Source organism: Leucoraja erinacea, unplaced genomic scaffold (assembly GCF_028641065.1).
Source record: "Leucoraja erinacea ecotype New England unplaced genomic scaffold, Leri_hhj_1 Leri_606S, whole genome shotgun sequence".
NCBI lineage: Eukaryota > Metazoa > Chordata > Chondrichthyes > Rajiformes > Rajidae > Leucoraja > Leucoraja erinaceus.
Genome location: NW_026576516.1, coordinates 1,093 through 73,181, shown reverse-complemented (window position 1 = coordinate 73,181; position 72,089 = coordinate 1,093). Strand labels below are relative to the sequence as shown.

At 44.2% G+C, this 72,089-nt stretch overlaps 1 pseudogene; it reads right to left on the bottom strand.

Annotated features, from left to right (window-relative positions):
• Window positions 1-42,287: 42,287 nt before the first annotated feature.
• LOC129694291 (protein FAM187B-like) lies at window positions 42,288-46,192 on the bottom strand (annotated as a pseudogene).
• Window positions 46,193-72,089: the final 25,897 nt, after the last annotated feature.

The window sequence follows — 72,089 nt, the reverse complement described above, 5'->3', positions numbered from 1 at the left end:
CCACGTCCTCCAGAGATGCTGCCTGACCCGTCGAGTTACACCAGCACTTTGTAATTGTTTTCTTAAACCAACACCTGCAGTTCCTTGTGTCGGCCGGTGAGGGTGTCCCCTGAGCCTGCTGTCCTTGAGGAAGAGTTTACAGTTTGGGGGTTGTGTCAGAGTAACAGGGGTTCATTTAGTGGCAGCAATGGATGCACTGCACACATAATGTGCTGGTGTCGATACTTGTGGGGGGGGGGAGTGGAAGTTTAATATGATGAATAGTGTGTGGTTATTCTGACATAGATGGTTAAGCAGTGACTATTTCCATTTAAGGATGAATAATTGCACCTTTTTGATATTCAATTTCATCACTATGCATGAATGCATTCAATTCTGAGATGATCGCTGTGCTTATTCCTGGAACTGTGTCTGTGATTAATACTGAACAGTGAAGGTTTGTCTGTAAATTAAATTCCATCCGTCAGCAGCAAGCAATTGAATTGTTATGCTTTATTTTTCACTTCTGTGGAAATGCATTCAGTTTTGCAACATAAATGCAACTCGAAAGGTTCAGGAAATGTGATCCAGTGCTTCTGGTCATTATTCATGTGTTTGTCAGATGTCTAGTGTGATAGGACAGGCATGAGGTGATGTCTGTAGTTGGGTAGTGCCGATGTGGAATATTGGTAGGTGCAGCAGTAGAGTTGCTGCCTCACAGCGCCAGAGACCCAGGTTCGACCTTGACTATGGGTGCTGTCTGTGGAGTTTGTACCTTCACCCTGTGACCGCATGGGTTTTATCTGGGTGCTCCAGTTTCCTCCCACACTCCAAAGACGTGCAGATTTGTCAGTTAATTGGCCCTCTGTAAATTGCACCTAGGGCGTAGGGAGTGGATGAGAATGGGGGATAACGTAGAACTCGTGTGATTGGGTGATCGACGGTCGGTGTGGCCTTGGTGGGCAAAGAGGCCTGATTCCATGCCGTTATCTCTAAACTTCAAACCCTATCATATGCTGATACACACCTGCTCTGCCTCTTCTGAAATCCTCAGTTCAGAGCAGGGAATGATCACTTCCTGCAGTGCAGCAGCTTGGTGGAGAGCTGCCTTTCATGGGCGGAGCTCAGACATCACCCAGCACACGTTGGTCAGGTCTGTCTGTCTGTCTGTCTGTCTGTCTGTCTGTCTGTCTGTCTGTCTGTCTGTCTGTCTGTCTGTCTGTCTGTCTGTCCATCTATCTATCCATCTATCTACACACATACATATATAAACATATACAAACACACATAAAATATGTAGATACATATATTGTTTATAATACACACACATAGACACCATATTATATGTATGTGTGCATTATACATATACATATTAAATGCTATATAATATACTGCATTTAAATACTTTACACACATACACATATACATATGTAATATATATTGTATACACACACACACACATTGATCTATATTACTAAAAGTCTCATCTTGGCCACTTCCTGTTGCAGTGTATATTGATTTTAGAAAAAACGCAGTCACTTACGGCTGTGATTTTTGGCCATCTTACTCAGAGTCCCCCTCCGCTGGTCACGACAAGAGGATTTTTCCCATCGATGAAAAATAAAAGACTTATTAATGTTTTAAAAATGTTGAGATTCTCTCTACTGGAGGCCATGCCCCTTCTGGAGGGACTATAAAATCCGGAAGTGTGAAGGTGCCTCAGTTGTCTGCAAGATGGGGGAGCGAGAGGTCGCAATTCTCAGCTGAGCTGCGAATAACATTGAACACATGTCTACTAAACTGTGAGTGGTTTTACTGACTTGTCAGTGCCCTTAATGTAGTTTGAAAATGTAAAAGTGTTTTTTGGAAAAGTGTTTTTTGGTTTGAGAATGAAAAAGTTGTCCTGCCTCATTGAAAAGTTGGTTTGAGAATGCAAAAGTTGCCTTGCCTCATGGAAAGGTTGGATTGAGAATGCAAAAGTTGCCCTGCCTCATTGAAAAGTTGGTTTGAGAATGCTAACGTTACCTTTCAAAATTGAAAAGTTGATTTGAGAATGCTAAAGTAGCCTTGCCTCATGGAAAAGTTGGTATGAGAATGCAAAAGTAGCCTTGCCTAATTGAAAAGTTGATTTGAGAATGCCTTGCCTAATTGAAAAGGGTTTGAGAATGCAAAAGTTGCCTTGCCTAATTGAAAAGTTGGTTTAAAAATGCAAAAGTAGCCTTGCCGTCTCTACAATTCAAAGTCTAATCTTGACCACTTCCTGTTTGCGCTCTATATTGATTTTAGGAAAAACGCTACCATGTACGGCTGTGATTTGTGGGCAACTTACTCAGTCCCTCTCCGCTCATCAGGTGCCGAGGATTTTTCCCATCGATGAAAAATAAAAGAGTTATTAGTGTTTAAAAAATGTTGAGATCCTCTCTCCTGTCAATCACGCCATGAAGGCCACACCCCTTCTTGTGGGAGGGACTATAAAACCTGGAAGTGTGGGCGCGGCTCAGTCTCTGCAAGAAGGGGGAGGGAGAGGTCATATATATATATTGGTCTGGCTGTATGATAATTCGCATATCACTGTACCTTAATTGGTCCACGTGACAAAAGATCTTTGAAACCTACGAATCTTTGGAATGTGGGGGTAAAACGGAGAACCCGGGGAAAACCCGTGTGGTCACAGGGAGAATGTACCATCTGAGGAAGGACATTATTGCCATAGAGGGAGTGCAGAGACGGTTCACCAGACTGATTCCTGGGATGTCAGGACTGTCTTATGAAGAAAGACTGGATAGACTTGGTTTATACTCTCTAGAATTTAGGAGATTGAGAGGGGATCTTATAGAAACTTACAAAATTCTTAAGGGGTTGGACAGGCTAGATGCAGGAAGATTGTTCCCGATGTTAGGGAAGTCCAGGACAAGGGGTCACAGCTTAAGGATAAAGGGGGGAAATCTTTTTAAAACCGAGATGAGAAGAACTTTTTTCACACAGAGAGTGGTGAATCTCTGGAACTCTCTGCCACAGAGGGTAGTTGAGGCCAGTTCATTGGCTATATTTAAGAGGGAGTTAGATGTGGCCCTTGTGGCTAAGGGGATCAGGGGGTATGGAGAGAAGGCAGGTACGGGATACTGAGTTGGATGATCAGCCATGATCATATTGAATGGCGGTGCAGGCTCGAAGGGCCGAATGGCCTACTCCTCCTGCACCTAATTTCTATGTTTCTATGTTTCTATCTCCACACATATAGTTGGTCTTCTTCACTGGGATAGAAGGCTGACAATGGTTTGTTTATCCTCTAATGGCATAAAGATAGTTTTTGAGGAGACAGAGTTGAGGTGCCTGTTGTAGGTGTAGGAAGGAACTGCAAATGCTTGTTGAAACCAAAGATAGACACAAAAAGCTGGAGTAACTCAGCAGGTCAGACAGCATCTCTGGTGAAAGGGAATAGGTGATGTTTCGGATCGAGATCCTTCTTCAGGCAAAATGGGGTCAGGGGAGTTGGAAAGAAGGGTGTCGGCCCGAAACGTCACCTATTCCGTTTCTCCAGCTTTTTGTGCCTATTGTCGGTGGGCCACGTTTCCATAGATCACACCAAAGCATGGTCAACCAGAAGCTTAGTACTGCACCTTGTTGTTTCCAACTCTGGATTTCTCTACTCCCCTTGCCCCACTCAATCTGAAGCAGGGTCTTGACCAGAAACATTGCTAATCCATTCCCTCCACAGCTGCTGCCTGACCATAAAACATTGGAGCAGAATTAGGCCATTTGGCCCATTGAGTCTGCTCCAGCATTCAAACAAAGAATCTCACCGTGACTTGTCACATGTGATAATGAAGTAAAAAGTACCATTCATTCAATCTTGGCTAATCTCATTTCCCTCTCAACCCCATTCTCCTGCCTTCTCCCCATAACCTTTGACATCCATATTAATCCTGACCCTATCAATCTCGGTCCACTGAGTTACTCCAGCACTTTGTGTTTTAACATCCTAGGCCTCCAGGATTTCACAAACACAGTGATAAAGGAGTAGGCACAAAATGCTGGAGTGACTCAGTTGCTCAGGCAGCTTCTCTGGAGAGAAGGAGAAGGTAACGTTTTGGCCCAGAACCCTTCTTCAGATTGAAGAAAGGTCCCAAGTCGAAAATTCACTTGCTCCTTTTCTCCAGGAATGCTGCCTGACCTGTCAAGTTACTCCTGCATTTCATGTACATGTTCATAAATTATAGGAGCAGGATTAGGCCATTCGCCCTCATCAAGTCTACTCTGCTATTCAATCATGGCTAATCTATGTTTCCCTCTCACCCCATTCTCCTGCCTTCTCCCAATGATCCCTGGCACCCATCCTAATCAAGAGTCTATCTATCTCCACCATAAAAATATCCATTGATGTCTTCCACAGCCTTCTGTGGCAAGGAATTCTACATATTTACTGCTCTCTGACGAAAGGAATTCCTCCTCATCTACTTTTATTCAGAGACTATGGCCTCTGGTCCTAGAGTCTCCCATGTGGAAAACATCCTCTCCTCATCAACACTTTCCTGAACTTTCACTATTCGGAGAGTTTCAACGAGATGTCCCCTCCCCCCCCCTCTCTCTCTCCAGTGAGTACAGGCCCAGTGCCGTCACTCGCTGATCATATGTTAACCCAATCACTCCTGGGATTGTTCTTGTAAACCTCCTCTGGCCCCTCTCCAACGCCAGCACATTCTTCCTCAGATACGAGGCCCATAATTCCCAGATATAGACAGTTTGGGCCTATTCTCAATGTAAACCAGCATCGGCAGTTCCTTCATGCAGTTATAACACAATACACACAATACAATTTATTTGTAACAAGAAGGTTCCAGCGTTAAGCCTGGGATCAGACGTCATTAGGCATCGCTCCAGAATCTGGGAATCTGTGTCAATGTAATAGGAGAGAGAACAATGATTTCATTGGACAAATATTTACAAGGACCTTTGTGACATGTTTCAGCTGAAAAGAATGCGTAAAAGATCATCAATAAAAATGATTCTCCTCTAAGAATATGTGAAAAGGTTGTGAGGTCACAAATAAATTCTAATCCCACTCTACGGGTTTCCAAGATTACCCGACAGTTTTTCTAATGAGGACCATGTTTTATTTTATTAAATTACTTCAGCATCTACAAAGAACCAAATAACTCATTTAAAAATAAACCCTCTGGTCTGCTTTTAATTACATCTGCAACGGCAATGAAAATCCAGGGATGAATCGCACTCTGGCAGGTTGACAGGTTGCCGACACAGCTGTTCCAGAGTCGCTGCCATTGAACGTGGTCTTGTTGTATATTGTGCTTTTACTTTGACAAGGTTGTGCACCTTCAGAGTTCAGTTGTGACCATCAACGGGCAGTGTTCATCGGCTTTCTTTACCTCTAATTCCAGCATCAGGGCAGCACGGTGGCGCAGAGTAGGAAAATAGTAAGATTAAACGAGAACTTACCAGTTTGAAGTTTGATCTGTATTTTATGAGGAGGAACGTTGAGGGAATACGTGAAGAACCCGCTTCCAACGCATACGTGTCATTCTTCAAAGCAGCGGTGTGAGGTCACAGAAACCTATAATGACCTAACACAGTAAGATTATCAAAGAGATACCAGTTTTTGATATGATCATAGGAGGGTGGGAGCGGAGGGCACGTATTCCCTCAACGTTCCTCCTCATAAAATACAGATCAAACTTCAAACTGGTAAGTTCTCGTTTAATCTTACTATTTTACTTCGGAGTCACGTGAGTGACTACGTGAAGATTTCAAAGCTCTGTGACCTCATGCCGTGGAACGAGTCCATGCTTCACAACTGCCTTGGGTATTGGGAGAGAGCATCATTAGTAGTTTTTATACAAAGAGTTGTGTGGTATAACGAAAAAATAAATTTATTAATTGACAATCATAGCCCTGTAACCTTTCGGGCAAATTATATTGTTGAACGTAAAATGGTTTCCGAACACGATGATGGCTCCAAAACTGGTTTATTATAAAACCTTTGAAAAGTCCTTTCGGATGACCATCCTACCAGTCTGAGGATTTGGTCTGTGGGTACCTCTAGAATTTTTGCTGCGGATGTTGCTGCAGCCGTGGTGGAATGAGATTTAAAAACATTAGTGTCTATTCCTGCCATCTTTAGGACATATTTGAGCCACCTTGATATAGTTTGGGTCGTGACCCTTTTGTGCGGTTTCTTGTAAGAGATTAACAACGCCATTTCCTGACCTCGAATGCTCTTAGTATATTCTATGTATAATTGGATGTGTCTTGCTATACACAGTCGTTCGTCATATGGATATGCCATAAATTCAATCACTTGACCCGATGAACCTGGTCTGTTTTGTTTTATTAAATCCTGTATGACAAACACCAGTTTCTCGGGTGAGATGATCAGGGAGTCCAGGCTCAGTTTGCTTAATGACTGGACTCGTTGTGCGGTAACTAACGCCATGAGCATAACCATCTTCATGGTCCGTTTCTGAAGTGACAATGCTGTTATGGGCGACCAGCTCCTCAGCATGTTTAGAACGACACCCACCTCCCAGATTTCGGAGTACCTGGTTTTAGGGGGATTTGCATTGAATATGCCCCTCATAAGTTTTGTTACCAGGGGGTGCGTTCCCACCGTGTGCCGCTCTGTTCCTTGTGATAGGTAATTGGAGAGTGCACTTCTGGCACTATTGATGGCACTGTAGCTCCATCGATTATCATAATGGAGGCTTGTTAAAATTCCAATACGGCCGGAATGTTCTTGGCCTTTTGGTCGAGGTTGTTGTCCAAGCAGTATATGCCCCATTTCTTGATGTGTCCAAGGTACTGCTTCCGTGTTGACAGTCTTTGTGCAGATGAGATGAGATTCATCGTCCTGTCTGACAGCCCCATGCCGTGTAGTGGGTCTTTCAGACTCTACAAATCAACAAATCCCTAGTCTTATGGCATGGATGACTGCCCCCAGTCACTGGATGAATTAATAAATTTGGCTATGTCCATAAGGGAACAAGGTTCTAACACCATCCCCTGTATGACCGAATATCATGGTTGAGTAGGCCAGTCGGGTACTATGAGAATCCCAGATGCCGAGTCTTGTTGAATTTTCCTTAGTACCCGATTGATGAGGCAGAACGGGGGAAATGCATTACCCTATGGCTTTGTTTACGTAACAATGCCAAGCTGGTTTTAGAATTTTAGTAAATCTTCTGGGGCTGATGTTTGCCCGTTTGGTAAAGCTCTATATTGCCAAAGGTCCCCCATCCAGTTAAATTTCAAATACCATCTGTGATCCCCTCTGATGGGTACTGTATAGTATGCATCTATTGAGTCAATGCCTGTCATATAGAAAACCCAGCTGACACTAATTCTTAGCAGTAATCCATCTTAAAATGAACATATTGAACGAATGTGTTTAGGGTTGAAGGTCAATGATAATCCTGCAACCCCCATCTTTTTTATTTTTAATAAATATGTTTGATACAGATACTAATTTTTCATGAATAGTATGCTCAATTACACCTTTTGTGTACAATCTTTGTAGCTCCATGTGGGCTTTAGATTGTTTGGTTTTTGTAAGGACAAAATGCCTTTCTGGTGTATGTTGTACTGGGGGGTTATTGGGATAAGTAAATTCTATCAGATAACCCTGAATACTGCTTAGAATATATGAGTCTGTAGTGATTTTACACCATTCATAACTGTAGAATTGCAACCCCCCCCCCCCCCCCACCGTCGTGGGTCCCTTTTTTACAGAAGAACCACACCCACCTACCTCCATGGTTACTGGTGGTTGTGTTATTTCCTTGGTTTTTTGAAAAGGGGGGTTCTGGTTTGATATCTCTTGTTCGGGGTTGTGTGGGAGGTTGAGGCTTCCGCATCTTCCAGGGTGGCCATCCCTGGCCATACCCTAAAAAAGGCTGCTGCGGGTAATATTGATTTCTGGCACTGCCACTGGTATGAGCCACATTTTATGGTCTTGCATGTGGCTGGTATCGTGCTCCAAAATAGGCCTTTGTGAGCCCCAGTGTCTTGGCTTCGTCATCCAGTTTTTTGACTTGTGCGGTCAAGTCTTGTCCAAACACGGTTCTTTGTTTGCAAATGGTAGCATATTAGGGGTCCAGTGCTGGCTGAATGGCAGCCTTCCGCATGTAGTTCAGCTCATATTGCACATTGCAAAACAGAGCTAGTGCGTCTTGATGGTCTTTGGTTAACTCTGTTTTGTCCAGGGTGCGGGTGTATGCTGTGATCCCTGCCGTCAGTCCCTTTAAGGTTTTCTGGATCTTGAGGTCCTGGTTCCTGATGTTCCTCCCCATATGCTGCCAAATGCATTGGTTTACACTGGGCACCTGTAATGCCTCACCGTTGCCAGGTGGCAGATGTCTGGCCAGTCTCTGTAAATATTTCTTGTTGGAGTTTGTGGCCAGACATATAGTTAATACTATTGCCATCCTGGGATCCAAGTCTACCCCTGTTTGACTTGGTTTAAAGTAATCAGCCACCATGTCCAGCAGAGTCCCTGCTGTGTTAGGATCATGGGACGCTGTATTACCAGGCTCTGGCCCATCAGGGTCCTGCCTACTCTTTTTTATAGTTAGAGGTCTCTAGGGGTCCCGCACGGGGTACCCATGTGGGGCTTACCTCCTGCCCACTGTGGCTAGTCTCCACATCCATGTGACTGCTACTGTGAAGGAGCTCCTTTCCCCCCCCCTGTTTCCGTCCCCCGTACACACGGGCACTGGTTTGCGGGTTTTCCTCGCCCGACCGCTGACCGCACCGGTCTTGTATGTGGGTCCACCTCTCCACACGGTCCCGGTACTCACAGGCACCTGTGCTGGCTGCTGTCATGCTGCAGCCACTCGTACCGGCTTCCTCCAGCGTGGGCTAGCGGGTCCACGCCGTCTCCGTACTTCCAGCGCCATGGACCCATCTAATACTTTAACCAAAGGATTAACAAACAGATTTTTATGAAAAAAACCCTATTTTTAGGTCTACACCATTTTCCCACATACCTATAATAAGGGTCATAGTAACATAGAAAAAACATAGAAATTAGGTGGAGGAGCAGGCCATTCAGCCCCTCGAGCCTGCACCGCCACTCAATTCAATGGGGTCCGTGGGGTTGTACCCGATTCGTCGGGATTTTGCTGTGTAGCCGGTCAAAACCGGCTCCAACGCTCTCAGCGCTCCTGGCTGCTCGTTTATCTCAGACCGCTGGGACCGACCCCGGTACTCACGGTACTGGTCCCTCGCGGTCGTTGCAGCCGGTCAACCCCACTCCAATGTCCTCAGTTCTGGGCGCTCCCGCTCTCTGTAAACTTAAACCGCTGGGACCGACCCCGGTACTCACGGTACTGGTCCCTCGCGGTCGTTTGCAGCCGGTCAACCCCACTCCAATGTCCTCAGTTCTGTGAGCCTCGGCGCTGGCCGCTAGCGCTGCTTCAAACCAGACTCGCTTCCAAAGCGAGACTGGCATACTTGTACTTGTGTCTTTGCTTTGCTGCCCGCCCGGCCGAGAAGTGAATTTTTCCCCCGGTGCGGGAGCGAAGTCGGGCACAGGTGTTTTCCCCTCCGGAAATCGGTGTGCCGTTGCTGCTCCTGCCGGCTGCCCGCACTCCGCGGTTTTCCCCCGCCAGCTTGCTGCAGCCTTCATGGACCCGGTCCATGTCTCCACCTAAAAGGTAAGTGGAAGGAACGCAGAGTCTCTTACCTGCTGTTCCCGGCTTTCAAATTTCCCGCTGGTGAACGTCGTTCCCTGCGTGTCAGATTCGAGCCGCTCGGACCGACCCCGGTGTTCACGGGACTGGTCCCTCGCGGCAGTTCCGCAGTCGGACAAACCGGCTGTTCCCTCAGCCCTGGCCGGTCCCGGCTGCTCGTAGGGACCCCTCAGACCAACCCCGGTGCTTACCGTCTGAAGAAGGGTTTCGGCCCGAAACGTCCCCACTTCCTTTGCTCCATTAGTGCCGCTGCACCCGCTGAGCTTCTCCTGTGTACCCCCGGTACTTACAGCACTGGTCCCTCGTTGCTCTCTGTCCTGCAGCCTCGGCGCTGGCCGCTAGCGACTGCTCCAAGCCAGACTCGCTCGAGACTGGCATACGGGACGTCTTTGCTTCGCTTCCCGCCCGGCCGAGAAGTGAATTTTGCCGGTGCGGGAGCGAAGTCGGGCACAGGTCTTTCTGAAATTGGTGCCGTTGCTGCTGTTGCCGGCTGCCCGCACTCCGCGGTTCTCCCCCGCCAGCTTTCCGCAGCCTTCATGGATCCGGTCCATGTCTCCACCTAAAAGGTAAGTGGAAGGAACGCAGAGTCTCTTACCTGCTGTACCCGACTTTCAAATTCTCCCGCTGGGGAACGTCGTTCCCCCTGTGTGACTCGTTGCAATGCGTGTAGCGATATGACACGCATGCGTTGGAAGCGGGTTCTTCACGTAGTCACTCACGTGACTCCGAAGTAAAATCAAGAACCGATGCCAGGTTCTTCTGAGGTAAGAGGGGAAAGCTACAGGCCTGCCTTCTCACAAGGAATACAGTCTTAAGCCTGCCCAAACTCAACCTATAGCTCAGGCCGTTAAGTCCCTGCAACATCCTTGCAGATCTCATAGAAACATAGAAAATAGGTGTGCAGAGTAGGCCATTCGGCCCTTCGAGCCTGCACCGCCATTCAATATGATCATGGCTGATCATCCAACTCAGTATCCCATCCCTGCCTTCTCTCCATACCCCCTGATCCCCTTTAGCCACAAGGGCCACATCTAACTCCCTCTTAAATATAGCCAATGAACTGGCCTCAACTATCCTCTGTGGCAGATATTTCCACAGATTCACCACTCTCTGTGTAAAAAAGTTCTCCTCATCTCGGTCCTAAAAGACTTCCCCCTTATCCTTAAACTGTGACCCCTAGTTCTGGACTTCCCCAACATCGGGAATAATCTTCCTGCATCTAGCCTATCCAACCCCTTAAGAATTTTGTACGTTTCTGTAAGATCCCCATCTCTGCACTAAAGGACCAGCATTACAAGTTCACAAGTTAGAGGAGTAGAATTAGTTCATTTGGCCCATCGAGTCTACTCCACCATTTAATCATGGTTGATCTCTGCCTTCTAATCCCATTTTCCTGCCTTCTCCCCATTACTCTTGACACCCGTTCTAATCAAGAATCTGTCTATCTCTGCCATAATAATGTCCACTGACTTGGCCTCCACAGCCCTCTGTGGCAATGAGTTTCACAGATTCACCACACTCTGACTAAAGAAGTTCCTCCTCACCTCCTTTCGAACAAAACCTCCTAAAAACCTGCTCCACCATTCCGGGAGACCAGGGCTAAGCCGACAGTAGCCTCACTCTGCACTCCCATGTATCTCTGATCCCCTTCTGCATTCTTGTATCCAAGTAACCATTTACTCCCGTCTTAAAAATACTCCAACGTTCAGCTTCCCCTACACTGTCCCGAAAAGAGTTGCAGAGATGGAGTTGCAGAGATCATGAGAGGAATAGATGGGGTAGACGCACAGAGTCTCTTGCCCAGAGCAGGGGAATCAAGGACCAGAGGACATAGGTTTAATGTGAAGGGGAAAGGATTTAATAGGAATCTGAGGGGTCTTTTTCACACAAGGGTGGTGGGTGTATGGAACAAGCTGCCGGAGCACGTAGTTGAGGCAGGAGCTATCGCAACGTTTAAGAAACAATTAGACATGTACACTGTACATGGATAGGACAGGTTTAGAGGGATATGGGTCAAACGCAGGTAGATGGGACTAGTGTAGCTGGGACATGTTGGCTGGTGTGGGTAAGTTGGGCCGAAGGGCCTGTTTCTGTGCTGTATCTCTAAAATAAACTAAATGGTCCACAAAGACCCCTGGTGTGGTGTGAGGGACAGGAGAATAGGGCTCAATGGGGTAGGGAGTATGGAGTTGAATGGAATGTGACAGGGAAATAAATTGGGGAATGGTTGAAATCCAAACTGCTGGAGGAACTCAGTGGGTCAGGCAGCATGTGTGGCAGGAACTGGACAAACATTTTGGGTTGGGACTCTTCTTCAGTCCGACCGAGGAAGGGGAATGAGTTAGGGGAGAGAGGTGATGGAAAGGGTGGGCAAGATGCACAGACACAGACGTGAAGGCTTGAATGGCCTCCTTCTACACAATAAGAAAATGGATACATTTATCAATAAAAAGTGAAAATAGCTTGACCGGGCATAAGAAAATGATACATGTTTATCAATAAACAGTGAAACTTCACGTGAAGGCACATGAATGGTATAACTTCCTACACATCTACATGTATAATGTAATACCACATGGATACATGTATAACATTTAACATGTATAAAATGTATAACATACACATGTAAAATAAACATGTATAACATACACATGTATAACATGCATAACATACACATGTATAACATACACATGTATAACATGTATAACATACACATGTATAACATACACATGCATAACATGTATAACATACACATGCATAACATGTATAACATACACATGTATAACATGTATAACATACACATGTATAACATACACATGTATAACATACACATGTATAACATGTATAACATACAACATACACATGTATAACATACATGTATAACATGTATAGCATACACATGTATAACATACACATGTATAACATACACATGCACGCACGGAGGAGCCTTAGATGTGTACAGATTCACACACAAGCGCGCAGTCTCTCACTCACATACACACAGCCACACATATACAAATATATGCAAACACGTACATGCGCATATAAAAATGGGCAGCGCAGTGGTAAAGTTGCTGCCTTACAGCGCCTGAGACCTAGGTTCGATCCTGATTATGGGTGCTGAGTGTACGGAGTTTGCACGTTCTCTCTGTGAACACATGGGTTTCCTCTGAGTGCTCCGGTTTCACCCACAGCCCAAAGACGTACAAGTTTGTAGGTTAATTGGCTTCGGTGTAGGATAAAATGAGTGATTGTTGGTCGGCGTGGGCTGAGGGGCCTATTTCCACGCTGTATCCCTAAACTATACTCAACTCAACTCAGTCAAGTCAAGAGAGTTTATTGTCATGTGTCCCAGATAGGACAATGACATTCTTGCTTGCTGCAGCACAACAGAATATTGTAAGCATAAATACAGAACAGTTCAGTGTGTCTATATAGCATAGACCATATATATATATATATATATATATATATACATAAATAAACAGATAAAGTGCAATAGGCTGTTATTGTTCAGTGTTTGTTTGATGGCGAGTTTAATAACCTGATGGCTGTGGGGAAGAAGCTGTTCCTGAACCTGGATGTACCAGATTTCAGGCTCCTGTACCTTCTACCTGATGGCAGTAGAGAGATGAGTGTGTGGCCAGGATGGTGTGGGTCCTTGATGAAGCTGGCAGCCTTTTTGAGGCAGCGACTGTGATAGATCCCTTCGATGGTGGGGAGGTCAGAGCTGATGATGGACTGGGCAGTGGTCAAAACTTTCTGTATTATTTTCCGCTCCTGGGCGCTCAAGTTGCTGAACCAAGCCACGATGCAACCGGTCAGCATGCTCTCTACTGTGCGCCTGTAGAAGTTCGAGAGAGTCCTCCTTGACATACCGACTCTCCGTAATCTTCTCAGGAAGTAGAGGCGCACACGTGCTTTCTTTATAATTGCATCAGTGTTCTGGGACCAGGAAAGATCTTCAGAAATATGCATGGCCAGGAATTTGAAGTTCTAGACCCTTTCCACCATCGTCCCGTTGATATAAACGGGATTGTGGGTCCGAACATGCACACATAAATGTGTATACAAATATACACACAAAACATGCATAGAGGAACCCACACTCACAGATTTACACACTCTCTCTCCTACATAAAAACACACCAACAAACACACACAAAGAAACACAACACACGCAAGCCCCCCCCCCACACACACACAGGAACCCACATATACAAGGACTTCACAGTCTCTCTCTCTCTCTCTCTCTCTCTCTCTCTCTCTCTCTCTCTCTCTCTCTCTCTCTCTCTCTCTCTCTCTCTCTCTCTCTCTCTCTCTCTCTCTCTCTCTCTCTCTCTCTCTCTCTCTCTCTCTCTCTCTCTCTCTCTCTCTCTCTCTCTCTCTCTCTCTCTCTCTCTCTCTCTCTCTCTCTCTCTCTCTCTCTCTCTCTCACATACTCACACACAAATCTACGCACAGGTCCAAACAACACACGTCTATGCACCGACACAAGTACAGATCATTTGTGAAGGTGAGCCTTCCATTACACGCTGGGTAAACCCCTCTCTGCACATCTCCTGCCGCTGAGCTTAGTAGACTTGGCTTCACTTCTCAATGCGTGTGTAGCTGGCAGTGGTGTAAGTTACGGAGCTGATTGACTGCATTGGCATGAATCTATTAACACATGCACCCTGTCAGATAGAAATCAGGAGGTCAGAATAAAATAAATGCCACCATCCTTAGAATTGGGATAAACTGCTCCATTCACAGCTGCGCTGAGCACGGAAGGTCAAGGTTACGAGGGCTGAGCTGAAGCTGGAACATCTGCCTCCGTGAGGAAACATGCCGCAAGAATCTATCTTCATCCTTCCCCCCCCCCCCCCTCCATCCCTCACCTCGTATAATTTGAGGCTCCCTGTAAAAAAAACAGCCCACGCATTCTCTCTGCTCACACAACGTTGAGCTGCTCTGCATGCACACACCCTCTGGAGTCTTGCCTCCACATCTTGGGTCATGGACAGCAGTGTCTGTGTTCTGCCTCTTGGCATTGATACTGCTCAAACTGGCTTCTTTATTCCAGTAACGTTATCCTCAATCCTTAGAGCCTACCGCTGGAAGTGAAGTGAAACTTCCTCCCCTGTCACTTCCCATGCTCAGTGGCTGCAGGAGGCAGTGTCTTGCCATAGGAGGCATTATAGTAAAGGGCCTGTCCCACTTGGGCGTCACGCAGATGGCGCGCAAATATTTTGAACATCCCAAAATCCTGGGGCGCCGCGCACGCGACCACGCGTCACTGCCTACGTCACCACGCAACATGCGCGCGTAATGTGCACCATGCGTGCATCACCACGCGCGTGTCGTGCATCGTCACGCTTAAATCATGTCGCAAATCACGCCCAAGTGGGACAGGCCCTTAACGGTCAAAGATTTCCTTGATAACACTTCTCAAACCGGTGACCTTTGGAGTCCTTCAAACTAGTTTTAATCGGGCTGCACAGAACATTATCTTGCACAAGGCATCTTTCACTTTACCCTGTAACTGTACACTGTGGACGGCTTGATTGTAATCATATATAGTCTTTTCGCGGACTGGATAACACACAACAACCTTGGTACATGTGAAAATAATAACAATGTAAACTAAACTGAACTAAAATTCTGCTCACTAGATAGAGGAGTTCAGCAGGCTTAAGAAAGCATCATATAGAACATAGAACAGTACAGCACAGGGAGGGCCCCTTGTGCCAAACATGATGCCAAGTTAAACTGATCTCATCTTCTTGTACATGATCCATACCCCTCCATTCCCTGCATTTGCATGACCCTATCCAAAAGCCTCTAAAACATCACTATCATCAAGGACAAGGATTTCTCCGACATCTTCAGTTTCCTCCCACACTCCAATGACGTACAGGTTTGTAGGTTAATTGGCTTGGTGTGAATGTAAAATTGTCCTGAGTGTGTGTGGGACAGTGTTAATGTGTGGGGATTGCAGGTCAGCATGGACTCAGTGGGCCGAAGGGCCTGTTTCCATGCTGTGACTGTAAACTAAGCTAAATTAAACAATGAAAATTCATAGAAAATTTTAGAAACTATTTAATTTTAATTTCAAAGATGTACGTCAGAGATCTGGTTAAAATTAAACTATACTACCTATGTAAAAGAAGGAGAGTTGAGAGCTAACTCAGAAAGTTTCTCAGTGTAGTGATGCTTGTTTGCATCCTACCGCACCCGATACAAGGCACGTTAAACCAACTCCTCTCATCTCAATGTCTTTGACACAATCGCCTGACTCACATACAAATACTCACATTAGCCAGAGCTGCAAGTTTCGGTTTGAGTTTGGACTGAGACTTTGGACTCCAATTTCTCCCTCTGTACATTGCAGACTCTCAGAGAAACCTTTTGCACAACAGTACGATGCTTCTGCCCCACAACAGAAAGATACTTCAAGACCCCTGTGTTCACAGAAGTGAATAGTTTTAATAATCAACAGGGCTTAACTCAAGAAGATAGACACATACAGCTGGAGTAACTCGACGGGACAGGTAGCATGTCAGGAGAACATTGAGTAGGCGAAGTTTTGGGTCAAGACTCTTCTTCAGACCTTCTTTTGGACTTATGTAGAGTTATACTTTTACTAAACTGCAGAAAATAATTTCCCTGTAGCTAGGTATATGTGACAATAACGAGCCAGTGAACCGTTGAACCATTGAATATAGTAAAGGGCCTGTTGCACTTGCGCGTCATTTGCGCATCATTTACACATCTAAAACGTCAATAGATAATAATAAAGTTTCAGAATTTCTGGAAAATTGTAACCTCCCACAATTAGAACTAAGGGAACAAGAGGAACTGGGAGCACAAATTACTTCTAAGGAGATAGAAGACACAATAAAAACACTAAAGAATGGAAAAACACCAGGACCAGACGGATTCAGTAATGAATTTTATAAAGCCTTTTACGATATAGTTACCGCACGATTACAGAAAATGTACACATATGCTTTTAAAGAGCAAAGCTTACCCGAAACATTAGCAGAATCAACGATCACATTAATACTTAAAAAAGATAAAAATATAGAAGAACCAGGTTCATATAGAGCTATTGCTTTGTTAAATACGGATCAAAAAATAATAGCGAAAACACTAGCCAGTAGACTAAGCAGGTACGTTAGTAGACTAATAAATGGAGATCAAACAGGATTTATACCTAAGAGACATTCATTCAATAATTTGAGACGTTTGTTTAACATAATGCACTCACATAAATCTCACGACCAAGAGTTATCTATCATCTCACTGGACGCAGAAAAAGCGTTTGATCAAGTAGAATGGGATTATATGATTAAAGTATTGCAAAAATTCCAATTGGGAGAGAACTTCATCGCATGGATAAAACTATTATGTAACAAACCTACGGCTAGAATATTAACTAATAACATATTATCCTCGAAATTTGAACTATCAAGGGGCAATAGACAAGGATGTTCATTATCACCGCTGTTATTTGCTTTGGTAATTGAACCCCTTGCTGAAAAAATAAGAACACACCCGGATATTTATGGTTATAATACAAAATATTCAAATAATAAAATATCCCTATATGCCGATGATGTACTACTGTACATCACAAAACCACAAATTAGTATACCAAACATATTAAATTTAAATGAGGACTTTGGATCCTTCTCAGGATATAGAATAAATTGGAACAAAAGTGAAATTATGTCGATAAGACCAAAAGACTCAACACATCTCCGGAAATTTCCCTTTAAAATAGCTACAGAAAAATTCAAATATTTGGGAATTGAAATTACTAGAAATTACCAGGATATGTTTAAAGCCAATTATAATCCCTTACTCAAGAAATTGAATAATCTGATTAAATTCTGGAAAACACTTCCGATGTCCTTAATAGGCAGAATAAATGCTATTAAAATGATTTTCTTACCACAAATCCTATACCTATTTCAATCAATACCTATATATCTCCCAAAAAAGTTTTTCAAAAAATTGGACTCAGACATTACAAATTTTATATGGGATTATAAATCCCATAGAATACAAATAGCACACCTTAATAAACGAAAAGAGTTGGGGGGTCTAGCGCTCCCTAATTTTATGTATTATAATTGGGCAGTAAATATTATGATTCACCTGCTGGACAATTCTGCCCAGCAGGCGGATTGGATGGTAATGGAAAAAGGGGACTGCTCCCCGAGTAATATAGGAGCGACTCTCCTCTCACCAATAAATTTGAATAATAAAAATTATAATAAAAATCCAATTATACATAACACAATTAGAACATGGAAACAAATAAAACAGAATTTAAAATTAAGAAACCTATCTCTTTTAATACCAATAGTCAATAATCCATCGTTTAAACCATCAATCATAGACAAATCATTTATACAATGGGAAAGAATGGGAATCAAAACGCTCGAAGATCTGTATGAATTAGGGAATTTACTATCATTTCAACAACTACAACTGAAATATAATTTGAAAAATAACCAATATTTTAAATATCTTCAAATTCGTGATTATCTGAAAAAACACACAAAAGACTATCATAATATGCCTTCCGACATTGGATGAAGCAATGAAGACAAAGGCGGAATCAGCTAATCTAATATCGTACCTATATAATATCATTTTAAATATAGAAATACCCACAACAGATGGAATTAGAAGAGATTGGGAACAAGAATTAGCTATAAAAATTTCAAAAGAGAGCTGGGATAATCATTTACTACAGGTGCATAAATGTTCGATCAACGTACGACATACGCTCATCCAATTCAAAACATTACATAGATTATATTATTCAAAAACTAAATTAAATAAAATCTTCCCTAATGTTTCACCAATCTGTGATAAATGTCTGTGCCAAGAAGCTACCATAGCGCACTCTTTTGTTTTTTGTACAAAAATACAAAAATTCTGGTATGAAATATTTGATATTTTTTCAAAATTAATCAAAATAAAACTGGTACCAAAACCAGAATGGATTATCTTTGGAATATCGGAAGGTAACCCTGAACTAAACGTGTTTCAGAAGAATTTATTTAATTACGGGCTAATAATGGGAAAAAAGCTTATACTTAAATTCTGGAAAAATGCGCCCACACCAACAATAAAAATGTGGATATCAAATATGTTTGAAACATTACATCTGGAAGAGATGAGATTCCTCTTAGCAGGTAAAGCAGACCAATTCCAAAAGATGTGGTCTATGTTTCTGGACCTATTACAAGTATGAGGTGCAATAGTAATTTAAAAAAAACAAATATATAAATAAGTGGTATCAGGACCTGGTAACGGGAGGTAAAACAACAAAAACAGACTTGGTTGGTAGTCCCCTTTCTGCGGAGTTTAATGTTATAATAGAGCGATTGTTCCTATTTTCTTTTTCTTTCTTTTCTAGGGTCTACTTTCCCACTTTACTTCCTTCTCTAACTTCTTTTCTAAGGGCTTTCTTTTCCCAACACTCTTGCACTTCACGACTCTTGCGCACTTTCTTTACTTTCTTTACTTCTATCTTTTTCTTAAAGCTCAAAAAAAAATGAAGCGGTACAAAAAATGTATTAAGATATATGTGTTGTGTAGTATTGTAATTTACCGTACTTCTAATAAAAATAAAATAAAAAAAAAAAAATAAAAAAAACCATCCACCGCTCTCTCCGTAAAAGAAAACACTTGCTCTACAGATCTCCTTTAAACCTTTGCCCTCTCGCCTTAAAGCTATGCCCTCTAACTGGTCTGTAGCTGGGTTGAATGCTTGGGCAAAGTCCATGCATGTCAGTAAAGGGCCTGTCCCACTTGGCGATTTTTTCCAGCAACTGCCGGCATCATTGACTGACGTATCAGATCAGCGAACAATTTGCGGCGTGATGCGGCGGCGATGCGGCACGATGACGTATGACGCGCGATGTTTTTTTCAAGTTTTCAACATTTTATTTGTCGCCACTGGATTTTGAAATGTTCAAAATCTTTTGGCGACACTGATATGACGCCAGCAGTCGCCGAAAAAAATCGCCTAGTGGGACAGGCCCTTAAAGCTTCCCACATCATCAAACCATCAAAAGTATTGGTATTCTATTATTGTTTAATCACGCGGTGAGAGCTGCAGCAATTTTGTTAAATCTGCCATTAATTGCAATTAATATATTACTTGTTTGACAACCTGTAATTTATGTAAGTGACAACTTATTGGCAAGTTAACTGGTTCCTCGTCCAGGATATGTTCAATTATTTATTTCAGCACAAAATGGATTGAGAGGTACATTTTCCTGATGGTTCAGTCCTGAGTTGTGTAATGGGGAAATGATGATTGTAGTTTAGCATGGCAGAGACAGACTGGTACCTATTGTTCAGGTATCATGGCCTATATTTCAAAAATGTAGTTTAGTTTAGACATTCAGCATAGAAGTAGGCCTTTTGGCCCACAAAGTCAACGTTGACTTTCAATCATTCGTTCCCACTAGATCTATGTTATCTCAGTCCTGACACATTAGGCAGCAATCTTATAGAGGCCAATTAACCTACAAACCCGCACGTCTTTGGGATATGGGATTTGCGGGGTTTGCGGGGTTCGGTGACTGTTTGTACCATCGCCCGGTGGGGAATCGCCTCAGCGCAGAGGGAGAAGAGGAGGGAAGAGACTGTAGCCCTAACATTTTTGCCTCCACCACAGTGAGGAGGTGCTTGGAGGACTCACTGTGGTGGATGTTAATTTGTGTTTATTGTTGTGTATTATTGTATTATTGTATGTATGACTGCAGGCAGGAAATTTTGTTCAGACCGTAAGGGCTGAAAGACAATAAAGGTAATTCTAATTCTAATTCTAATTCTATGGTAGGAAACCAGAGCACCTGGACGAAATCCATGCAGTCATTGGGAGAATGTGCAAACTCCACACAGACAGCACCCGAGGTCAGGATCGAAACCCGGTCTCTGGCACTGTGAGGCACCATCTCTCCCGAGTATTCTACAAATTAAATCCAAAAAATGAATAGCAATTTCATTTTGACAATGGATGAATAAAAAGCGAGTTCGGTATTACATAGAAACATAGAAAATAGGTGCAGGAGTAGGCCATTCGGCCCTTCGAGCCTGCACCGCCATTCAATATGATCATGGCTGATCATCCAACTCAGTATCCCGTACCTGCCTTCTCTCCATACCCCCTGATCCCCTTAGCCAGAAGGGCCACATCTAACTCCCTCTTCAATATAGCCAATGAACTGGCCTCAACTACCCTCTGTGGCAGAGAGTTCCAGAGATTCACCACTCTCTGTGTGAAAAAAGTTCTTCTCATCTCGGTTTTAAAGGATTTCCCCCTTATCCTTAAGCTGTGACCCCTTGTCCTGGACTTCCCCAACATCGGGAACAATCTTCCTGCATCTAGCCTGTCCAACCCCTTAAGAATTTTGTAAGTTTCTATAAGATCCCCTCTCAATCTCCTAAATTCTAGCAAGAACAAACCAAATCTATCCAGTCTTTCTTCATAAGACAGTCCTGACATCCCAGGAATCAGTCTGATGAACCTTCTCTGCACTCCCTCTATGGCAAGAATATCTTTCCTCAGATTAGGAGACCAAAACTGTACGCAATACTCCAGGTGTGGTCTCACCAAGACCCTGTACAACTGCAGTAGAACCTCCCTGCTCCTATACTCAACTGCGCATGCCCAGGTCATGGGTCATTCGGGAAAAAAACGTATGTGCCAGCTGAGCACCTGTGTATGTACGGACCTGCATATTCATTTCAATGAGATTTATAACTAAATGTATCCGTCAAATATGTCAGCAGTAGGCCACAGAATACTGCAGGCTGCACAAATCCACAATTGGATCTATTTAAATTATTGACTCAATACAGCACCAGCCTTGAAAATGCAAGAATGCCTGGAACAAAACCTGCCAATTATCAAATCCCTGGCATTAGCCTGAGTCACAGCCATTCAAATTCAATATTGATTTACACAAATTATATATTGTGTGGTCAACCAATTTAAGACTGTCCTTCCATTCCTATCTAAACAATCTTCCTGGATTGAGGGAAACAAGGAGAATGTGCTGTGTGGGGGTAGGTTGGAAATAACCTGTGGGGTTTGTTCCAGTCTGTCGGGGCTCACAGTTGGGAGCCGGGTCCGGGTGACCGGGCGGTGATAATTATGAGAATTTGCAGCCATTTGAACCACAGCCAAACTAGAGGCGTCACTGAGGAGTGGGCTGCAGCTCCTCAGCTGAAGGGGCCTGTTCTCGCTCTCTTTGAAGGAGGCACCGTCCACCCCAGCGAGTGGGCAAATGCGGAACCAACCCATAATATAAGTGGGAGCATTTTCTCAGTCAGACTTTGTGGACAGTTGGGGAGAGGGATCTGGGAGAGAGACACAGACGCAACAGTTTAATAACGACCCATTAAAACCGCCTTTCGGCCACTCGGCAACCTGGGTTGATCTGATCTGACAGCCCTCTCACTAGCTCGCTGTGTGCCCGATACTAACGCAGAACCTCCACAAAACCTTTGGGCTTCGGGTCGCACCTGCACAAAGAGCCTCTGCTAACAAGGGCTGGTAAACTGTGCTGGTCAACGTGCACTGGGCGAGATGGCTGGGGGAAACACACTGCAACCACCGCAAACTTGGAACAGCACAGACCCTCCACTCAATCTATCCAATACTAAAGGGCAGGCATTTCGCAGTTAAATGTGATATATCGGATTGGCGACTCCTTCACAGGGCCAACCCTGTACTCAGTTTTCCTCGGAGATGAATCTTTGCCTTAACGGTACATTCACACCGCCTGTAGGTAAAGCATCAGCCCACATCACACTGATACAGACGCTGCCTGCCTCAGATTAAACATATGTTTACACATAAATTATGAATATAGATAAGATGTTTCAAACACAAGTAATATTTTCTTATTCCAATCGCAAACACATTAAGGATTAAATGAAAATAATAAATTCTTTCAATTTTTGAATATCTCCTAATTGAAGATTAATGAACTGAACTCGAACTAGGACTGTGTAAGTTGTGTGCGAACAGCAGAACAAGACAGGAAGCTATTGAGCTGACAGAGTTCTAGATTAAATCCTTGGTAGAATAGTTAACAATTTATTCCGTTTATACAATGCTGCCTTCGCTTTAAAAAAATCCTGAATGACCTTTGACAAATCCCATGATTCCTTGCATTTATCGAGATACCGAACTCGCTTATTGTAAAAACATGGCTGTTATTCAATTTCATTGTTGTTGATGGGCAAATTCTGTTCTGAAATCCAGTTTCTGTAGCACAATGTACAAATGCATTGAAGATATGATTCACCAGAACAGCAAGATTGCACAGCAGGTTGTTGTGGCATCAAACAAAGTCTGCTGGGCAAAGAGGTTTACCTTTCACAGCGTTGGGTTACAAGGGCTCAGTACAAAATGCTTAGAAATGTATTGAATGGCACAGGATTCATGTGCAAGCATTGGCCTTGAGATGGTTTGGCCAATCCTGTAGAAGTAGTCTTTTATGGCCTGGTTCAAAGATGCTTAAAGACAACTTGCCATAACACATTCTCGTCCATGCAATCCAGCAGTCAGAACAGGCTACAGATTAGTGCCCATTAAATTAAGACCTTGAAGCAGATCTACTTTAGAATCTTCTGACTACCCAAACCACATCTCCATCAGGACCCTGAACACACATCTCCCCCTGCTCAAGAGTTTGGACGTCATGCTACAATTGTGTAGAACGTTGGTTAGGGTGCACTTGGAGTTTTGTACGTAGTATTGGTCACAACACTACAGGAAAGATGTGATTGCACAAGAGTGGGTACAGAAGAGAATCACAAGGATGCTGCCTGGATTAATGAGTTATGAAGAGAGATTGGGTAGACTTGCTCCAGTGAAGGCTAAATTGTAGTGTGCTAAAAGTATGTCAAATTATGAGAGGCATAGATAGGGTAATCAACAAGAGGCTTTTTAGTTTAGTTTATTGTCCCGTGTACTGAGGTACAGTGAAAAGCTTTTTGCTGCATGCCAACCCAGTCAGCAGAAAGTCAATACATGATTACAGTCAATCCATTTACAATGTACAAATACATGATAAGGGAATAATGTTTAATGCAAGGTAAAGCCAGCAAGGTAAAGTCCAGTCAAGGATTTTCCCAGGTTAGGGATGTCTAAAATTAGGTTGAAGGTGAGAAGGAGGGGGTTTAAGAGGATTTGAGGGCTAACTTTTATCACACGTTGCAAAGTTAGTATTTACAATGAGCTGCCAGGAGATTCTGGAAGCAGGAACTGTAAGCATTTAAGGTGCATTTGGGCAGGTTTTAAATGAACAAAGCATAGCAGGATTTGGAATTAATGTAAAGAATTGGGAATATTACAGATAGCCATGGTGGTTGGTCAAAGGGCCTGTTTCTATGCTGTGTGAACTCTGCAACTGAAACCTCGGCCACGAGCAGATAATTATGATACCGATCCGCTGATGTGAATTACTCCTTGACTCCGACCCTGATTTCCATTAACAGAAACCTCCTATTGCACAAAATACTGGAGTAAGTCAGTGGGACAGGCAGCATCTCTGGAGAGAAACATCAAGACCCGAAACATCACCCATTCCTTCTCTCCAGAGAGGCTGCCTGTCCCACTCAGTTACTCCAGTATTTTGTGCAATGGGAGGTTTCTGTTAATGAAAATCAGGGTCGGAGTCAAGGAGCAATTCACGTCAGTGGATCGGTATCATTATTATTTGCTCGTGGCCGAGGTTTCAGTTGCAGTTTATTTCAGCATTTTGTGTCTACCTTCGACTTTATCTACAGTTCTTTCCTACACCTCCCATTGCACCTTCCAACCCCACTTCCAATCCCCCCTCCCCCCAGCCTTCATTCACAATGACCCTGCCCCAACAACATGATAACATATGAATCTAGGTGCAGGAATAGCCATGTAGCTTGTGAAGCCTACCTACCCACCATTCAGTATGATCATGACTGATCTGCCCCAGGTCTCATCTCCTCTTCTGTGCCAATCTCCCATTGCTCTCAATGTCCTGATCTTTCTCATCTGTATTTACTCCCTCTTTAAATTTTACCAGTGATCTGGTCTCCACAACTGTCTGAGGTAATCAATTCCAGAGTTTTATCACTGATTGTGAGAAATTCTTACATGCCCCAGTATTAAATGCCTACTTCCTAATCTTTAGATAGAGCCTCAAGTGCAGCTGCAATTAACAAGATTCAAATATTGCCGTAAAAATATTGTGTCTTTCTGCACCCCCTTGTTTAATTTACCTTTCAAGGCACTGGAGAATGTATAAACCAGAGACATGGAGTGGCACAATAGCAGAGTTGCTGCCTTACAACGCCAGAGACCCAGGTTTGATCCTGACTATGGGTACTGTCTGTATAGAGACAAGTCCGTTCGCTCCGAGACCGTGTGGGTTTTCTCCGGGTGCTCTGGTTTCCTCCCACCCACCAAAGTCCTACAGGTTAATTGGGTTCGGTAAAAATTGGAAACTATATCTAGTGTGCAGGATAGTGCTCGTGTTCAGATATCGCTGGTCGGCGCGGATTCGGTGGGCCAAAGGTCCTCTTTGCGCGCAGTATCTCCAAACTAAAACTAAACTAAACATGATGCCTTTTATGATTTCAAGATGTCCCCCAAGTGCTTTACCTCCAATGGGAAATTAAAAAAGTCTAATCACTGTTTTAATTTTACAAAAGCAAAGCCTCAAAATTTATACAGCTTGGAAGGCAAAGATTTATGGTGAAAACCTTTCTCCATCAAGATTATTGATGAAAAAATTGGGGACAAGCTTTGAATAGTTATCTGATCATTAATTAAAAAATGGACAGGAAAGTATTATTTGCAACTGAAGCTCAAATTTCCAATCTATATATATTGATTTATATATATATATATATATTAACAGTCAAACTGTTAAGCATTATTGCAACGCAAGATTAATTATTAGCCCAATCTTTTCTCTAATAGCCTGTAAGATGTTGCCCAAAGACTAGATGAAAGAGGCTCCACATGTAAATACATCGCTTACTGCACAGGACTCCATGTGCTAACAGTTGCTTCATAAATTTAAGTCACATTGAGACGTATTTCATGAATACTTCTGTGAACATTAATACATTATGTAAAGCCTGAACAAGTGCAACAGAATGTTATTAATTATTGATGGGTTTCCAACTATAATTCATTGTCTTCTAAATTAAATTAGATTCAATTAAATTCCACTTGCATTCATCTCAGGTCCCACTTATTCTCAACATTATGTTTAAGTAATGAAGATCGTTGCTTGTTAAACTACTTATTATTAGCAAAGATAGACACAAAATACTGGAGTAACTCAGGAGGGCAGTGAGGCAGCATCTCTGGATAGAAGGAATGAGAGACCCTTCGAACGGTCTTGACCCAAAACATCACCCATTCCTCCTCTCCAGAGATGCTGCCTGTCCCGTTCAGTTACTCCAGCATTTTGTGTCTATCTTCGGTGTAAACCAGCATCTGCAGTTCCTTCCTACTTAATATCAGCTCTGTTTCCAAGAGATGAGAATTGTCTGGCATACTGCATGATATAAACACCTGAAGAAACCTAATCACCTACAAACGTTTTTGATTGCTTTTAAAATGAACATGATTACCAATGTGTGAATATTACTCAATATTTCTCATCTGTCTCAAAAACACAAATTTCCTAATGTCTTCTTTATTTTTCCCACCCGGAAACAATTAATACGCACATTTTAAGTTAAAAAAAACAAGTTAATTTATATGAGGTGATTATGTAATGAAAGTGTGATTTCACAGATGACTTGGAAAAAAAATTGTGAGACTTTGTTTAGAAAAATACAGGAAGTTATTTAACTATGAAAATAAATATCTTAGTGACTGACAGCAATTCCATTTCCAGTGTTGAAATAAAACTTGTAATATTTGACCTCTCCTCGGGTTACTGAAACCTCCACCCCTCTCCTTCCACTTCCATTCCTTCCTTAGCTTCACTATTCACACTTTCCTCACCTCACACCTTGTTGTCTTTTCATCTCTGGCTTTTTCCAATCACTCCCCTCACCAGTAGCCACCTTTCACTTACAAGGCTTTGTCCCACCTCCTCCTCGCTTCTAGCTTCTTCCCCCCCCCTGCTACAATCACTGATGAAGGTCCCTGACCCGAAGCATCACCTTTCCATTTTCTCCAGAGATGTCGTCGGATCCACTGAGTTACTCCAGTACTTTGTGTCTTTTTTTTTGTAAACCAGCAACTGCAGTTTCTTATTTCTCCTTTCTAATTAACCTCAACAGTTTCTCATCTCATCTCTGGTTTTGCAGGTTAAAATCTTTGCTTCAGTCTTTATATTTTTCCAGTTGCTGTTCTTCATTGCACCAAGGCCAATAGGACTGTCTGACTTTCTCAGTATTTCTTTGTTATCTATGATCTTTTCATTCCACTGCTCAATTCTCTGCACTCTTTTGACCTTGTCTTGTGCTGTTGTTCAGTGCTGCCCTTATTTAATGTCGCCAGAATTTCACTGCATCCCCACAGTATTCTCACCTCTCTTTTCACTCAAACCTTTCACTTGATAAGCTTTTCAACCTCATTAAAATTCTCTTATTCTAGTTCCTGTTTGCAATTTTCTCACTGCGTTTTCCAGCATCCGTAAGGTTTCACTCCTTGTTCTTTCCACACAAACCAACCTCCCTTCCATTGACTCAATTCATACCCCACGCTGCCTTGGCAAGGCCAGCAGCATAATCAAGGACGAGTCGCACCCTGGCCACTCCCTCTTCTCCCCTCTCGCATCAGGCAAAAGGTATAAAACGCACAACTTCAGATTCAGGGACAGTGTCTTCCCAGCTGTTCTCAGGTGACTGAATCATCCTACCCCATCCAGTGAGCAGTGCTGAACAACTATCTACCTCATTGATGACTCTCTGACTAACATTGATCGGACGTTGTTGGCTTTACGTTGCAGGAAACATTATTCCCTTATCATGTATTTATACACCGTAAATGGCTCGATTGTAATCATGTATTGTCTTTCCGCTGACTTGTTAGCATGCATAAAGCTTTTCACTGTACCTCGGTACACATGACAATAAACTAAACTGTTCAAATATTTTAGCTGTTTTGATTTGTGTTTTCCAGTATTTCCTTTAATGAATCATAGAATCAGGCTATTTGCCTGATCCGGTGGGAAAGTTGGTTTCATTTCATTCCTTTTTAGGGCGGGCACCTGCGGATGTCGAACTGGATGGCATCACCCTGCTGCGGACTTCTGCTGCCTCAAAGGCAAGAAGAAGAAGAAGAAGAAGAAGGCATTATCCTAAACACTGGGGAGGAATAACAATCTTTTCCGAAGCTAATTAACCTACAAACCAATACGTCTTTGGAATGTGGGAGGAAACCGGAGCACCAAGAGAGAGTTAGGTTCAACTCTTAGGGCTAAAGGAATTAAGGGATATGGGGAAAAAGCAGGAACGGGGTGCTTATTTTAGATGATCAGCCATGATCATATTGAATGGCGGTGTTGGTTCAAAGGGCCGAATGGCCTAATCCTTCACCCAGAGAAAAACACATGCAGTCATGGGGAGGAAGTAGAAACTCCGTACAGACAGCACACATGGTCATGGTCGTACCCGGGTCTCTGGTGCTGGAAGGCAGCAACTCTACCACTGCGCCACCGTGCCGCATCACGTTGTTCTATGTTATCCCATTTTCACATCCACTAACTACATGTTAACGACATCTTACAGAAAGGCCAATTACCTACCAACCTGCCCATCTATTACATATGGGAGGAAACGGGAGCACCCGGAGGAAACCCACGTGGTCACAGGGAGAATGTGCAAACTCCACACAGACAGCAGCCAAGGTCAGGATCAAACCCATGTCTCTTGGTGCTGAGAGGCAGCAGCTCTACCAGTGGTACCAGTGTACCACCTTTTGGGTGTAATTTTAATTTGAGCCACATAGTGAAAATTTGAAAGATGGTCTTCTGACAGAGACCTTCTTGAAAGGTGCACGCTGATGAGGCCAGGGAACAGCTATTTGCGACATTTATTTCCTGGAGCATACAACATCAAGCAGGTAGGGACTATTTATTTATATCAGATATCTTCTATCAATGGTTTGAATGGCACCTCACATTTTATGTCAGCAGATAAGGACATGAGGTTTCCATCAGCCAATGTCGAGAGGAAGAGAAAAGATAAAAGATCAAGGTAGAAATTTAAGCTGCATTTGTAGTTCTTAAAGGCCAGGAACACTTTGAGTGCAATGAGGCAGCATGGTGGTGCAACAATAGAGATACTGCACTTACAGTGCTTACAGAACCAGAGACCAGGGTTCGATCCCGGCTACGGGTGCTGTCTGTACAGAGTTTCTCCATTCTCCCCGTGGGTTTTTATGAGACCTTCGAATTCCTCCCACACTCCAAAGACATACAGGTTTGTGGGTTAATTAGCTTGGTATAAGTGTAAATTGTCCCTAGTGTGTGTAGGATAATGTTAATGTGCAGGGATCGCTGGTCGGTGCAGACTCGATGGGCCAAAGAACCTGTTTCCGCAGTGTCCCTCTAAACTAAACTCAACAATGGACTCACGTGTTGCACCTAGGGTGTTGCGGGCACTTAGACCTGTGGTTGACATGTTCTCAGCAAGTGTCATCTGGTACACCCCCTCCCCCCCATTCCCCATCACCTTCATGCCTGCACAGATTGCTTTCACTGTAGTGTCAGAGGCTGAGGGGAGATTTGATTAAAGCTTATAAAATGATGGGAGGCACAGGTAGAATCTTTTTTCCCTGTGAAGAAATTGAGGAAAGGTCAAAGACTAAATATCATAACTTGTAGGTGAGAGGAGCAAAGTTTAAATGAGATGTGCAGAACAAGTTTTTTGACAAGACTGTGCTGCCAGGGGTGGCGATGGAGGCAGGTACAATTGTGGTTTTTAAGAGATGTTTAGATAAACACATGGTTATTAAGGGAATGGAGCGATATGGATCACATGTAGACAGAGATGGTTAGTTTAACTTGGCATCATGTTCAACTCAAACATTGTGGATCAAAGGGCCTGTTAATAGACACAAAATGCTGGAGTAACCAAGCGGGTCAGGCAGCATCTCTGGAGAGAAGGAATGGGCAACGTTTCGGGGCGAGACCCTTCTTCGGGCTGATGTCCTGCCCCTGTTCTATGTTCCATGTACCACATTCCTCTTTAGCTTGTCACAAAATGCTGGGGTAACTCAGCGGGTCAGGCAGCATCTCTGGAGAAAAGGAATAAGTGACGTTTGTTCCCTGCCGAGCCAATTTTGGATCCGAGACGGGAAATTATATAATCATATGAGAAATTTATTAACACTTATTATTGAATTGAAAATCATTGTGTCACACAAAACATAAACATTGACGTACACAAAATTGGTCAGTTCAGATGATACTTCATTGAAATCAGCTCCATTGAAATACTCAAAAGGAATCAAGCCTTTTATAATGTGTTCTCACTGCACTTGGTGAACCTGATTATTATCAATAATAATATTTAAATAAGCCCTATTCATTAGTATTCCTGTAAATGATTTGGACTCCTTGAAACTTTTGAGGTAAGGATGGGTTTCAGTGACAACCACTATGTTGGAATACTGTACTAATAGTTCAACAAGTTCCATCCTATATTAGCTGAAATCTAAGATATACATGTTAAATATTCTGTAGAATCATCTCCTCTGACAGCAGAATGGGGAAGCCTTAACTCTCCACTCCCTGGTGAGCTTGTGACGAGCTGCTGAGGAAATATTAATGTACATAACTCGTCCTGCCTGAACTACAGAGCAGCAAATACAGAGATGCTTATGGAAATTCAAAGCTTCTATAACTGACCGAAAGATTGCTTGAACAATTTTATTGTTGTTTTTTTTGCGGCACACATACGGCGGAGGGAGGGGGGCTCTGAGCGAGGTGGCCAAAAATGACGGCCGAAGGTGGCGGCCTTCTCTCGGAAATCGCAGCACAGAAGGCCAAAAGCAGTCAAGAACAGAGATTTAGTAATATAGATAGATTATTCTGTGTACTGAGGTACAGTGAGAGGTTTTGGTCTGTGGGCTATCCACACAGATATGCCAAACTTAAATATAATTAAGTGTAACTCAAGTAGAATAGAGCAGAGGGGAAGATACAGAGTGCAGAGGTTAGGGTTAGGGTTATGATTAGGGGTAGCAAGACCAAAGCTGTACAGGAACAGTTTAGTTTATTGTCACGTGTACTGAGGTACATTGAAAAGCTTCTGTTGCATGCTATCCAGTCAGCAGAAAGACAATACATGATTATAATTGAGCCATTTACAGTTTATAGATACCTGATAAGGGAATAACATTTAATGCAAGGTGAAGGCAGTAAAGTCTGATCAAAGATAGTCCGAGGGTTACCAATGAGGTAGATAGTAGTTCAGGACTGCTCTGTAGGTATGGTAGGATGATACAGTTGCTTTATACGAGATGGCATCTGATAAAACCACTGCAGATATATAAATAACTAAACTAAGTGGGACTCGTTGGGTCCCAGTCACACGGGAGGCCTGGTCTCCCAACGCAACCCATTCCCCAACACAATATTCCACCTCTCACCCATAGTCCCTAACTGTGCAGGCGCGGCTCATTTCCCCTCATCCCCGAGCACTCCCTCCCCCTCCTCTTCATGTGTGGGAGGGGAGGATGGGAGGGGGGGGAGGGAAGTGGGGTGTGTGACGGGGGGTGTGGGGTGGGAGGGGAGAAGGGGTGTGTGTGGATGAGGAGGTGTAGGAGGGAGGGGAAGAGGGTGGTGTGGGGGAGGGGAGGGGGGTGTCTGGCTGGAATTGGCGGTGCAATGGGAACTCACAGCCAGTGCTGGTCATTCCCCTCCGCCGGGATCAGAGTCTCCGCTTTCCGTTTGGCGACATCGGAGACATCTCCGACGCTGGGCTGGGTCTCCCACGCTGGGCTGCTGCTTGGGGCTGGGCTGCTGCTTGGGACTGGGCTGCTGCTTGGGGCTGGGCTACTGTTTGGGGCTGGGGCTGGGCCTGGGCTGCTGCTTGGGGCTGGGCCGGGCTACTTGGGGCGGGGTTGCCTGGCCTGCTTGGGGCTGGGCCGGGCTGCTGCTTGGGGCTGGGCCGGGCTGCTTGGGGTTGGGCCGCGCTGCTTGGGGCTGGGCTGCTGCTTGGGGCTGGGCTGCTGCTTGGGGCTGGGGCGGGCTGCTTGGGGCTGGGCGGGGCTTGCTTGGGGCGGGGGCTTGGGGCTGGGGCTGCTTGGGGCTGGGCGGGCTGCTTGGGGCTGGGGCTGCTGCTTGGGGCTGGGCTGCTGCTTGGGGCTGGGCTGGGCTGGGCTGCTTGGGCTGGGGCTGGGGCTGGGCGCTGCTAGGGGCTGGGCCGCTGCTTGGGGCTGGGCCGCTGCTTGGGGCTGGGCCGCTGCTTGGGGCTGGGCCGTTGCTTGGGGCTGGGCCGCTGCTTGGGGCTGGGCCGCTGCTTGGGGCTGGGCCGCTGCTGGGGGCTGGGCTGCTGCTTGGGGCTGGGCTGCTGCTTGGGGCTGGGCTGCTGCTTGGGGCCGGGCTGCTTGGGGCTGGGCCGGGGCTGGGGCTGGGCCGGGCTGCTTGGGGCTGGCTGCTTGGGGCTGGGGCTGCTTGGGGCTGGGCCGGGCTGCTTCGGCTCCTTTCGAAAGTCCGGTTGGAAACCTCCGCTGGCCATCCACAGCTCCAGTAAAGACGCGATGGCACAGGAAGGAGTGGACCGTCCTGGGGAGTGGCAGGGGAAGAGACTAATCTGCGCGGCACTGACTGGCAGGAGAAGATAATGATCTGCGCAGATTAAAAAACAGTTCAATGATATGGGCCAAACGAGGGATTTGGCAAAATAAAATAAATGTGACAATCGTAGATGGGGCACTTTGGTTGGCATGGATGAGTTGGATGGAAGGACCATCCATGCTGTATGACTCTATGACTCTTTAAGTTTACAAATTGTGGTTGCTGTTCGCAAAGGAAGCACTTTTGCCACTTGCACATCCCCACTCCAAAAATAAGATAGAGACCAGCACTCTCTATATATTTCTTTTAAAAAACACTTCCTGGATGCATTGAACAAATTCCACCTCATCCAGGTGGACATAAAGGCAGGCCCAGTCAATATTGGGAAAGTTAAAATCACTCACTTCTGCTTTTACATCCAGCTGCTCTTTGCCTGGATATTTTTTCTTTCAATTTCTGCTGATTATTTGGAGGTCTATCGTACAATCCCAGCATGGTTATTGTTTACTTTTTTACTTCCAAGTTGTACAATTACAAAGCAAAAACCATCCCAAAGATGAAAGGTACAAGTGATATAATGGCTGAAGATCTATGGGAGGTGCACACTAAACATGTAACTGTTGGAGATGTAGTAGCAACTAAAGCAGAGATTGGGCACATCTTCACCTCATTAATAAACAAAATATACTGAGAATGTTGAAATTCTGAAATAAAAACCAGGCAATGCTGAAATTATTCCAGATGAGAGTGCTTCTGCAAAGAGAAAAAAACTGTGGGGTAATGGCAGGGCTGTTGCCTAACAGCGCCAGACACCCGGTTTTGATCCTGACCACTGGTGCTGTCTGTATGTAGTTGTACATTCTTTCTGTGACCGCGTGCGTGGGTTTTCTCCGGGTGCTCCTATTTCCCCTCACACTTCAAAGACGTCCAGGTTTGAAGGTTAATTGGCTTCAGTAGAAATTGTAAATTGTCCCTTGTGTGTAGGATAGTGATAATGTACAGGCTGATTGCTACACAAGGCCGAGTGTTTCCACACGGTATCTCTAATGTCTAATAGTCTGAAGTGGGTTGCAATATACAATATTAACATAATACATGGCTACATGAAGAAAGGAGCATTAAAAGGAAGATAGAGGGAGTGAAGGTCTAAGGGTCTGTGCTGTCCTGTTCTATAAAAGTCTATGATAGAGTGGAAAGCTGGTGGTGTTAAATGGTAAGTAGTGATGGTGCACCTCGACAGATTGACAATCAGGCAAAGAAAGAAACAAAAGCTGAGTCTGGAGAATGTGAAAATGGGAAATGGAACCGACTATTATCTGTAATTGTTAAACTTAATATTGAATCTTGTTCCAATTTGCTTAATCAAAAGATAAGGTTAATTAGTGTAATTCATGGGGTCAAGTGCAGAGAGGTCAGGAGTGAGAGCGTGGCAGAGAATTTAAATGGCAGCTTGTAGGAAGGAACTGCAGATGCTGGTTTAAACTGAAGATAGACACAACATGCTGGAGTAACTTAGTGGGACAGGCAGCATCCCCGGGGTGAAGGAATGGGTGACATTTTGGGTCAAGGCTGTTCTTCAAACTAAGACCATTCAGACTAAATGGCAGCTGTCAGAATGTGGGGACCTTACTAGTGCACTGAAAAGAGATAAGCACAATCTTGGTTGGGTCTTCCCAATGTAAAGGAAAACCATTACACTGAGTAAAGAGTGTGAATTAAATACGTGCATTAAACTGTAGGTGGGTTGGTATATGCATGCACTTGCCACCATCTCATGTTCTTTCAAGAAACAATTCCATTCTCCCAATGTCTCTGTCTCTGTTGCATCTGTTATAATGATACGGTCTGCTATCGCAATACTTTTAATATGACTTCATTTTCCCTCTGCCAAGTTATCATCATCTATCACAGTTAGGACCCAGGTGGTTCTTCTCTCATTCCCCACACTTCCCCTTCCCCTTCTCCTTAACCTCTATCATCAATTGGTCTCCACTGCCTTCTGTGGCAGACAGTTCCACAGATTCACAACTCTCTGAGTGAAAAATAAAAATTCAACTCAGTCTTAAATGGCCAACCCCTTATTCTAAAACTGTGACCCCCCAGTTCTGGACTCCCCCAACAACGGGAATTTTTTTCCTGCATCTAGCCTGTCCAATCCCTTAAGGATTTTATATGTTTCTATAAGATCTCCTCGCATCCTTCGAAATTCCGGTGAATACAAGCCCAGTCGACCCATTATTTCATCGTACGTCAGTCCTGCCATCCGGGATCTAACCTGGTGAACCTACGCTGCACTCCCTCAATAGCAACCAGTCAGGAGACCTTCTTCAGTGCATCTGTTGAGTATTCGATAACATGCTGAATAACTTTCAAGAATGTAGATGCACTGTTACACTTTCTTTGTGAATACATTTATGTGCTGGAGAGGTCATCTGAGGAATTAGTGCCCAGAATATTGAAACTGTTCATTCTCTGTACCATCAACCTACCAATGAAAAATGGTATGAAGTCTCCAGACCTACCCTTTCTGAAGTCAACAATTAGTTCCTTGGATAGACACAAAATGCAAAAAATAACAGAAAGAAAAAGAGAAAAAGTGGTTGGCACAATGATGCAGTGGTTGAGTTGCTGCCTTACAGAGCCACAGACCCAGGTTTGATCCTGACTTCAGGAGTTGACTGTATGGGATTTGTACGTTCTCCCTATGGCCATGTGGGTTTTCTCCGGGTGCTCCAGTTTCCTCCCTCATTCCAAGGATGGACATGTTTGTAGGTTAATTGGCTTGGGTTTCAGGTCTGTTTCTGCGCTGTATCTCTAAAGTCTGACGTCTAAATACACTCTCAATGACTTGGCATACAGTAGCTCAGCCCCACCATTTTATTAGTGCCCGTTAATCACTTCTGGAAGAGATTAGTCACAGAAAACTGAAGTGCAATCTAAAGACATAAAAAATCATCTATTTTGAGATCAATATAATAAAGTCACACATTATTTACGTAAGTTTAGCTCTATTGCATTTGACCTTCCCACCTCACACAACGCTCTCAACTTCTATATTCTAGTTCATAGAGTGTGCAACGTGATTTTTTTGTGAAGATAGACACAAAATGCTGGAGTAACTCAGCGGGACAAGCAGCATCTCTGGAGAGAAGGAATGTGTGATGTGTCGGGTTGAGACCCTTTTTTCTGTTTAAACCAGCATCTGCAGTTTCTTGTTAAACATTGTGATTGTTTTTTTGTCGCAGTATGGAGGTGTTAATAGTTTAATTTTTAGTTTTAGTTTATTTATTTTTACGTGTACCGAGGTAGAGAGAAAAGCGTTTGTTGCGTGCTAACCATTCGGCAGAAGGCGTTAATAATTATAGGAGCAGAATTTGTGTTTGATTCTCGGTACATTATGTGCATGGCAGCATCGGCGGCTGACTCTGCTCACCTTTGGACTTTCACTTCCATTGATGCCTTCATGAACCAAATAAGCAACAGGCCAAATTGGAGGAACAGCACCTCATATTTAGCTTGGGCAGCTTACACCCCAGCGGTTTGAACATTGACTTCTCTAACTTCAAGGGGCTCCTTGTACATCAGTCTATGAAAGTAACCATGCAGGTACAGCAGGCAGTGAAGAAAGCAAATGCATGTTGGCCTTTATAACAAGAGGAATCGAATATTGGAGCAAAGAGGTCCTTCTGCCGTTGTACAGAGCCCTCGTGAGACCACACCTGGAGTATTGTGTGCAGTTTTGGTCCCTTAATTTGAGGAAGGACATTCTTGCTATTAAGGGAGTGCAGCGTAGGTTTACAAGGTTAATTCCCGGGATGGCGGGACTGTTATATGCTGAGACAATGGAGCAGCTGGGCTTGTACACTGGAGATTCGAAGGATGAAAGGATATCTCATTGAGATATATAAGATTGTTAACGGCTTGGACACGCTAGAGGCAGGAAACATGTTCTCGATGTTGGGGGAGTCCAAAACCAGGGGTCACAGTTTAAGAATAAGGAGTAAGCCATTTAGAACGGAGACGAGGAAACAGTTTTTCTCCCAGAGAGTGGAGAGTCTGTGGAATTCTCTGCCTCAGAGGGAGGTTAGAAACATAGAAATTAGGTGCAGGAGTAGGCCATTCGGCACTTTGAGCCTGCACCGCCATTCAACATGATCATGGCTGATCATCCAACTCAGTATCCCGTACTTGCATTCTCTCCATACCCTCTGATCCCCTTAGCCACAAGGGCCACATCTAACTCCCTCTTAAATATAGCCAATGAACTGGCCTCAACTACCCTCTGTGGCAGAGAGTTCCAGAGATTCACCACTCTCTGTGTGAAAAAAGTTTTTCTCATCTCGGTTTTAAAGGATTTGCCCCTTATCCTTAAGCTGTGACCCCTTGTCCTGGACTTCCCCAACATCTGGAACAATCTTCCTGCATCTAGCCTGTCCAACCCCTTAAGAATTTTGTAAGTTTCTATAAGATCCCCTCTCAATCTCCTAAATTCTAGATAGTATAAACCAAGTCAATCCAGTCTTTCTTCATAAGACAGTCCTGACATCCTAGGAATCAGTCTGGTGAACATAACCTCACATGTATACTTACTTTCAATGACTGGTGTACCATGACACGCAGGTCTCGCTGCATCTCCCCTTTTATTAATCGGCCACCATTTAGAAAATAGTCTGCTTTCCTGTTTTTGCCACCAAAATGGATAACCTCACATTTATCCACATTATACTGCATCTGCCAAACATTTGCCCACTCATTTAAATACGCAAGAGCTGGGGGGGACTTTCAAGGACATTTTCCATTGCATCAGACTCCAGGTACCTAGTAGGCATTTAACAAGCTGAAGTGGACATGTATTAAGGCCAAAAAAATCAGTCACCTCCACAAATGATGATTACTCAGGATGCTTTCCTCTGCTTCTGTTTACCCGCAGAATTGTTCTAATGGCAGGCTCATGGTGAAATCAATTACAGAAATTGGCTGGCATAAATTACCGAATCAGGTGGTATGAGATACATTAGCTGTTGCAAAGGAAATAAGTAGTCTATAAAATCTCCCCGAGTTAATGGTGAGATGCACTGATATTAAACCAGTTCAGTTCACACAAGGTCTGAACAGGTTTGTGGATGCCCTTGGCTACATCCACAACTCTTTGCAATTTCTTGCCATCTTGGATGGAGCTGTTCCCATAACCATGCTGTGATGCATCCTGATTGAATGCTTTCTACGGCGCATCGTAGAGGTTGGTGAGGGTTGTTGGAGACATGTCCATGTGGAGTTTGCACATGACTGCTGAAGATATACACAAATTCCTGGAACAGCACATATTTCGCTTGGGCAGCTTACAAACCCAGCGGTATGAATGTTGATTTTTGTAACTTCAGGTATTCCTGCATTCCATCCTCTCCCCTCTCTCGCCACTTCCCCACATTAGTCATCCTACCAGTTCCGCCGTTGACATCCTTGTATCCCTCTTGTTGTTACATCGCTCTCAACAATGGACCATTATGGGCTCTTGAGGTCATTAGTTTCCAGCCCTGATTTGTTTTGGACTTTTCTCACCTCTAGTTTATTCCCCACCGTCCCTCCATCTCGAGTTTCAGTCTCAATGAAAGATTATGACCTGCAAGGTCACCTATTCCTTTTTCTCTAGAGATGCTGCCTGACCCGCTGAGTTACTCTAGCATTTAGTGTCTTATCTTCGGTATAAACCAGCATCTGCAGTTCCTTCCTGCACATTCTATGACCACATTGGGTTTCCCATGTGCTCCAGTTTGTTTCCACATCCCCAACGTTTAGTTCAGTTTTGTTTATTGTCACAGTTACAGTGAAAACCTACAGTGGAAATATGCTGGTAAGTCAATTGGCTACTTCCTGTACATTTCCCCCAGTGCTTGTGGGTGGCAGGAGAATCAACGTAGCATGGATGAACATGTGAGAGAGAATGGGTTTCATGAAATGAGAAAGAATGGCACATTGATGTGTCTTGAATGTGTAGACTCATTTGACCGAATAACCATCTTCTGTGTAGTAAGCAAATGTAATAAGTATGAGATTCAACCCAATGTTTTTCTGGAGTTCATTCAGTATTGACTGGATTTAATTTAGTTTAGTTTAGAGACACAGTGCGGACGCAGGTCCTGCGGCCCACCAAGTCCTCGCCGACCAGCGGTCCCATACACTAGCACTATCCTACACACTGGGGACAATTTATCAAACCCAGGTCTCTGGCACAATAAGGTAGCAACACAACTGCTGCACCACCATGCCACACAACTAGAAATGTATTACAATTCATTGATAGCGTTATGGATTATTGTATATTTATTTGTGCTTTTACATGAATGAGGCTGTGAAGGTGTAGCAAGTAACTAGCGTTCCCCATACAATATTTCTATCTTACAGATCAGGGGGCAATTTACAGAAGCCAATTAACCCTACAAACCTGTACATCTTTGGAATGTGGGAGGAAACCGGAGTACCCGGAGAAATCCCACGTGGTCCCAGGGAGAACGCACAAACTCCGTGCAGACAGCACCTGTAGTCAGGATTGATCCTGAGTCTCTGGTGCTGTGAGGCAGCATCTCTACTGCTGCACCACTGTGCCACCCTGAAAAAAACAAATAATAATACTCCTCGGTAATCCACACCCTAGTTTAGTTTGGCCACCACTGGCCTCCCTATGATTTGTTAGGCATTTACTTTCGCTGGTTGCCCTCTTGTGTCATTCAGCCTAAGCATGGTCCACTCATGGATCCATTGGACTGCAGCCCGGACAGTTCCAAACCTCCTGCACCCAGAATCCACCAAATGATTCGAACGTGGCCAAACCCAGCCCGAAACCTCCATATGTATCAGGAAGGAATTGCAAATGCTGGTTTACACCAAAGATAGTCACAAAATGCTAGGCTAACTCAGCGGGCCAGTCAGCATCTTTGGAGAAAGAGAATGGGTGAAATTTCAGTCCACAATTATGCACTCCCCATCCATCGAACAAATTAAAACCCTCGGTGCTTCAGAAATAAAAGAAAAAAAAGACTATCTAGGCAAGAAGAATGAGCACATTTCATGTAAGGGTAGACACAAAAAGCTTGAGTAACTCAGCAGGATAGTCAGCATCTCTGGAGAGAAGGAATGGGTGCCGTTTTGGGTCAGACTAGTCAGGGGAAAAGGAAACAAGAGATATAGACATATAAGGGTGATGGTGGAATTATATTTACTACCTCTCAATGCTCATTACCAACCCGAGAAAAATGAACTAATTCTACAGTACATGAATATAAATTCGGGAGAGTTGCATGAAGGAAATAATTAACCTTAAGATTCGTCGAAGATACATTATTCGCAACGACCAAATAAATAATCATAGGTTAAAGAAATATTGCAAGGAAACAAACTTTTCGAAGTAAAATTGAATATATTTAGAACAATAATAGGTAAATATGTAAATAGGTAAATATATAATAATTGTAAATAACAATGGGTAAATATGGGTAAAATATATATAGGGGCTGTGCTGGAGTGCTGGAGTGCTGGAGTGCTGGACTGCTGGAGTGCTGGAGTGCTGGAGTGCTGGAGTGCTGGACTGCTGGACTGCTGGAGTGCTGGACTGCTGGACTGCTGGACTGCTGGAGTGCTGGACTGCTGGACTGCTGGAGTGCTGGAGTGCTGGACTGCTGGAGTGCTGGACTGCTGGACTGCTGGACTGCTGGAGTGCTGGACTGCTGGAGTGCTGGAGTGCTGGAGTGCTGGTGCTGGAGTGCTGGAGTGCTGGACTGCTGGAGTGCTGGACTGCTGGACTGCTGGAGTGCTGGACTGCTGGACTGCTGGACTGCTGGACTGCTGGAGTGCTGGACTGCTGGAGTGCTGGAGTGCTGGACTGCTGGAGTGCTGGACTGCTGGACTGCTGGACTGCTGGACTGCTGGACTGCTGGACTGCTGGAGTGCTGGAGTGCTGGACTGCTGGACTGCTGGACTGCTGGACTGCTGGACTGCTGGACTGCTGGACTGCTGCTGGAGTGCTGGAGTGCTGGACTGCTGGACTGCTGGAGTGCTGGGAGTGCTGGACTGCTGGACTGCTGGACTGCTGGACTGCTGGAGTGCTGGAGTGCTGGAGTGCTGGACTGCTGGACTGCTGCTGGACTGCTGGACTGCTGCTCATGTAGTTTCTTGGGAGTCATGGAGTGCTGCTGGTGTGGTTTCTCGTGTACCCTGGACTGCTGCTCGTGGTTGCTGCCTTCCTCGGTGGCAGAGCTGCCCCAAACCATTGGGCTCCACCTTGCACCACCTCGCCGTCTGGCTCTTCAAGGGCTTGGTCTTGTCGGCAGCCAGTCTCTCCACAGCTTTCTGCTGACTCCGCCTGTCCCATCCTTCGTACGGGCCTGTAGCTGATAAACGCTGGTTTGAGACTGAAGAGGATTTTAATTGGAAATGGTGAAGCCAGAGGAAGGAATGTTAATGTTAATGCAGGCAGGAGGGGAGAAATGGGAGTGGCCAGTAGACACAAAATGCTAGAGAAACTCAGCGGGCGAGGCAGCATCTATGGAGAGAAGGAATTGGTGACATTTCAGGTCGATACCCTTCTTTAGTCAGGGGAGGGGGTAGGACAAAGAAAGAATGTAGGCGGAGACAGTGGGATCAGTGAGAGAGATGTGAAGGGGGGAATGAAGCGAGAGAGCAAGGGCTACCAGAAGTTAGAGAAGTCAATGTTCATACCGCTGGGGTGTGTGTGTGTGCGTGCGCACGCGTGTGTGTGTGTGTGTGTGTGTGTGTACGTGCGTGTGTGTATGTGTGCGTGTGTGCGCGTGCGCGTGTGTGTGTGCGTGCGTGTGCGTGTGTGTGTGTGCGCGTGTGTATGTGTGTGTGTGCGCATGCGTGTGTGTGTGCGTGTGTGTTTTTGTGTGTGAGAGTGTCTGTGTATGTGTGTGCGTGTGTGTGTGTGTGCGCGTGCGTATGTTTGTGTGTGCGCATGTGTGTGTGTGTGTGTTTTTGTGTGTGAGAGTGTGTCTGTGTGTTTTTGCGTGTGAGAGTGTGTCTGTGTGTGTGTGTGTGTGTGGTCGAAGTGACAGCTGCCAGCCCAAGAATCCATTTGGCCCACAATGTCCCTACTAGCCCTCTGGAAACCAGTCCCTTCGGCCCGCAGCACCATACTCCTGCTCCAGAAAGCTCCCCCCCCCCCCACTGGCCAGCAATATTGGAATTGGTGGAGAGGTGCAATATTGCATTGGGGGACCAGCTTTGCCGTGTGAAGCTGAGATCCAATAGGTCCCACTTAGTAACTTTATAGACAAATCAATTGAAAAACAAAATTATCAGCAAGGTTAGCAATACCTATATTCCTTGGAAACCTTGTTATTGGTTTGATGTAATTGGGAGGCAGCCATGATCCCAGGGTCCTCGCTGCCTAGCGACCATAAAACAAAGCGCAGGATTGGTCAATTTGCGTCCAAACTCAAAGTCAAATGTGCATTGATTGGACAATTACTACTCAGAAAAAATTATGGATTTTCTATATTTTTAAAAAATCTGCATGTTTTGGTCTTGACGAGTTTCAGGTATGATTTATATATTTATACACAATATGTTAAAAATTCAGGTAGATCCGTGAGTTGGGTCACGAACTTGAACGAAAAAGCTCCTCCGCCCACAGCCTAACATCCTCCAACATTTTTGCCACCTCCAAAGGGATCCCACTGCTGGCCGTATCTTCCCATCTCCACCCCTTTCTGCTTTCCACTTAGGAAACCTGAACGGAAATCTCTGGAGACTTTGCGCCCCACCCAAGGTTTCCGTGCGGTTCCCGGAGGTTTTTGTCAGTCTCCCTAATGGTCGAAAGTGCTTTTCTGGTTCTTCTATGTTCCGCCGATTATTTCAAAAAATTCAAAACCGGCCGCGATTAAAGATAGGTTGCCGTTTAAAAAATCAGTAACAGATTGCAGGTAGTGGAAGGCTACCTGCAACCTCCGGGAACCACCTTCAACTAGCATCCCAACCGGCTTCGACTAAAAAATTACCGATTTTTAAAACGGCAACCTATTTTTAGTTGCGGCTGATTTTGAATTTTTTGAAATAATTGCCAGAACTTAGGGTTCTAAGAGTAAACCTAGCAATTATAGACCTGTTAGTTTGACTTCAGTGGTGGGAAAATTAATGGAAAAGATACTTAGAGATAATATATAAGCATCTAGACAAACAGGGTCTGATTAGGAACAGTCAACATGGAATGGAATGGAAATGGAGGGTTATGGTCTGAGAGCAGGTATTTGTGCCTGGAAGGTCATGTTTGACTAATCTTCTTGAATTTTTTGAAGAGGTTACTAGGGAAATTGACGAGGGTAAAGCAGTGGATGTTGTCTATATGGACTTTAGTAAGGCGTTTGACAACGTTCCTCATGGAAGGTTGGTTAAGAAGGTTCAACTGTTGGTATAAATGCAGGAACAGCAAGATGGATTCAACAGTGGCTGAATGGGAGAAGCCAGAGGGTAATGGTGGATGGCTGTTTATCGGGTTGGAGGCAGGTGACTAGTGGGGTGCCTCAGGGATCTGTGTTGGGTCCTTTGTTGTTTGTCATGTACATCAATGATCTGGATGAAGGTGTGGTAAATTGGATTAGTAAGTATGCAGATGATACCAAGATAGGGGGTGTTGTGGATAACGAAGAGGATTTCCAAAGTCTACAGAGTGATTTAGTCAATTTGGAAAAATGGGCTGAAAGATGGCAGATGGAGTTTACTGCTGATAAATGTGAGGTGCTACACCTTGGCAGGACAAATCAAAATAGGACGTACATGGTAAATGGTAGGGAATTGAAGAATACAGTTGAACAGAGGGATCTGGGTATAACCGTGCATAGTTCCTTGAAGGTGGAATCTCATATAGATAGGGTGGTAAAGAAAGCTTTTGGTATGCTAGCCTTTATAAATCAGAGCATTGAGTATAGAAGCTGGGATGTAATGTTAAAATTGTACAAGGCATTGGTGAGACCAAATCTGGAGTATGGTGTACAATTTTGGTCGCCCAATTATAGGAAGGATGTCAACAAAATAGAGAGAGTACAGAGGAGATTTACTAGAATGTTGCCCTGGGTTTCAACAACTAAGTTACAGAGATAGGTTGAATAAGTTAGGTCTTTATTCTCTGGAGCGCAGAAGGTTAAGGGGGGACTTGATAGAGGTTTTTAAAATGATGAGAGAGATAGACAGTTGATGTGGACAAGTTTTTCCCTTTGAGAATAGGGAAGATTCAAACATGAGGACATGACTTCAGAATTAAGGGACAGAAGTTTAGGGGTAATATGAGGGGGAACTTCTTTACTCAGAGAGTGGTAGCGGTGTGGAATGAGCTTCCAGTGGAAGTGGTAGAGGCAGGTTCATTGGTATCATTTAAAAATAAATTGGATAGGCATATGGATGAGAAGGGAATGGAGGGTTATGGTATGAGTGAAGGCAGGTGGGACTAAGGGGGAAAAAAAGTTGTTCGGCACGGACTTGTAGGGCCGAGATGGCCTGTTTCCGTGCTGTAATTGTTATATGGTTATATGGTTAACATAGAAAAGCGGAAACCATTTTCAACCATTAGGGAGACTGACAAAAACCTCCGGGAACCTCCGGTAACTCTACGGAAACCTTGGGTGGGGCGCAAAGTTTCCGTTCAGGTTTCCTAAGTGGGACAGGGGCATAGGCACCTTCCTCTGCAACTGCAGGAGATGCAAGACCTGTCCCTTTACCTACCCCCCTCGACTCCATCCAAATGACCCAAACAGTCTTTCCAGGTGAGGCAGAGGTTTGTGCACCAACTCCAACCTCATCTACTGCATCCGCTGTTCTAGGTGTCAACTTCTCTACATTGGAGAGACCAAGCACAGACTCGGCAATCATTCGCTGAACATCTCGGCTCAGTCCGTCTCAACCAAGCTGATCTCACGGTAGCCCAGCACTTCAACTCCTCCTCCCATTCCGAATCTGACCTTTCTGTCCTGGGCCTTCTCCATTGTCAGAGAGAGGCCAGCACTAATTTGAGGAACAGCACCTCATAAAGTGCATTCAGAAAAAGCTGGTTAGAAATTTTTGCAAAGTAATTAAAAATAAATAACTGAAATATCACATTTACATAAGCATCACAAATATCAAATTTATATGTATTTACATTTACCCTTTGCAATGACACTCAAAATTGCTTGGGATCATCCTGTTTCTACTGATTATCCTTGAGATGTTTCTACAACTTGATTGGAGTCCACCAGTGGTAAATTAAATTGATTGGACATGGTTTGGAAAGGCACACATCTGACTGTATAAGGTCCCACAGTTGACAGTGCACGTCAGAGCAAAAACCAAGCCATGAAGACAAAGCAATAGAATGGCGGAAATGGGCCTAATTCTGCTCCTATGTCTCGTGGTCTTTATGTGGTCTTGAGGAGGCAGTTGAAGTTGGAGATCTAGGTGTGTAATATCTCCACCACGGCGCTGATTACAAAGACCATGGCGAGCGTGCCGACGATGATTGTTACGCCTTTCAGCAGTCGCCGGTTGACGGGGCGGTGTACCACTGGCTTCTCGGGCGTCTCGAGGTGGAAGGAGGCAACCCTACGCCCATGCACCCAGCAGCGGTAGATGCCGCGGTCGGAGGGCATCACACTTTTGATTTCATACATGCCGCCCATGGCGTCGACCAGCCAGTGTCTCCCGTCACTGTTGCCACCTTGGGTGATAAAGGTGGAGTCGCGCTGCCATAGAACGGGCGTGTACACTGACGCCCCCGGGCATGTCATCCGGGCGTTGTCACGGATGCCGTGGTACATTGACTGCAGAAGAGTTGTTCGAGGCTCCATCCAGTCGAACACAGGCTCTCGACCACACCACCACCGCCACCATTCGCCAATCTCCAACAACAGAAGATTGGTTGCGATCTCCAATGATTGTTCCTCCTTCTTGCACGGCTGGCGGCACCATTGGTAGTGGAGCTCGGCACCCGCGCCAGGGCAAGGACTGCCCAATGAACAGCTCCATTAGGCCGCAGGGCAAGGTGACGCCATTCACCTCCAGTGCCTCGTCCTCGTCCTTGTCGATGTCGCTAAGTTTGGCGTAACAGAAGCCCATTACCTTCTGCTCCCCTATTACGTTACACCGGTTACATTCCTGCCATGGTCCCCAGCGGGTGTAGAGCTTGACCATGTGCTGGGAAGAGCCCAAGTTGACCATCAGGCTCTGGTTGGACAGAATGCTCTCCCCCAGCCCTTGGTGGGACACGTAAACCAGAGAGGAGTCCTGCACATCCACCTGGTAGGCAGCTAGGGTGGAATTAGCCGACTTGCAGAGGTACAGGCCCGTGTCTGAGGTCTTCGCCGTGTCCATGATCAAGGAGCCTCGATGTAGATTGGCTCGGCTTCCCAGATCGCCCATCGGCCCTTGGTACACCGTCAAGTGCCCGGATCTGATGAAGGTGCTGGGTTGGGCTTGAGGCTGGCTGAGGTCCTGGTACTGCCAGTACACAGAGCCTTCTGGTACTTCTGTGGCACTCGGGCAACGCAGGCTGAGCGGATTGTTCGACAGGAAGGCCAGGGAGCAGGGGGCTTTGCCCGAGCAGTTAGCCCAGTCGTCCTGGTTTAGGAAGTTGGGCAAGCCGCCTATTAGAAACAACATGCCCAGAATGAAAAGCAATACATTTTCATTCCACATCTTCACTGATGGTTGTCCAGGTGACTGTGGGCTGGAGCAGGGACGTAACTGTCACATCAACTGTCACCTGACCTCATCAATGGGCCCTTGTGACCCCTGTGACCTCATCAAGTGACCTCATCAATTCCCATTAGTTTAGTTTAGAGTTTATAGATAGAGCATGGAAACAGGCCCATGTGACCGACCCAATCAACACCGACCATCAATCACCGTCACACTAGTTAGCCCACTTTCTCATCCTCTCCCTACACATTAAGGGCAATTTCTTTTACAGAGGCCAATTAACCTACAAACCCACACCTTCTTTGGGATGTGGGATATGTCTGGAGCAACTAGAGGAAACCCCTGTGGTCACAGGGAGAGCGTGCAAACTCCACACAGACAGCAACCGACGTTAGGGTGGATCCCAAATCTCTGGCTCTGTGAGGCAGCAGCTCTACCTGCTGCACCACTGTGTTGCCTTATTTCTTCATTGACTCTTTGTTCTCATGTCCTGAGCTACTTTTGTCTGATGATTAGCAGAGGCCCAGAATTGAGATGTTTATATTTTGTTTTGTTGTTTATTTCATTTTTCTGCATGTTCATCTAATTTTCCTGTGGACAGTGTCTACAGAAGTTTCAACAGTACACAGGACTCGTGGGACTGAGCTCTAGGGGGAGGTTGAGAGAGCTAGGACTTTATTCCCTGGAGAGTAGGATTATGAGGGGTGATCTTACAGAGGTGTCCCAAATTGTATTGTATTGTATATCTTTATTGTCATTTCCTGAGTATTCACATATCCAGAGGAAACAAAAAAACGTTGCTCAACCAGTGTCCATTCAGTGTGCATTAAAAATAAATAGAAATAAAAATACATATATCATGAACAAATTAACACTCTACTAAACATCAACAGGCGTTCCGATCGGCAGCGGCAGATGGCAGGATGGAGAATATGTGATGCGATGGGTGGTAGGGGTCTTTGATGATGGAGATGGCTCTGCTGATGAGAGGAATAGATCGGGTAAAGGTAGTCTTTTGCCCAGTGTAAGGGAATCGAGAATCAGTAGACATAGGGTTAAGGTGAGGAGGACCTGAGGGATGACTTTTTCACACTAAGGGTGGTGGGTGTATGGAACAAAGTGCCAGAGAAGGTAGTTGAGGCAGGCACTATCTCAATGAGGCATTTAGACAGGTACATGGATAGGTAAGTTTAGAGGGCCAAAAGCAGGCATGTGGGACTAGTTTAGAGGCATGTTGGTCAGCGTGGGCAAGTTGGGCAGAATGGCCTGTTTCCATGCTGTATGACACGATGCAGTAAATCCCTGGATTACATAGAAACACAGAATTGTGAAGGAACAGATGCTCTCCTGCTTGTGAAACCACACAAGGTCAGTTCAATAACCCCTGGCTGGTTAACTCATCGATGCCATCAGTGTCATTGAATAGAATTCAACACTATAAAGGGGAATGAGCAACACACCAAGTACTGGAGGAACTCAATGGGTCAGGCAGCATCTGAGGTGTGAATAGACTGGTCGAGAAACTTACACAGTCAAAGAAGTACATTTTAAAACATTCTATGTAATATAAAAATCCACCTGTACACTGTCAAAATCTACATGCAAGTACCATCATATGATACAATATGATAATGATACGATAGAACTTTATATATCCCAAATTGATCTGCCAACAGTCATAAAACACAATATACATGAAACATGAAATAATAGTGACGAGTGGAAAGGATTGGGGATGTGTGAAGATTGGGGTCGTGGGGGATGGAGAGGGGAGTCAGTCTACCCCACTACAGAAGGGGGAGGAGTTGTACAGTTTGATAGCCACAGGGAAGAAGGATCTCCTGTGGATCTTACACTAGTCACACAGTGACCCATCTATGACAGTCAGCAAGGGCTACAGACAATATCCCCATCTCTAGACTTCTTGCCTATAACTTCACTCCCACTTCATTAACATGAGCAATTGGACCTCAGCTAATATTGTGACCAAACAAATGGAACTGTTCCCATTATACCTTAACCACAAATGTCTTCTAAAAAAAAGTAGATTGCAGCATAGTAAGTTGTGTGTAAAAAAGGGAGTTAAGTTGACACCTGTCTTGTATTGATCTGACTGCAGCGTTGATCCACACTAATGAGACTGAAAGGCTGAAGGAATAGCAGTATATGAATCAGTATTTCCAACGCTTCAAGTATTGACCCGGATTTTAATGCAACCTGCTACAGTTGGCTGATCTCCGAATGCAGCTAACACATACTAAACCTGGAGAGTGATAATGCACTCATTATTTTACCACAACATGACAACTGAGAGTATTGGGATAAGGTTTTGCTTGGAAAAAGAAATGCATTGATTTGGCAAAACTGGCTGTGATCTGAAGTCATTGTGAACTTGGCTCAGTGCAAAGCAGCAGAGTTATACCAGCAGATTCCTGCCACATGCTTTCTGAAGACCACAAGCATCACTTCCCCAGCATTTTTTTTAATGGAAACTGCATTTTATATCAATGTTGATTCACAATTTTAGTCAAATAGCAAAGTCTACGTCAAGAATGTAAAGCATGTCTTTTTATGAGGATGTTGCCAGGATGCATGTGCCTGAGCTATAGGGGAAGGTTGAGTAGGCTGCAACTCTATTCCTTAGAGTGGAGGAGGATAAGCTGTAGAAAATCATGTGAGGAATTGATCGTGTAGACGCATAGAGTTTCTGGCCCAGAGTAGGAGAATCGAGAACCAGAGGACATAGGTTTAAGGTGAGGGGAGAAAGATTTAAGAGACATCTGAGGAATAACTTTTTCATACATAGGTCTTCAGTAGAATTCTAGTTACTTTATTTTACCTGGCATTATCACCCACTCCATTGTTTTTTTTAATATTGTTTTAAATAATTAGTTTTTGTAGCTTCCACAGAGCCAACACAGTACTTCAACACAAGAATAACCTAAATGGTACCAATGGGCCAAGTTGGATAAGTTTGTTAATTGGTTCTTCCTCCTGCTCCCAACATTGAGCAACAGGTTGGTTATGCAGAAAGTCAATGCCTTCCTTAGCAAGAACCTGGACCCAACACAATTTGACTACAACCACAAAAGATCAATGGAGAATGCAGTCTCACTGACTCTCCACTCTGCACTGGACCACTTGGACAATCAAAACACACACGGCAGACTGTTGTTCAACGACTACAGCTCCGTATTCAACACCATCATCCCCTACAAACCTGTTACTCAGCTCAGGGAACTGGGTCTCTCTGCATCCCTTTCCAACTGGATCCACAACTTCCTCAGTAACAGACCATAATTGGCATGGATTGACAACATGTCTTCCTCAATAACTATCAGTGCAGGGGCACCAGTGCTCTACTCACTCTGTGTAGCAGGGCACAGTTCCTTCTCCATCTTTAAATTCACTGACAATACCAACATTATTGAACGAATTACAGTCTAATGATGAATCGAGGATAATACGAGGAATCCAGAGATGCTGCTTGACTCGCTGAGTTACTCCAGCATTCTGTGTCTTTCGGTGTAAACCAGCATCTGTAGTTCCTTCCTGCACATGTACACTGATTGCCTATTTGGAATTCAAAGGATGTCTTCAAGTATCACAATAGGTTCCAAATGTTTTTGTTTCTGCATCTAAGATATTTACTCCTACGCCTACTTCTTTTCTATTTCTAATCCCCTTTGCACTTCTGCAATTATCTGTTTGCTGAGAAATGCTGATGAATTATATGATACATATTTATGGTGCTGTCTGTGTGAAGATTGCACATTCTTCCTGTGGACAGATTTGTTTCTTCCCAGTGCCCTGATTTCCTCCCACACATGAGGGTAGCACAGTGGCACATTGGAAGAGCTGTTGCCTCACAGCACCAGAGACCAGGGTTCGATCCAGACTACTTTTGCTGTCTGCGCAGAGTTTGTACGTTCTCCCTGCGACTGCGTTGGTTTTTCTCCGGGTGTTCCGGTTTTCTCCCGCATTCCAAAGATGTGTGAGTTTGTAGGATAATTGGCTTCTGTCAAATTGCGTATAGGATGTGAAAGTGGGATAATATGGGATGAGTATGCTTGTGATCAATGGTCACCATGGACTCGGTGGGTTGAGGGACCTATTTTCCTCGCTGCATCTCTAAACTAAACTAAACTAATGAGAATTCATAGGTTAACTGTTAAATTATCCTGATATTTAAGTGAGTGATAAAGTCTCGTGGAGTTAACGGGAATGTGAGGAGAACAAATAGGGATGATGTAGAATTAGTGTCAGTAGGTGCTGGATGGTCAGCATGGTCTAATTGGGCTGAAGGGTCTATTTCTATGCTGTATCCCATATGAGTCTAAGACTTTATGAAGTCAGTGGAACTACAGTTTACATGTGGAGGGGATTCAACATAATGTTTACTCTCCCTTTGTTTGCACAATAACAATTTAATTCTTACTCTCCATCAGAATGAGATACAGGTCCACCACCAATTTGTCAAACCATTGACAAACAAAGGTCACGGCTTGAGGGCCGAGATACCAGCCCACAAATTCAGCCATGGAAGACAGCTGTGGGTACGGGCCATAGTTCCAGCTCCTAGCCGCAGGCAACAAATTCGACCCGCTGATCGGCGCAGAGGTCCGCTAGAGATCGAGACCGGCCGCTTCACCGGCCTAGGCACCACATTCGGGGAGGGATTTTGACCGGATTAAAGGGGAGGGGGGGGGGGGGGGGGGGGGGGTGTAGGGGGGGGGGGGGGGGAGGGAGGGTGGGGGGGGAGGGGGGGGGGGGGGGGGGGGGCAGGGGGGGGTGGGGGGGTGGGGGGGGTGGGGGGGGGGGGGGGGAAAGGGGGGGTGCCGGGAAATCAGTGGTGGACCTGTATGTTGCTTTTAAACTGCATTCCACTTGACTTTAAGCTTCCAACGACCTTGAGCTTCTTACATCCGTCTTTTTCACCATAAAATCGGCTTGCATTATCTCAATGACATTGTCCATCTCCTCTCATATTCAGCCCATCTGTTCATGAAACCCTCGTCAAGATCTTTATGTTCCCCAGACTTTATTGATAAGGTCAGGCATGTCGTCACACACCAGAATCTCTCCAGTCAGCCCAGCATCTGCCGAGCTGTCTGACTCTTTTCTTCTCTGTCCTGATGCAGCCAAAGAATGAGCAGCATTGGCTTCCCTTCCTCCACCCACAGTGATACCAGCGGTGACACAAGAAAATGCAGCTGCAGGAATCTTGAGCAAGAAAACAAAAGGTTGGAGGAATTCAATGGGACAGGCAGCATCTGTGGGGGGTAAGGACAAACAATGTTTTGGGTCGGGAGGCTTCTACAGACCGATGGAAACTGGAAAAGAGAGGGGCAAAGCCTGGTTAGCGATAGGTGGATATAGACGAGGGAGTTGATTGGCAGATGGGTGGAGCAAGTGACAAAGGTCTGTAAGAGGTAAAAAGGAGACAAATCGCTTCAGACAAGTAAAGGAATGAAATGTGAAGGAGTGAAATGTAAAGCCGGGTGGAGAGATATGGATGCAAGGGAACAGGAAGGAAGGGAAAGTGGGAGGATAAGAAGGAAAAGCCGTAGGGTGGCACAGTGGCACAGCGGTTGAGTTGCTGGTTACAGCACTAGAGACCAGGGATCGATCCTGACTACAGGTGCAACACATTTCACTAACCTGCCTTAATAGCTATCCGACCAAAGTGGATGACTTCACATTTCAACACACAATACAGCAATACATTTGCCAGTCCTCTAGTTGTCTGTAGCACATTCAGCTTCACAACGTACTTTCCCCACATCAGTGACTTGTAGAGTTTACACATCCCCATGGTATCCACTGGCTACACTCTGCAAACAACTGTTTACTTCTACTGCTTTCAGTTAACTATTATTCTCGGTCCAATACACACTGTAAACCTCTAATAATATGAAGCATAACCTTTTACCCAGAACCTTATAGCATTCTGTGTAGTGGCCATTTGGCTTGTTTTGTGTGTTATTGAAGATGGCATGTGTCTTTAAATTTTAGACTGCCTGTTATATTGTGGGTGGGATTTATGACGTATTTTTGGGCGTGTTTCGAGCTAAGTTTCTTGCGCAGAAGCTTAGTTGTTAGTTTAGTTTCAGACCAGCATGGAGAAGGTTTACCCTTTGACCATGCGAAGTGTAACGGAGACACGAGGATTTTTCTAATGTTTAAAGTGATAAGCTGTAGTTCGATGAAGATTATAGTAATGAGTCGGAAGAAGTTTGGACGTGCCTTTTGTTTTTTATCAACAATAAATCATTTATTAATCAAAAGACTGTGTTTTTGCAGACTTATCTGTGAAGAAGCTCTGAAGGTCTGACGGTGAGCTCGCATGCATATAGACATTCCCCTTAACCATGCAGTCCCTTTAGCGGCTAGAGGGAGTAATCGCTTGAACTATATAAAAATCTGCTGCTACATTCTGTAAGAAAGTTTACATCATACTCTTACATTCTCTCTTAACAAATGTTTACTTTACAAGTCTTGAAACGCAGTTTCTAGCACCACTGATGTTAAGCTAAATGGTTTATTGATTACTGTTGGTATTGGTATTGGGGTTTATTATGGTTACATGTACTGAGATACAGTGAAAAAGCTTTACTTGTGTGCTATCCAGTCTAATAATACCATACTGGACAATCAAGTCCTATACAAATACAAGAGAAAAAATACCAGAATGAAGAATATACTGTTGCAGCCTTACAGCGTTACAGTTGCAGAGAAGAAGTCTAAAGTCTGCAGTCAGGTAGATTGGAAGATTGAGACTACACCCTAATGGGAGGCCTGTCTGTAGTTTGTTAACAGCAAGGAAGAAGCTATTCCTGAATCTGGTGGTATGTGCCTTCAAGTTTGTGTATCTACAAACCACAGGGAGGGGAAGAGGGGATGAAAAAGGATGAAAAGGTCCTTGATTATGTTGGCTGCTTTTCCAAGGCTATGTGAAGTATAGTATAGTATATCTTTATTGTCATTTTCCCGAGTACTCATATACCCAGAGGAAACAAAAAAACGTTGCTCAACCAGTGTCCATTCAGTGTGCAGTAAGAAATAAATAGAAATAAAAATACATATATCATGAACAAATTAAAGACTCTGCTCTCTACTAAACATCAACAGGCGTTCCGATCGGCAGCGGCATGACAGTGGCTCTGCTGCAGTGTGTCCAGGTTGGTGGTTGGTGCGCGATACTTTGGCAGGGGGCAAAGTCCGTTTATCAGTCTTAAAGACTGTGGGAAGAAGCTGAGGAGCATCCTGCTGGTTTTGCAGCTAATGCTCCTGTACCTCTTCCCAGATGGCAGGATGGAGAAATATGTGATGCGATGGGTGGTAGGGGTCTTTGATGATGGAGATAACTCTGACTGATAGGTAGTCTCTGGATAGGCCTGAATATGTCAAGAAGCAGGTCAAGAGGGAGTTTAAACACCTAAATAATCCTGCTGGCGTTTTTTCACAATCCTGTCATTCTGTGTAGTGGCCGTTCGTACGCCTTGCAGCTCCCAAAACAGGAAGTGATGCCGTAGGTTAATGTGCTCTCGATTGTCCCCCTATAAAAAGTTCGTAGGTGTGTAGTGGGGAGACCTGCTTTCCGTAGTCTTCGGAGAGGGACTAGTCGCTGCTGGGCTCTCTTGACCAGTGCTGTGGTGTTGGTCGTGGACGTCAGGTCATCTGACAGGTGGAGTCCTAGGAACTTCATGCTGCTGACCCTTTCCAAATCAGCTCCATCGATGTACAGAGGTGTATATGGTGTTGTTTTCCCGCCCTCCTGAAGTCAACCACCATCTCCGGCTGCGGGAGGCGGCTGATCTGGAGGTCCGGGCTGCTGAGGAGGATGTTCACCGTCGGGGATCGGCGTCGGCGTTCCACTAGCCCGGCGTGAGGGCCTGAACATCGGGCCACCCGGGGCTGCGACTGCGGGTGCTCGGAAAGCCCCGACCACGGATGAACATCTGGGAAGATCGGAGGGGAGGCTGGCTGGACAATGGTGCCTTCCTCACCTTGGTGCCACTGTGTTATGTTGCGTCGTGGACTTTCTGTGTTTGTGCTTTTTTTTTAAATTCTATTTTATTTTTTAATATGTTTTATTATTTATTATTTATTTATTTTTATGATACTGACTGTAAAGGGAAATTCATTTCATTGTCTCTAATTGAAACAATGACAATAAATTTGAATACAATACAATAAAATACTTAGTTTTTCCCACGTTGAGAATGAGGTTGTGGGATTTGCACCATCCTGTGAGCAGCTCCATCTCCATTCTGTACGCCGACTCATCATTGTCACTGATGAGACCCACCACTGTTGTGTCATCAGCGAACTTGTTGATGAAGTTGTTGTTGAGTCTAGCAGTACAGTCGTGTGTAAGCAGACTAAACAGCAGGGGGCTTAGGACACAGCCTTGGGACGAGCTAGTGCTCACGGCTATGGTTTTTGATGTCCTACTGCCCACCCTGACTGTCTGCTGCCGTTGCGATAGACTGTGAAGTATAGGTGGAGTCAATGGTGGGGAATTGGTTTGTGCGATGGACTGGGCTACATCCACAACTCTAAGTTCTTGTATCTTCGACAAAACTGTTGCCAAACCAACTTGTGATGCATCCCGATAGAATGCTCTCTATCTAGCATCTGTAGAGGTTGTTAAAAATCATAAGTTCATGTTATAGGAGAAGAATTAGGTCATTCAGCCCGTTTACTCTGCCATTCAATCATGGCTGATCTATCTTTCCAACTCAACCCCATTCTCCTGCATTTTCCCCATAACCCGTGACACCCATACTACTCATGAATCAGTCAATCTGTGCCTTAAGAATACCCAATGACTTGGCCTCAACAGCCGCTTGTGGCAATGAATTTCACAGATTCACCACCCTCTGACTAAAGAAATTCCTCCGCATCTCCTTTCTAAAGGTTCGTCATTTTATTCTGAGGCTATAGCCCCTTGTCCTAGACTCTTCCGCTAGGTGGAAGATTGATGTCTTAAAACCACATTACAAGGCTCTCTATCCCTCCTCCTCCTCCTTGCTTTAGTGAGAGCATCATTCGCTACCTCCCATGAATCATTTATAAAATCACTCATAAAACAAGGATCATTCTAAAATCTTTGGATACTTGGCAGATCAATACCAAAGTAACTTCCATTTCTGCATCATTTTTGAAATCATAAGGCATAGATAATTAGGTGAGGGTGTTTATAATATGTTAGTCCCATTAATATCTCCAGTACTAATTGTTTGTTTTCTAACAAATTGTTTAAGTTTTTAATTCTCATTAGATCTTGGTGTTTGTGCCCTTTCTAAAATCTTTTACCATAAAGATAATAATAGTTTGCTCAATATCTTTATCAATTCCTCTGATCTCAACCCTCAAGGGACTACCTTTACTTATGTTTAATTTGAATTTGAATACAGAGGTTTTATTAATCTATGTTGTACAGACAGATTTGGCATTCACTACAAGAGAAAAAAGTAAGGATTATTCATTCGATTGTAAGTCTTTTTAACTATGTGTTATATATCTTGCTTATTACCAAACAATCTCTATGTCATTGAAAAATAACATTTACAACATATATACACATTTCTTGCAGATTCTAATAATTGGAAATGTTCTTTGAAAAAGTATTTTCTTTATGTCTCCTTCACTTTATATCACTCTAATAATCCCATTATCCTTCCTCTTACTCAGTTTGTTTTCTCTCCTAGATTGTGAAGTAAAAGGTATAATATATGCTTATTATTTATATTGTGGGTGTATTAATATGAATTTAGGAATCCGCTTTGCTGAATAGACATGCTACAAGTGCTAATGGTTCTGCTGTAACACGTGTCTTCACAACACAAGTTGGATACAATGAGAATTAGGGTAACACAATTAGCATTAATTGGGCCAAACTGGTTTCGATGGGAAACTAGGGAACCATTTAAAAGTTATTCTCAAAGTTGACAGACAGAAAAAAGCTGCCCTTAATTTAAACAGTACAAAGGAAAAAACATCTGTTTCCATGTAACCTCCCTGCAGTAAGTTAATGCCATTGTCACATAAGCACATACAGTAGCTGCTTTTTAGCCATGGGTGGCTATTGAATTTGACAAACAATCACTTTGGTTGACACTTATGCAATGAAACACTATTAAACACCACAGGCCTTTAGCATTTTTAGCTGCAGTAACAAAGATTAATTTATTACTATTGAAAATACATTCCTATATGAAAATGTTGCAGGAAAATCAATTGTTATTGTGACTATGAAACTCTTTAGCCCCTAACTCCCTTTCCCCCATCGACACAATTGTCTTTATAACATGATTTTCTGGAGCATGGAGTTTCTTAGGATATAACCATCACGTTTGAGCTGACATGCCTGTAATATGTTTCCACATGTCCCGGATTCCCCCATGGAGAGCATTGTGCTGTGTTCAGCTTTCAATGTGTGTATGTTGTCACACAAAGATCTCAATGTATATTTAATGCCTTCAATATGTAAGCCATTGCCTAAACTTCCAGCCATAAGATGAATTTCATAGCTATTCCCTCACATTGGTCATCCTATAAGACAGAACAACTTTATCCATAATCTTGCTGCACCATTTGATCCAGGCATACATCACCCGTGTGTGGACGTGGCATCGACGGACGAGAGGATGACCAAACCAAAAGAGTCCGAAGACGAAACGCCTACTAACCGAAAGGATTGGATGCCTAAATAGCAAACTAACCGAAAGGGCGTTTAGGCTTCCCATCCTTTCCATTAGTAGGCGTTTCGTCTTCGGACTCTTTTGGTTTATTGCCGTTTCGGCCTCGTTTCCATTCGGTTCTTTGGCTTCGACTTCTTTGCTTCGGCGCCACGTCCGGGTACCACATCACCTGCCCTACTCCAATACTACCCACATCCCCCTTCATATTGTTTAAGAAGGAACTGAAGATGCTGGAAAATCGAAGGTAGACAGCATCCATGGAGCGAAGGTATTAGGCAACGGCAATGACGTTACCTATTTCCTTTGCTCCATAGATGCTGCCGCACCCGCTGAGTTTCTCCAGCACTTTTGTCTACCTCCTTTATATTGTCTTTGCTTCAGCTAATTTGTTCATGGAACTCTCAAGCATTCACTAACTCTAGAATTGACTACTGCAAGAAGAGGGGTCTCAACCTAAAACATCGCCTACTCGTGTTCTCCAGGGATGCTGCCTGGCCGGCTGAGTTACTCCAGTACTTTGGCTGAGTTACTTTTATTGTAAACCAGCCTATTATTCCCCAATGTAATTGGACTCCTCCAATTCTATCCTCGTCATAAGTGATAGGAGCAGAATTAGGCCATTTGGTCCAACAAATCTACTTTATCATTCAATCATGGCTGATCTATCTCTCCCTCCCAACCAAATTCTCCTGCTTTCTCCACATGACCTTTGACACTCTTACTAATCAAGAATCTCCAAATGTTCACCTTAAAAATACCCTCCACTGCCATCTGTGGTACACTCTCTTGCACTCTCAGTTTTAATTGTTGCATAATTGGTGGTTTTGCTCTAGATGCATAGGCCTTTAGCTCAGAAATTCTCTTCCTTAATTTCCTAATTTCTCTACTGCAATGTTTCTCACTTAAGCTGCTCCTTAAAACTGCCTATGTTTTGGGGTAAGTTCTTCTGCAAGAATCACATTGTCAAATATCACTCAACAATGTACCTAAACCTGTTATACTGCTACTGCAAGGAGGACATTTATTGTTCCGTTGCGGGACGTATGGCATTAAGGCTCTCTGGACTCTTGACTAAGGGGCACCTTGGAACATCCTGCTGTGCTAAAAGCTCAAAGTACAAATTATCTTTGTTGAATAACACCATCCATTTTGTTCCTTCCTTTCAAAATGGGCACATCCCGAGATGTACATTCATGGCTGTAAGTACCTCATATATGTCAACCTGCTGCACAGTTGTTGGTTCAATTGTTTGCCCATGTATCGCAATAAAGTTGATTTGCATATTCTATTTATAATAACATAATTGCTGTGAGATTCATGTCTGCAATATCCCCCCTGTGCATGAAGCCTTGCCAATGCAATCGGTCATTGATTTAAATCAGACCTCAGCAGATGTTACGTGGATACTTTCCCAACATTGCACATAGAATGACATAACATTAATTGCTATAAGAAATGAACACTACAGTCAAGGCTGATCCAGAAATGGCAGATGCATCCCACAAGTTTCAACAATTATAGCTATTTATTTCTAATCGGATGAAGCGGTTGGAACAGAGGCAGTCAAAATAACCTGAGGAAAATGCAGATCGAACTAATTTTACACTTGATGTGGCAAATTATTTTGAAACACCTACATCTGGTTGGATTTGTCATGCACTAGTGAAGTGTTTATCATTGCAGAGTCAACAACAGGAATGGATATTACCGCTTTATAATTGAGGGTATAAAGAATCTATGCACAGCCACGTCACAGTTGCAGGTATATTCTCTGACGATCTGTGCTTATTAGTATCCCTACCTGGCTCAAAGAAAATGTTTTGTACACTCCAAATTTTAAGGAAATCTGTTAATAATTTAAAGCATCTCGTAGGCATAGAGCTAAAACAATTAGAATTGTTATCATGCCCTTACTGAATGCCAGTGGTAGGGGATGATATCGCTCCATTCTCTCAGACAACAAGAGCAAATGAACAAAAATAGTAAGATTAAACGAGAACTTACCAGTTTGAAGTTTGATCTGTATTTTATGAGGAGTTACGATGAGGGATTACGTGAAGAACCCGTTCAGCACGCATGTGCAGCATACTTCAAAGCAGCGGTGTGGAATCACAGATAGACACAGTTATTGAAGTAAACATAGTAAAGATAAGGAGACATCAGTTTATGAATTTGACCCATATTATTGAGGGTGGGAGCGGAGGGCACGTAATCCCTCATCGTAACTCCTCATAAAATACAGATCAAACTTCAAACTGGTAAGTTCTCGTTTAATCTTACTATTTTACTTCGGAGTCACGTGCGTGATTCCGTGAAGATTTCAAAGCTCTGTGATTTCAAACCGTGTAACAGTTATTACTACATCACTGCCGAAGTCTTTGAGGGAGCAAGTGTTATCGTAATCAACCAATGAATCTGTTTGTAGAAAAACACAATGGTATTTTTTAACAATAACAACAAAGAAATTAAAATTGCTCCCCTCGGCTTAAATTAAATATTTGCAGTCTGGAAATCTTTCCTGCAAATAAAACAGGTTTTGCCAACGGCTTATTATAAAATTTCTGAACGGTCTTTCCCCCCACCATCCTGCTGTAGCCAGGATGTGGTTTATAGGTACGTCCATTATTTTAGCCGTCGACGTGGATGCTGCCCTGGTGGAATGAACTTTGTACATGTTAGTTTATATCCCAGCAGCTTTTAGCACCTGTTTGAGCCATCTCGAAATGGCTCGTCACCCGACCATAAGGTTTTTTATGGCTGACACACAGGCTTTTCATCTCCCTCGAATATTTTGGTTGTGTCTATGTAGGATAATAGGGTCATGGCACATAACCATGTTTCTGGCGGGTAAGCCCGGAATTCCACGACTGGATTAGGTGTTCCTGGTCTGCTCTGTTTGATCATTCCCTGGATAACGACAGAGATCTGATCTGGAGCTGTGAGCATGGTGTCCAGTCGCAATAGGTGTAGTGACTGGACTCTCTGTGCAGCTACGTGCCATCAACATGAGTGTTTTGAGCATAGATGGTTTCAGTTTGAGGGATCTGGCTGGTGGGCATCCCCTGAGGTATGTCAGGACCACACTGACATCCCATATATGGGTGTACTTTGGTCTAGGGGTTAGAGTTGTAAATACCCTTCATTAGTTTGACCACCAGCTGGTGGGACCCCATGGCCTGTTGTCCTGGAGCTCGTTTTAAATAGACAGGCAGGGCAATTCTAGCTGTGTTGATGGTTCTGTAGCCGAGTCCTTCATCGTGGTGAAGGTTCGCCAGGAATTCCAGTACGCTGGTAACAGTAGCGGTTGAGTAGGTGGTCCCTGTATCCAAGCAGTACTTCTCCCAGTTTTTGATGCAGGACAAGTGCTGTTTTTTAGTGGATGTTCAGAGGGATGCTGACATGGTGTCGACAGTTTGTTATGATAATCCCAGTCCCAGAAGTGGTTTGTGCAGCATCTGCAACCCAGGAGTTTGATTTTCTCATGGCACGGGTGGCTTGTGCCCAACACTGGGTGTTAATAACTCTGGGTCACTGGGGAATACCATCGGAGTTCCAACAACCATGTCATGGAGTATTGGGAACCATGGCTCTGTAGGCCAGTCGGTGTACTGTGCATAGCCCCCCGACTGATGAGGCAGAAGGGAGGAAATGAATAGAAGAAAAATTTCCCCAATCCAGCGCGAACGTATCTACCGCTGCTGCCTCAGGGTCTGGTTCCCAAGCGACATACATAGGTACCTGGTGATTTAGTCTAGATGCAAATAAATCAATATCTAGTGTGCCCTATTGCTTGATAACTTTTGTGAAAAATATATATTTTGTGGGTTTTAACATCCATTCGATGTTGTCATTAAATTTACGTGATCTGGTGTCTGCCACTGTATTTAGCTTACCTGGCAGGTAAGTTACTGATAGCCAAATATGTCTTTGGACACACCATCGCTAAATTGGGTTGACCAACTTGTCGCATGATACCGATTTTATGCCGCCCATATGGTTAATGTAGGCCACCACCGTAGTATTATCTATTTATAACCGTACATGCAAGTGATGCATATTTATGCATATACTTTTAAACCATAAAAAGTCACCCAAACATCTCTAGATAATTAATGTCCAGTGTGAGTGGTAACGATGATTCTGGGTTAGTCCATCTACTACTTGTGCTGGATATAGAGTTAGGTGCTCCCCAGTCTTGAGCACTGGCATCTGTTTGGATAACTGACGTAGGGTTAGTGATGATAATAGGCTGAAACTAAGTCAAACATTTTTTGCCCACCACTGTAGTTCTGATATTACTTCAGTGGGTAACTTCATGAAACAATCATAATGACCTGTATGTCGTTTTTGGTACAAAGGTCTGAATTATGCAGCTGGAAATGCTGCTACCATTATCCCAATTACTCTGTTACTTGTTGAGTAGTTGGTAGTTTGTTGACCATTAAATTGTTGTACGATTGTGCCAATTCAACTATGTTGTCTTGGCAATGTTACAGTCATGTAAACTGAATTAATTGTGAAGCCCAAGTAATCCACGATAGAGGATGGCTTCAACTTAGATTTATCTGGATGTAAGACAACCCTAGGGTTTCGAATAACTGTTTGGTAGCTGAACAGCTAACATAGTCAATTTCATGGTCTTGCCTACCATTTAGGATATCATCAAGATATGCCATGACAATATGTTTTTGTCTTCTGAATATTGCCAGAGCTGGTTTTAGCGTCTGGGTGACATTCTTGGGCTGATGTGAGCCCATTGGGTAATGCTTTAACTGCTATAGCTGCCCCATCCAGTTAAATTTCAGGTATCTGCGATGATCCTTGTGAATGGTACTAAATAGTAAACATCTTTAAGATGAATGCTTGCCATGAAGTATCCTTTGGAATTTAGTTGTTTGGCAGTAACAACCGGTTCCATTTTGAAATGTATATACTTAACAAACATATTTAGTGAAGTTAAGCCAATGATGATGGGACATCCGCCATCTTTTTTGGGTTTAGTGAATATATTTGATACGAATTGCAAGTGTTCAGGTTTCCCCACGACACCCTTTGTAATTATTCTCACCAGTTCAGCTTGTCCCTCTTGTTTCTTTAACGGAGAGGGGAAAAATACCCTCTGGGGTGAATGTTAACCTGGTGACAATTTTTCTAGTATGAATTGTATTCACTAATGCCATTGAGTATATACTGATCACTCGTGATAGAGTACCATGTGTTAGTATGCTCTGTATACTGGTAGGAACCAGACCCACCTACCTCCATGGTTATGGGTATTCTTCTGTTTCCTGCCGGTCCAACGAGAGTTGCACGTCGTCTGACGTGGCGGTGACGTTGGGGGGTGGCACATTTTCCATGGGGTCCGCTCTGGGCCCTGGTCTAAATAAGACTTTCGGTGATAGATGCGGACCCCGAGCTTTCATCAGTCCGATATGGTAGACGTTGACTGATGGATGCGATTGGGTGCTGCTGCGTAGGAATTACTGTTTTTGGTTACTCGTCCCGGCCCTGCCCTCATGAGCCGAAAGTTTTGTAAAACCTTTAGCATGTCCTTCATATGCTGTGCGAGGTTTTTGCCACAGAGCAGTGGGTCTGGCTCAGTGGCTGGGGTTTTGCACAACCCCGCAATGTAGGATTTTATGGCAGGTCTTATGACTTGTTTACGAAGGTTGTGGTCATCTCCGTATTTGTCCATGGAATGAGGAAAAAACAATGTGATGGCTGTCGTCAGGCTTTTAACGCTTCCTGCACATGGGGTTTCCACATAGCTGTCCACCACACACCACACCTAGCAGCTCTTCCTGTTCCTGCACCCCTTGCATACTCCCGAGATCTTCAGCCATTGCCCCTGTTCTTGACCAGCCCAGTCCTGGTCACCCAAGCTATCCTCTGGAAAGGAGGAAGCAATGGACAGTGCACAAGGCACTGTGGAGAGAGAGCCTGACCCCCTCTGCGAGAGCGCCCCTCCTGGGGTGCACCTCGCTGGAGCTCCTGTTCCAAGAGACGCTCCATGCGGCTCAGGAGGCTGTCTCTCCCCCGCCTGGGTGGAGAGACGTCCCCGTCCGATAAGTCGGAGCCACCGGCCGGAAACGCCTCTTCCTTGGCTTTTACATCCAGCCCGCTGCTCAGGTGCTAGCGGGCTGGGCTTGGTCGCGGTGTCGGGGTAGTGGACCGCCCGGTAAGCGGTCCTACCGCCTTGTTGCTGCCCCCACGAGATGAAACGCTCCTCCTTGGAGTCGAGTGGGGGCAGGTCTGTGCAGGCGGCTGTCTTTCCTCACGGTAAGTCGGAGCCACCGGCCGGACGCCTCCGTGGCGATACTTCCAGCCCGCTGCTGAGGCGCTAGCGGGGCTGGGCTCGGCGCGGTGTCGGGATAGCGGAGCGCCGGGTAAGCGATCCTACCGCCTTGTTTCTGCCCCCGCGATGGAAACGCTCCTCTGCGGAGTTGAGCGGGGACAGGTCTGTTCTGTTGGGGGTGGGGAGGCGGCATTCAGTGTCACACACACATCGGCATTCATTTCATATGTGCTTTTATTTTGAGAGCTCTCCAGTTATTGACGCACACTTATTTGCTCCAGATTTCATGTTACAAATAAATTGACCAGATTTCACAGATGTGCGGGCAGCAGTGTGATCCAACTGGTCATAATCCTGGAAGTTAGCACGGAATGGTGCTATATAATTCAAAGTGTCAAATGATGAGAAATATTGCCTCCTGCATTTCACACTGGTTTACGGGAATTATGAAGCCTAACATCCAGATAACTTGTTATTGGCCAGCAGATGGGAGCAAAAGCTGCTTCCATTAATTTTTCAAACCAATGAAGTAAAGCTCGAATTTCTAAACTCAATTTAGCTCTCCCGTGCTTTCCCATCATCCCTAATTAATCTATATAAAAACTGTGAAATTCATTGGAATTCGTTCAATTCAATGGAAATGTCAAAGACTAGAGGGCATAGCTAAAAGGTAAGAGGAGCAATGTTTAGGGGAGATGAGCTGGGGCAATGTTTCTTTACATGGAGGGCAATGAGTGTATGGGACGTGCTACCAGGATGATGGAGGCAGATACGATATAAAGAGACTTTTGTATAAGCACGTGGATATTCATGGAGGGATCTGGGTCATGCGCAGGCAGAGGAGATTAGTTTATCTTGGCATCTTGTTCGGAACAGACATCGTGAGCTGAAGGGCCTGTCCCTACGCTGTACTATTTTTATGTTCTATGTTTAATATTCATTTCCCGACTTTATTCCACATTGATCTTAGACTGAGATGCAAACTTTGCTACGATCATTGAAGGTCAGGAACTTTTGACGATAATGACTGCTAAAGGTTTTAACAGTTAATATTGCATCAGGAATTACTAAGAGCTTATATCAACATACCTTAAGGCTTTGCATCCACTGTGTTATTGAAAGCCATTTCTCACCACAATACAGAGGCAGGGTTGAAATTGTCACTAGCATTGTATGCAGTAAGGAGGACTATGGGGACAGGAAGGAAAGGATGGAAGGAAGACTGGATTTGAGAATACATTCCACAATTTATTTAAATTCCAAGAATGTACTGATGGCGCGTGTCTTCTGATGAACGTCTGCACCAAAAAGGCAAGAGTAGAGCTGGGCAAACTAGCACAGGAAGGCATAGAGGCACAATATACAGCTCCTGCTGCTCTGTGGTAATGTAGACAATTGATACACGCAACCTATATGGTGCAAGCTCATTTCAAGGTTGCCAGAGATGATCGACATGATATAGGAATATAAGGAATAGGAGCAGGAATACACCATTGGATTCCCAGTAATAATTTCCTGAATTATTAAACTTAACCATATAACAATATAACAATTACAGCACGGAAACAGGCCATCTCGACCCTTCTAGTCCGTGCCGAACACATAATCTCCCCTAGTCCCATATACCTGCGCTCAGACCATAACCCTCCATTCCCTTCCCATCCATATAACTATCCAATTTATTTTTAAATGATAAAAACGAACCTGCCTCCACCACCTTCACTGGAAGCTCATTCCACACAGCTACCACTCTCTGAGTAAAGAAGTTCCCCCTCATGTTACCCCTAAACTTCAGTCCCTTAATTCTCATGTCATGTCCCCTTGTTTGAACCTTCCCTACTCTCAGTGGGAAAAGCTTTTCCACGTCAACTCTGTCTATCCCTCTCATCATTTTAAAAACCTCTATCGTCCCCCCTTAACCTTCTGCGCTCCAAAGAATAAAGCCCTAACTTGTTCAACCTTTCTCTGTAACTTAGTTGCTGAAACCCAGGCAACATTCTAGTAAATCTCCTCTGTACTCTCTCTATTTTGTTGACATCCTTCCTATAATTAGGCGACCAAAATTGTACACCATACTCCAGAATTGGCCTCACCAATGCCTTGTACAATTTTAACATTACATCCCAACTTCTATACTCAATGCTCTGATTTATAAAGACCAGCACACCAAAAGCTTTCTTTACCACCCTATCTACATGAGATTCCACTTTCAGGGAACTGTGCACAGTTATTCCCAGATCCCTCTGTTCACCTACATTCTTCAATTCCCTACCATTTACCATGTACGTCCTATTTTGATTTGTCCTGCCAAGATGTAGCACCTCACACTTATCAGCATTAAACTCCATCTGCCATCTTTCATCCCACTCTTCCAACTGGCATAAATCTCTCTGTAGACTTTGAAACTCTACTTCATTACTCGCAACCCCACCTATCTTAGTGACAAACAACCATCTACCATTACTCTCTGGCATCTCCCATTCAGCCACTGTTGAATCCATCTTGCTACTCCACCATTAATACCCAACCATTGAACCTTCTTAACCAACCTTCCATGAGGAACCTTGTCAAAGGCCTTACTGAAGTCCATATACACAACATCCACTGCTTTACCCTCATCAATTTCCCGAGTAACATCTTCAAAAAATTCAAGAAGATTAGTTAAACATGACTTATTATTTTAACATAAACTTATTATTAATTATTTTCTGATTTGAATAAGTTCAATGGCTGAGTTTTGACAACCTTCCAAGACAGAGAAGACATTTCTCCTCAGCTCAATCCTAAATATCTTACTTCATATTTTGAGACTGTAGCTGTTCCTTTTATGTTTCTCAGCCAGGTATAATGCTCACGAGTCTTGCAAGAATTTTGTATGTCCCAGTCAAATCACCTCTCATCCTTCTAAGCACGCCAAGTTTACACAATCACCTCTCATCTAACAATCCTGCGCTTCCTGGAGCCAGTCAAGTGAATCTTCACTACATCAGTGTTTCAGCAACTTTATCATTGGATAGGTAAGGAAGACCAATATTGAACACAATCCTCAAGGATGCAGCCTCATCTAGGCCCTATACAGTACGGTAGTTCAATCCTCTCATTAAAAACACCCAGACCATTTGCCTCACGTGCACGCTAGCTTTCAATTACTGAAGTACAAACATTCAGAAATCTTCTTTAACTAATAACAAGGAACTGCTGATGCTGGCTTACAAAAAAGGACACAAAGTACTGGAGTAAGTCACTGAATCAAAAATCATCCCTGCAGAACATGGCTTGGTGACATTTTGGGTGGGGACCCTTCTTCTGGAGTAGTTCCTGAGGATTGGTGTGTAGCAAACGTAACCCCACTTTTTAAGAAGGGAGGGAGAGAGAAAACGGGGAATTACAGACCAGTTAGTCTAACATCGGTAGTGGGGAAACTACTAGAGTCAGTTATTAAAGATGGGATAGCAGCACATTTGGAAAGTGGTGAAATCATTGGACAAAGTCAGCATGGATTTACGAAAGGTAAATCACGTCTGACGAATCTTATAGAATTTTTCGAGGATGTAACTAGTAGCGTTGATAGGGGAGAACCAGTGGATGTGGTGTATCTGGACTTCCAGAAGGCTTTCGACAAGGTCCCACATAAGAGATTAGTATACAAACTTAAAGCACACGGTATTGGGGGTTCAGTATTGATGCAGATAGAGAACTGGCTGGCAAACAGGAAGCAAAGAGTAGGAGTAAACGGGTCCTTTTCACAATGGCAGGCAGTGACTAGTGGGGTACCGCAAGGCTCAGTGCTGGGACCCCAGCTATTTACAATATATATTAATGATCTGGATGAGGGAATTGAAGGCAATATCTCCAAGTTTGCGGATGACACTAAGCTGGGGGGCGGTGTTAGCTGTGAGGAGGATGCTAGGAGACTGCAAGGTGACTTGGATAGGCTGGGTGAGTGGGCAAATGTTTGGCAGATGCAGTATAATGTGGATAAATGTGAGGTTATCCATTTGTGGCAAAAACAGGAAAGCAGACTATTATCTAAATGGTGCCCGACTAGGAAAAGGGGAGATGCAGCGAGACCTGGGTGTTATGGTACACCAGTCATTGAAAGTAGGCAGGCAGGTGCAGCAGGCAGTGAAGAAAGCAAATGGTATGTTAGCTTTCATAGCAAAAGGATTTGAGTATAGGAGCAGGGAGGTTCCACTGCAGTTGTACAGGGTCTTGGTGAGACCACACCTGGAGTATTGCGTACAGTTTTGGTCTCCAAATCTGAGGAAGGACATTATTGCCATAGAGGGAGTGCAGAGATGGTTCACCAGACTGATTCCTGGGATGTCAGGACTGTCTTATGAAGAAAGACTGGATAGACTTGGTTTATACTCACTAGAATTTAGGAGATTGAGAGGGATCTTATAGAAACTTACAAAATATTTAAGGGGTTGGACAGGCTAGATGCAGGAAGATTGTTCCCAATGTTGGGGAAGTCCAGGACAAGGGGCCACAGCTTAAGGATAAGGGGGGAAATCCTTTAAAACCGAGATGAGAAGAACTTTTTTCACACAGAGAGTGGTGAATCTCTGGAACTCTCTGCCACAGAGGGTAGTTGAGGCCAGTTCATTGGCTATATTTAAGAGGGAGTTAGATGTGGCCCTTGTGGCTAAGGGGATCAGGGGGTATGGAGAGGAGGCAGGTACGGGATACTGAGTTGGATGATCAGCCATGATCATATTGAATGGCGGTGCAGGCTCGAAGGGCCGAATGGCCTACTCCTGCACCTAATTTCTATGTTTCTATGTTTCAGAAGGTCTACTTGACACTCTGCTTTTCCCCATCGTACACCAAAGTGGATAGCTTCATTATTTTTTCCATATTATAATCTATCTTACCCACTTACGCAGCTTGCAATATCCTCTTAAAGCTTCTCCAGTTCTGCAGTGCAATAATGATCAAATCTGCAGTTTGCCTTGTCATCCATGATTATGCTTTCAAATTTTGAAAGCATAATCATTGTTTCATGAAAATGTAGTTTAGTTTAGTTAAGAGATACAGCACGGAAACCAGTCCATCAAGTTCACACCGACTATTGAAGACTCGTTTAAACTATTTGTTATCCCGTTTTCTCACCCACTCCCTACTTTCTAAGTGCAATTTACTGTGGTCAGTAAACCTACAAACTGCACATCTTTGGGATATAGAAGGAAACTGGAGCACCCGAAGGAAACTCATGGGGTCACAGGGAGAACGTGCAAACTCCACATTGACATCACCAGAGGTCGGGATCAAACCCGGGTCTCTGGCAGTGCGAGGCAACAGCTCTACCAACTACGCTACTGTGCCACTGATCCCACAACTCTCTGAATAGTTGGAGTCTCTACTTTGGGTATGTCCATTTGTGTCAGGCATTTAAAGGGATCCTACATGTATCTGTTGGAGACTTGGTGTTCATCTTTAGCTTATTGTTCCCTTCCACCACCTCTCTTCCCTGTATACCTGTGATGGATTACCTTTTCTAAGATTAACATGGACACCAGTGGGGCATTTCAATAACTCACATCACAAAACGTTGGTCATAAGAGGACAATGGTGCTTCCAATAGGGTTAAATGAGCTTCACGTATAAAAATCCCCTGGTTGGAAATACTGCTAATGAGGAGGTCCAGATATGGATCAAAAGTATGCAGAGGCGTAGATCAACAAGAACAACCAGTTTTACTAAGAGTTACAAAGCACTATGGATGAGTAAAGGTTCCTTGTCCACTTATCATGTCAAATCACATCAATGCGCTGAATTTATGTACCTTGTACCTTCATGCAGACCAGGGAACAGGACACTACTTAAAGATTTAAAAGCCTTATAGCAATAGTATCATTCGCGTCCATAAGTCATAGGAACAAAATTAGGCAATTCGGCCCATCAAGTCTACTCCGTCATTCAATCATGGTTGGTCTATCTTTCACTCTCAACCCCATTCTCCTGCCTTCTCCCAATAACCCCTGACACCCTTACTAATCAAGAATCTGTCAATCTCTGCCTTAACCATATAACCATATAACAATTACAGCACGGAAACAGGCCATCTCGGCCCTACAAGTCCGTGCCTAACAACTTTTTCCCCTTAGTCCCACCTGCCTGCACTCGTATAACCATATAACAATTACAGCACGGAAACAGGCCATCTCGGCCCTACAAGTCCAAATATCAATTGGCTTGGCCATGAATTCCACAGATTCACCACCTTCTGACCAAAGAATTGTTCTTGTTCAGAACCAAACTGCATCCCATATTGTTAAAAAAAAAACATTTACAATTTTTTTCCAAATGTACATAGTCATATCTATTAGCAAACTGTGATCCTTATGTTGGTACTGCTCATTTCTATTTCATTTGCAGATTCATTGCATGTTACTGGATGATCATTTACCACTGGACAATAATGTCACATCCTGACTCTTCACAGAAATACTTTCCGTTGTACCTTCATGAACCATCATGGGATTCGCTTTAGGGAGATTTACCATCTCATGATCTTTTTCACCCAACGCTGGTCCACGTGGATTTACCTGACTTTCTCATCAACTTCCATGTGATTCACACAAAGGGTGGGACATAGGTTTAAGGTGCGGTGGAGGAAAGATTTAATAGGAACCCGAGGGGTATCTTTCTCACGCAAAGGGTGATGGGTGTAAGGAACGAGCTTGCAGAGGAGGTAGTTTATCTAGGTACTATCGCAATGTTTAAGAAACATACAGACAGGTACGTGGATAGCACAGATTTAGTGGGATATGGGCCAAGCGCAGGCAGGTGGGACTAGGGTAGAGGTGACATATTGGTTGGTATGGGCAAGTTGGGCTGAAGGGCCATGCTGTATGACTCTATGATCCTATACTCTTAGATGCATTTACCTCCACCATTTCCTGGATACCCCGCATCATCTCAATTCTAATCTATTAGGTCTCAACGAACTAATCCTGTAAACAGAATTTCTCTTTGGGGCTCCTGCCACAAGACTTTATTGATTGTTCTGCTATTCAAACTATCCTTCTGTCTATATTGGGCTAAACGCGACTCAACGGTCCCTTGACAGTTCTGTGCATCTGTATTTCTGCCTGAGTGTGTCTAACTGTGGAGTGTGCCACTGACATATAGTTTAAGTGAAATGATGTGTCAATATTTCATGGAGATGTTCGAATAAACTTCCCTGATCTGTTTCTTCAGTGCCTCCTCTACCATGCAAACAGACATTTCTACATCCCCATTTGGAGTTGGCTGGTCAGAAAAACAGAAGAGTGGCTTCAGTGCATTACCCTTCAGCACTAGACACAAGATGCTGGAGTAACTCAGCGGATCAGGCAGCATTCTGGAGATTTGGTGATGTTTTGGGTCGGAGACCTTCTTCAGACTGAGAGGTGGTGGTGGGATGATGTGGGGTGGGGGAGGGTAGATAAACTGGAGATGAGAAAAGCTCAGAAGAAATCAGGTCTGATTTCGCAGGAAGGGTGGAATCCTAATCGCCTCTGTTGGCTGGAGAAGGTGTGATAATAAGAGGGATACAAGGATGCGAACAGTGGGACAGGTAGGACGACTTTGGAGGCTTTTCCTCCAAAGATGCTGCCTGACTTGCTGAGTTCTCTAGCATTTTGTGTTTATCTTCAGTATTAACCAGCATCTGCAGTTCCTTTCTACACCCATCAGAAACTGTTCAAACTAAAATCCTCTAATCTGTGGACACTGTTCTGACGCAACTTCTTTCAGAAGATTTTTTTCTCTATTATATTTTATGAAATATCACTGCTTCTCACAATTGCAAATGATTGAAAAATAAAATTGGATGCTGATAATTTGAATTAAAGTCAGAAAATGTTGGAAAGGTCAACAGATAAGGTGAATGTCCAAGGTGTCCTCGTACACAAATCACTGAAGCCAACATTTAATCGGTCTTTCTTAAGGGCCTGTCGAACTTGGGCGACCTAATCCGTGCGTTCGCCCTCGACTCATATTCGCAGCATGGTCGACACAAGGTCATAGGAGGTCTTCGTAACTCTCCTTCATGCTCGAGCGTGGTCTCCGCGTACTCGAGGCCTCAGCTAGGTCGCGGCTTTTTTTTCCAAAATGTTAAAAAATGCCCGTGAGTAAAAAAAGATCGCCGTGGAAAAAATCGATACTTTTTTTACTCATAGGTTTAGCCATAGTAGGTCGGCATGTTAGTCGAAGGTAATCGATGGTAGTCGAAGGTGGTCGAAGATAGTCATAGATAGTCTTCATCATAGTCGAAGGGAGGTCGAAGGAGATCGAAGGAGATTGTCTTCACTCTCCACTATTCCGTGACCAATTGTCCCAAAATTAGTCGTAGCTAGTCGAAGCTGGTCTTCAACATAGTCGAAGGAGGTGGAAGGAGGTCTTCTACATAGTCGAAGGAGGTGGAAGGAGGTCTTCTACATAGTCGAAGGAGGTCTTCAACATGTCATTTTTTCAAACTCTTCTAAACTCGTCAATTAGGTTGCCCAAGTGGGACAGCCCCTTTACTGTTTGTATCAGGACTGGCCATTTTTGCCTGCAATTCCTCTGTTCCCTTTCCATTTATTTCTATATTCTGGCCTGCCGGGTACATTTCAGTAGGGCAGACTAAGCAACATTGCACAAACATCAGCAGCAGAATGAGATTCAACCACCAGTCTTCCTGTACCCATCCCTTTCAGCTTTCTGCAGAGACTACTTTCCCGTGACTTCTCGGATCATTATCCCTCCTCATCCATCCCTCCCTTTTCCCCGGCAAAAGAAGGAGATGTAACACCTGTCCCTATACCCCCCCCCCCCCCTTCCTTCATTTACATCAGGGGCCCCAGCAACCCTTCCAGGTGAGACAGAGGTTTACATGCACCTCCACCAGTCTCTTCTATTACAATTAATGCTCTCTTAAAAGTACCTTAAAAGAACAATTCCTGTGCTTTGTCATATT